This window comes from Crassostrea angulata, chromosome 2 (genome assembly GCF_025612915.1).
Source record: "Crassostrea angulata isolate pt1a10 chromosome 2, ASM2561291v2, whole genome shotgun sequence".
In the NCBI taxonomy this organism is placed as follows: Eukaryota; Metazoa; Mollusca; class Bivalvia; order Ostreida; family Ostreidae; genus Magallana; species Magallana angulata.
In genome coordinates, this window is record NC_069112.1 from 37,732,700 (window position 1) to 37,804,788 (window position 72,089).

Consider the following 72,089-nt stretch of genomic DNA (forward strand, 5'->3'; position numbering starts at 1 on the left):
CCTTTTTAAAAGGGAGATAATCACGAAACAGTGAGTATATGTTGTGTGTTTTAAAATCCTCTTCTCAAGAACCACTGCACCAGAAATGCCAATATTTACTCAAAAGTTTACACTTCTTGTTAAAGCCAACCATAAACCATGAACTAATACTGGGGTCTGAGAAAGGGGTTCAAAGTTTAAAAGAGATATTATAAATAGCATATGCTTCGAAATAGAATTGTACAAGGAACTGTTACTTAGGTGAGCGATGTGGCCCATGGGCCTCTTTCTACATTTTTAACCATAAAAACTGTTTTCTTGAAAACTTCAAAATAATGTACAAAGCTAATTGATACCATTTTTGGTTTGAAGCATGTCTAGAATAACACCTCCACTGCTTCATGGATGAGGCATACAAACATGCAAATATTGGCCAAAATTTCAAAAAATTTCTTCACTACTCATACACATTTTGGAAAAAACTAAAGGCTTAGTTATGATGTCCATGATGATGAAGCACTCTACTAAAATTGTGAAATATGTGGCCCCATTGCATTGTATGCATGTTGTGTGCATTATAAATGATTGGATTTGATCAAAACATAATCTTATTGAATTTCAAATAATACAAGTCAGCATGTTTAGACACAAGTTTTGATCACTTACAAGTTCTTCATCCTATAGCAGTAAATGATAATTTATAGATTTAATAAATGTAAATGAAACTGCATTCAAACATTATAAAAGATTGACCATTAAAGGGTTGCAAGTCTTAATTTTATTTTAAAGTGTACCATGTTTGCCCCCCCCCTTTTATTCATATAAATTTCTTGAACATCAAATGCAAAAATAAGACTCTGACAGTTCAGTCTAAGAGCTGTGGTACTCAGGTAACCATCTTGTTGGGTTTTTTTGAAATGGGGAAGGGCTATTCAAGTAATAATTTAAGGAATCATGAAAATGTAAATATCATGGAATCTGACACCATATCCATCTCATTTCTGTCATTTTGTTAAATGTTTTATGACTATTCACAAACTTTAATCCGAAATACACGTGTCTGCTAGCTAGTCCTTGCATTTAGATTTGTATGAATGTGATAAAAAGAATATATTATTGTTTGTGGTCAGGTAGCAGCTGATTTTGGAGGACCAAGAAAGGAATTTTTCCAGCTAGCCTTATTGGAAATTAAAGAGAAATACTTTGACCATGGATTAAGACAGCATTTATCCGAAGATTATCTTGTGGTTGGCAAACTTCTTGGTAAGCAGTTGTTGGGTTTTTTTTTCTTCTTTTTAATATGGTATATGAATACTGTTTAGTTTCACAAAACATTTTCTTTGCTCTGGATTAAAGTTTGCATACCATTTTTACTGTTCAGCAATTTGGATCACTGCATGGAACATAGGTCAAAGATGAATATATTAAATAGCACTTTATTAATATTGATCAATAAAACAACAGCAAATGTGAGCAACAAGGTGCCTGGCCTGGAATTTTTCAGACTAACAGCAATTAATACACATAACTGATCAATGGATATTTTGAGGAAATTTAAGGTGGTTGATCAATTATATATATTGTGTTTGCTTCACATGGATTATAAGGTTTATTGGACCAGCCTTGTATTTTTGTTTTATTAAAAAAAGGTTTGTCATCCCTTTATTTAGTTCATATTTACAGTGTATATATAAATTTTGTAGCCCTGAGCATCCTACAAAACGGAAAGTTGCCGAGATTTTTTGATGAGGACTTGCAAAACAATTTATTCTCCGATTTACCTGCTGAATCATCATGCCTCACAAACTTGAGAGCTGGCTTGGATTCACTTGGATTATATAAGGTACAATACATGTATTGATATATTTACTACATGTATTTACAACTCAAGTTTAATGTATGTAATAACAATAAACAAATAAGTCAATTTGATTCCCAATTAACCAATTTGAAAAAAAGTTCTCTTTGAAGGAGATCCCTCCATTTGGCTGTGCTTAATTTTAATTTTTATGAGAAGGCAAAATAGAATAATATTGCAATTCTTAAAGGTGCATTACATTACATGATTTTTGAGTGATGCAAATACTGTAAATTTTTAATTATTTGAACCTGTACAGGTTGGAATCAGTTTACCAACATTCAGATATTTGCTGCAGTCATCATCAGTCAAATTAACAGTGAAATCTCTTATCAATCTACTGTGCCCCAAGTTTGCTGAAGAAGGGTCAAATACCAGGCGATACGAAAATTCAGTTTATGCAGCTTTTACCAAATACTTGAGAGAGGTTGCAAGTAAGCTCAGAAACAATCTGTTTTATCTCACCTGAGCCAAAGGCTCCGTGGGCTTTTCTGATCAAAATTTGTCTGCTGTCTCTCGCTGTCATCATTAGTGTTGTAAACTTTTCCCATTTTTTTTTTCACAAAGCATTATTTAGTGAGGGGGGTTAAAAATTGTTCAAATGTAGGCCAACCCAAAACTCTTCTCCTCAAAAACCATTTGACCAGAATATCAATTAATATTAAAAAGACTTGAGAATGTTTCCACATGAAAACATAACTCATATGAATTAGGATACATGATCATAGAAAATTAATATGTTGATCAGTCACAGAGTTTGCATATCAAACTAATTAAGCTTCATTGATTGGAGGAAAAAAAGTTTGTTTGCAGAGACATTTGCAGTTGCCATTTCAGCTATCAGTGCCATGAGGGGCAGTTTAGAGTGAATGTGAAATTCAGAGAGAAAATGCTGTGCCTGCATGGGCAAAGTCATGTGAATTCATGTACATGCATTTTTGTGTAATAATCGATTTCTGTGAAATATTTCTATAATGATTACAGACATATAATTCAGAAAATGTGGGACTGCTGGACAGTTTTGTAAGCAGTTCATAAACAGTTGACTGGGAGTTAATGAAGCTGCTGCAGTAAATAAGCAGTGGCTAAGTAGTTTATAAAGCTGTACATAAGCAGTTAAGATATGAAATAATCTTTCCAAAACAACTGCTTATGAACTGCTTAAGAACTATCAAAAACTGCTTATCAACTGTTAAAGGCTTATGAAACTGCTTATTTTATTAAAGGGTTTATTGTGGTTCCAGCATGCCCCTAAGCAGTGCAGAGAGGGTTTAGAAACTGTTTATTAACTGTTAAGGTTAAGAAACTGCTTAATATTATAGTTAAACTGCCTTAATCACTTTGCCATGGGTAGGTTTAGTTGCCAAACAAATAAGAGAAGTAAGAACTAGCAGTATATCATATATTCTTTTACAATATAATTAAACGGTGTTTCACAAATACTGCAGTTAAATGCAAGTCAAGTTTACCTTACATTTATGGCCAAGTTTATAATGTCAATTTTAAAACCTCATGAGGAATAGCTTCATTTTCCCTGCCAAGGATATCCAGATATGTTGTAACTAATGTGATGTAACCATAGTCCGATTAGGGTTTGAAAATAGAGTCTAAAATGCAAAAACGAGACTCTCTGACAGGGGGCTATGGTACTCGGGTCAAGGCCTGTGGACCTTTTATGAAACATGTACCTGTCTTTAATAAACATGTACAATATTTAAAAACACTGGATGTGATGTTGTTCCCAACTCTGCAGTCAAACTGATGTATCATTTATGTGGCAATGTATAAGAAAACTTCAAGTGACTTTTAAACTCTGCATGGGACCTCTTTTCACACTTTACACTTCACAATTTATCACACTTTATAATTTTTTTAATTGTGTTTTTGAAGAGAGATGTTGCCACTAAAAATGACCCACCATTTTGCTTTTTCACTTTGATTTGTACACTTAACTTATATATATAAATTAATTTTATTACAGGTGGAAGGAGAATGCCAGTTACTCTCAACCAAATTTTACAATTTGTGACCGGTGCATCAGAAGAACCTGTTCTGGGTTATTACATACATCCATCGATTGAATTTGTTGCACCATTGAAGTCATTTTTGCCTACTTCAAATACGTGCAGCAATGCGTTGAAGTTACCAAGACCTACAGCAGACATGCCATTGCCAGTGCACACAGATCTTTTCAAACTCTATGACCATGGATTTTCCAACTCATACTTTGGATTATTTTAAAAAGAAATAATTTTTCTGCATTATTTTCTATGAAAAATTAAATGGTTTAATTGTTTGATCAGCCCAAACATTTCTGGGCTGTCATATTTAAAACTTTATTTTTTTTAAATCTCCCTTCATTTTAACTTAGTTCACTGCTTGCCGCTTGGTCTTTAAACATAATACACAGTGTAGTATATTAATGTCTGGTGACCATATCATATCTTACTTATCAATTTAAAGGTAATGCCTCAGACACCTCCCAAAAGTAGATTACTATATTTGAAACATCATGTGAGCTATCCTGATCACTTTTTTTTTTAGGTCATCTGACTAAACCTTTTTACATTTTCTATGTTTTTTACTGAACTACTTAGCCATGGCAATGTAGCAGTAAGGCTTCTTTAGGTGAAGGAATTGAAGTTTTTTTGTTTTTTTTTTTAAATGGTCAATGCCCTCTTTTAAGGGAAGATGATAAAGAAATGCTCAATTAAGATCAAGAATGTTTATGTTTGAATGAATACTAGTAAAATTTATGTATTGAATTGCATAATTGTATTTGTTATTTTGGAACTTGTTACACCTGTAAATATTTGGGGCAAAGTTGGATTTATTAGTTAGATGAGCAATGTACCCCTTGCTATATGAGCCTATTATTTTGCATTGTCAACTTAAAGTGATTTTGAAAATAGTTCTAGTTACTGTGTTCATATAAAATAATAGCTCTATGTGTTTAAGTTACACCAGTAGGAATACCGATTTGTTAATATCATATACTTAATTTTTTGGATTGTTTAAACATAAATCTCATTTTACTTAACTTTTTTTATTTTTTGAAAAATAGTAGTTTTCTAAAATGCAGGAAAAGGGTGGTTGAAATGTTTAACAATTTTTTTTTGGCATTGGGGGGGGGGGGGTGTAGATCATTGAACACAAAATATATGAAATTTATCTTTTTATACAGAGTATACCCTGTATTATAATACAAAGTTACACAATTCAATTACCATATGTTGAAGTAAATTTATCAGGTCTCCCAAACGAAGTTTAGAGACATTGTTTTTGTACAGTTTCTCCTTTTTCTTTCTCGCCTCTAAACTTGTCCATTGCGTTTCTCGGACGTGGCTGAACAGAATTGTGCAAAAATCTATGATATGATAGGCCTGCATATCTTGTTGTGCATTACGTTTTAAATTTTTTTAATTGGGGTTGGTCAATCATATTTTGGGGGGTTCAAATGGGGGTGGAGTCTAATATTGAATCTTATGGGAACAATTTTACACTTTATTGTAAATAGTTATATTTTGAAAACTGTTAAAGATATTGACATGGGGTCTTCAGATGCATATACTGAGTGTTATAGGCACTATATACGGTACATTTGATATGGTCCCTAGGGTTATCCCCAACCTCCAAGTTTGGAAAATTATTTAATATCTCAAAAACTGTTGACATACCTACCCCTCAAACATATATATTCTTGTTCCTTGTGTCAAGGGGCCTCAAATGGTATGTAGGTCATGTCAGTTCACCACACAGTAAATGGCCCCTGGGGAACGTCATCAAATTTTAAGAATAGAAATAATCAAGTATTAAATCATTTTGTCTGTAAAGTTGGACCCATATTGGTCAACCCTACCCCCAATGCTGGCCTCGTTCATTTGGGAGACTTTATAATTGCCCCGATTATAATTAAATCTTGTTTCAGTGCAAGTTCATAGAGTTTATTTGATACATTATATGGTAATTTAGAGATTTTTCCAATTTTTGATGAAATGTGTGCAGTTGCACAAAATGTTGTCAGATAGCTTTTGAGTAACTCATCTTTGTTGATGATTTAAGTGATATTTGAATGTTAATTTTGTTAATGAAGCTAGTAGCTTCATTAAAACTACCATTTTGCAGAGGTAGTTTTGCTATGTAAAATTAAGTGTTAAATTGCATTTTCCTTTTGTTTTTGCAGACCCTTAAAAACAAAGATGTCAAATTTTAATGTGCATTAATGTTAATAAACGATGTTCAAAAATACACAGGCTAGTTCACTTTTTGGGAGTTGATTTTAATCAACTCTCCTATGCAGTTACTCTGGCAAACCGAAAGTGAAACAGTGTTTGGACCTAAGCACAAATCATCACCGCTGACAAGACGTAGATCTTGAAAATAATAGATAAATTCGGTGTACTGTATGTTGTACCATTGTTTTTCAAAAGAAACGTATTTATAAACACCTTGAAAATAGTCAGATTTTATATAGTACGAACAATTTAATTGTTTTTTGTAGTTGCATGTATTCCTTCGCCAGAGCTCAATATAGTTTCGTACAACCAGACGCTCGACTGTCTCCGTAAATCTCCGACAAGCAGAGAGTCTCTCTTGGTAGTCGGAGATTGACGGAGACAGTCGAGCGTCTGGTTGAGCGAGACTAGAGTTCAATATTGCTTGGATCCAGATGTGTACAATTTTTAGAAACATTTCGATTACTGATACAGTTTGATGGAATTAATTCTATCTTTAATATCTTTAGATATTACACAACATGATATCCATACGGGGTTTTCTCGAAATTCTTGTCGGAAAAGTTCGAGAATTCATATTATAAAAATGTGCGTAATTCAAATACAGATTAGAAACTAATTGCAAGGCAAAATAACATCGTTGATTTTAAAATTGAAAATCATCTCCCGACAGTACTTTGATTACAATTCTTGTGAAATTGTATTCATCATACATGAGATGAGGTTTTTCAATGTTTATTAAGAAATACAGGTTACATGTAACATCTATTTGAAAAGAAAATACACACCTTGAAACAACGAAAATTCACACATTGGTCAAGTACTAAGCCACTAAACTAAGGCACGTGAGTTTTTTTTTGTAAATTCAAAATATTCTATATACTTGTAAATGTGGTTTAATTCCTTGGATAAAGAATATCAATCTCCTTGTTGATTAAACCTTTGAATTATACTTAAGCAGTTTTTATAATCATTTATTCCAAAATTTTCATGATGTTTGAAATGAGGAATTTCAGCCCTTAATCTTTGGATGTCTTCATGACTTAAAGCTGGAGCAAGAGGGTCAAATATTGGTCTCTCATCGTCTTCAACCTCAGGATCTTCTTCATTTATTGATTCATCGTGCAAACCGGTGTCAATTTCTTCAAGACCTATTGGGTTTTGTAGTTGCCCTGCCATCCATAAATTTTGGGGAGAAGACTTAACACTTCTCAGTCTATGAGAATTCCACGCTTGTGACCACACACTAAGCTTTCTGTTAATTTCCCCCATGTAGACAACGTGAAGAGCAAGCAAGTGTTCTTTGTCCAAACAGTCCAGGATAGCTAAATCTTCCATGTAGTAAAAAAGTTGGTAGAAATAGCTCAATACACCTTCAAAGACGTCACGCCATAACCTCTCTATTCTCTGGTTGTGTGTACTCTTACCAGTAATCATGCCCCTAGAACCTCGCCTTGCCAACATGTAATCTGCAATTCCTACATTTTCAAGACCTTTGTCACTTCGAACTCGAAGTGGAATTCCATACTTATCGACTCCCGCTAAAAACTGTTGGAAAACAGTATCTGCCTTGTTGTTATCGGAACAATTTAAAAAAACAATGAGTCTGCTAAAACCGTCTATACCACCAGCTACAATAAATCGCCATCTTACAAGTTTATGGTTGGTATCTATATGCCACAAGCAATTTGGTCCTCCTACATTGTAGACTCTCCTATGAAGTCGCCTTTTCTTTCGTTCCTGCACTCCTGCTGAATCTATTCTGTGAATGGAATCTCGTAGACGCCATCTTTGGATTTTAATGCCCTTTTGCGCTAGTATTTGTTTTATCATTTTTTCACCACAAAGTGGAAAATCGTGCTTTGTTTGTAAGACAATAATATCAAGTTCTTGATCGGTTATACTACTAAATGTCATTTTACTCAGTCCATATTTGTTCATTCGACGATATATTGTTCTCTCTGAAACTGACAAAAGCTTTGCTACTTCAGATATAAGAAATCCACTTTCCAGAAGGTTTACCAATGTAATCTTAGGAATGTTAAACTCAGGAGCACCTGATTGTAGACTTACATGTACTTTAGCTAATTTTCCACAGCCATATTTAACACACTCGGTTCGTAGCATCATCATATCTGAACTGTTTGATATGCCCAGCATTTGAAATTCTGCCATACACAGTTTCCCAACAATGTCTGGTGTGATTTTTTCCTTCTCAAATTTGGATTGAACTGTCTCTAAGTGGAGCTTCCTGAGAATTTTCGCCATTGCGGTGTCAGCCATTTTAACAGCAATGCATGTGATATACACAATTTTAGTAGGAGTGTTCAAAAACGTAATGCAAGATAAAATGATTTTACACTTGAACATATACGTTGCAGGGTTAAACATTTACGTAGCACTTCGTGGAATGAATATGCCACTGCACATTAGGAACGTACTGCATATGAAGATTTAACTCTAGCATACAATGAATTAACCACTGCATAAAATGATCTTATGATTTGATGTAATAATACACCACTTCACTGAATAATTTTACCACTATATATAACGATAAAAGCACCGTTTTTAATTATGTTACAACAGGATATAACGATGTTATCAATGTGTATAACGAATTTACCCCACCATATAATAATTTGATCATTGCACGACATAGATAAACTACGATATATCATGATAGGACGACGTAGAGTAATGATATTATCACCTCATAAAAAGATTTCATCAATGTATATAATGACATTACCGCTGTATATAATGATATTACTACTGCATATAATGATGTTACCACTGTATATAATGATATATAATGATGTTACCACCGTATATAATGATTTTACTACTGCATATAATGATATTACTACTTCATATAATGATGTTTCCGCTATATATAATGATGTTACTACCGTATATAATGATATTACTACTGCATATAATGATGTTACCACTGTATATAATGATGTTACCACCGTATATAATGATTTTACTACTGCATATAATGACATTACCACTGCATATAATGATGTTTCAGCTATATATAATGATGTTACTACCGTATATAATGATATTACTACTGCTTATAATGATGTTACCGCTGTATATAATGATATTACTACTGCATATAATGATATTACTACTGCATATAATGATATTACTACTGCATATAATGATGTTACCGCTGTATATAATGATATTACTACTGCATATAATGATGTTACCGCTGTATATAATGATATTACTACTGCATATAATGATATTACTACTGCATATAATGATGTTACCGCTGTATATAATGATATTACTGCTGTATAATATGATGTTACCACCGTATATAATGATTCTATTGTTTCACATCAAGGTTATACCATCTCATAATGTACGAAATTGACCTTCAGGCAGCTATAGCGTTCCATACTTTTTCAAATGAATTAAAGCATTCCGTATATGCTGGTATCTTTTCAGCTGTTAATTTATGTACGTTATGCGCACAAGACTTTTCGCTTACTTGCCAAATGAGTACAGGTACATGTTAACAAGACAAGTTTTTTACACTAATATTATGCATTGTCGGTACAAAATAATTTTGTAACGACATTGATAACACCATAATAAACAAATTTTCTATGGACAACTATAGCGAAATATAAACCATTATTTAGTTATAAAGCAAAGACTTTTAAGGGCTCTAGACCCCTAATTTAAGGGGCAGGCCCTTGTTCAATGGTGTCAAGTGAAAGCGCTTGATATTTTTCACATATTTTGTTCTATATGTGTTCAGATAAAATTTTAAACTAAAGAGCTACATGACAAAAATACAACCAAAAATCAGCATTTCTTGAAAAACAAATTCAAATTAATTCTTTGAAACTTTAAAGGGGGGAAATTGTAAAAATAAAACTCGTCGGAGGACAACGTTCAAACTATCTATTTTCAAGATGTGTAACACATGCTATGAGCAGTTTCAGAGCCTTTGCGTGCACAAGAATGCCTACATTTTCTTGAAAAAAGAGGAATAACTCGGTACCGGATGTGTTGATTTCAACAATTTTCCCTAGATATTGAGAGATAGTAACTACCAATTAGCCCTGAAAATTTGAACTTTATAGGACAACAAAGAAGCAAGATAATTTTTAAAAAAAGTCTTGAAGAAAAAAGAAGAATAAAAAGAACTAGATACGATCTCGTTACGAGTAACGAGTAGGTCTTCCCTTCTTTAAATATATCGCGTCAAGGTTTAAGTACTTATGCCCCTTAAATCCCTAATTACGTAATAAATGGGCGTTGCAATGATTTTTTCTGAAAGATATTACTACGATCAGCAACTTTGCTTCTATAATGCATTACAAAATCTTTATCATTTTAAAGTTATTTGTAATAGAGTTTACGAGTGTCTTTGCCCCTAATTGAAGAGGCCAGCCCCTTTTTCTTGATTTCGTTGGAAAGAACTTAGAATTCTCTACCACTTTTGTTATATATGTCATAACAAAATATCGATTTATAAAAAGATACAGATCAAAACGTATTAAAATTTGAGATAATAATTCGTCCCCAATTTTCGTGCCTAGGCGAGCTCGAAGAAATGGCGTTACTGGCGTAAAACAAAATAATAGTGCACAACTTCAGACTATAGACTACCTATCCTGAAAATTTCATAGTCATATCTCTGATAGTTTTTGAGATCAGCTCTGCACAAAATAGGTCGTAAAAACCTACAAAATGGCCGATAAATCGGTACCGGAAGTAACGACAACAAATATTTCAAAAACATATAAAATTCAGATCATGACTCATCATCTATTAAAATTGCTGAAATCAGCCGAATAGTTTTTGAGAAATCGCGTGCACAAAATTTGGGAAAAAAAATAATAACTAGATACGATCTCGTTACGAGTAGGTCTTCCGTTCAATTTTTTAAACGATAACATTTAAATATCAATGAAATTTCAGAATTTCAACTCAACCCCTTCCTTTCAGATAATGTATACGATTGTCAATATCCTTCCAAATGCTTGACAAAGTGTTTTGCTTTTTCACATACAGCACATTAGATATATTTGATTTTCGTCCCCTAAAATCTCTAATTACGTCATCAATGGGTGTGACAATGTGTTTTACAAACTGATATTGGTACGATCAACAACTTTGTTTCTATAATGCATTACAAAATCTTGATCGTTTTTAAGGTATATGTAAGAGACTTTACGAGTCTATTGGCCCCTAATTTAAGGGACAAGCCCTCTTTTCTTTAGTCCATTCAAAAGGTCTCATGAATACTAACATTTTTTGTTCTTACAACCATCTAAAATTGTTGTTCATTTTTGAGATACAAATGATTGAATATTTCAGGGGCCGGCCCTCTAGGTCCTTAATGGGGACAGACAATGGTCTTTTGATTAATGGAATCAATTAGAATCATCAATGCAGACATTTTCTCTTCTACAATGTCTAACAAAATATGTCTCCTTCTCTAGATATATTGCGTCAAAGGTTAAGTACTTTGGCTCCTAACAATCCCTAATTACGTCATAAATGGGCGTGGCAATGGTTTTTTTCTGATAGATATTGTTAGGATCAACAACTTTGCTTCTATAACGCATTACAAAATTTTTATCATTTTTAAGTTATTCGTTATAGAGCTTACGAGTGTTTTGGCCCCTAAACGAAGCGGCCAACCCCTTTTCTTTGATTTTGTTAGAGATAACTTTTGATTCTCAATCACTTTTGTTATATATGTCTTAACAAAATATCAACTGATAAAAAGATACCGATCGAAACGTGCAAAAAGATTGATAAAAAATTTGAACCCAATTTTCGTGCCTCCAACTCCAAAAATAGCACCACTGGCGTAAAACAACATAAAAGTGCACAACTTCAAACTATAGACTACCTATCGTGAAAATTTCATAGTCATATCTCTGATAGTGTCCGAGATCAGCTCTGCACAAAATAGGTCGCAAAAAATTACAAAATAGCCGATAAATCGGTACCGGAAGTGACGACACAAAAATGAGAAAAATGTATGAACTTTAGATCACACCCAATAATCTGTAAAAAAAAATCATCGATATCGTTCAAAAGGTTTTTAAGAAATCGCGTGCACAAAATATGGAAAAAAAATAATAAGAAACAGTACAAAAACTATAAGGTCTCCCGCTGGAAACGGAATACCTTAATAAGAAACAGTACGAAAACTATAAGGTCTTCCGTTGAAAACGGAAGACCTTTTTTCTCAACAGAATCAGTACAAGGTCTTCCGTTGAAAACGGAAGACCTTAAAAATGTAAAAATATATTATCATTTAGTGAAAAATCTATGTTGACTAAACAGTGATTGTACATTTGATGCTTTAAAAAATTGACAGGCTCACCAGTTTCACACTCTGATGATGGTAGTGGAACATTAAATGCACAAATGGAAGGCCGGGAAGATGGAGAAGCCTATGTCAAGACATCTGTCCAAGAGACGAATATTTTACAGAGTAACTCTGACTTAGTCGGTGATATTGGATTTGTACACAAGAGCAAACAACACAATGTCATACATACAGAGTCAAACAGACAGACTGTTATCGAAGCACAAGACATCAATATGCTTAATACCACTAGCGACAATGACACGATTGGAGTTCCAGATACTAAGGGAGATAGTGAAACTGATCATATCCACAACATAGATGACCATGCTTCCCCAGCATTAGCAGTTGTTGTTAGATCACCGATGAATAGAGGTAATCATTTTTCAATCGTAAATTTTGCAGTATATAGTGCAAAGTTAATATCGGAGGAATTATTATTGTATACAAAATTTTTAGTGCTAGAATAATTACTAGCAACTTTGTCCTATGATAGATGATACACTTAGCAAAAACAGAGAGCTATGTTCAACTGCGATAACAAATGGCAGCTTGTCCTTAACAATTTAACCGCAAAAAAAAAAACACCGATGAATAGAGGTAATCATTTTTCAATCATAAATTCTGCAATTTATAGTGCAAAGTTAATATCAGAGGAATTATTATTGTATACAAAATTTTTAGTGCTAGAATAATTACTAGCAACTTTGTCCTATAATAGATAATAAACTTAGCAAATACAAAGAGTTATGTTCAATTGCGATAACAAATGGCGGGCTTCTCCTTAACAATTTTCTCGAAAGACACAAGAGTTCTATTCTGAAAAATAAATAATAAAATAAAGATAACTCTAACAATGGTCAAAACACTCCCCGCTTGATGACAATGTCATCACTACATATTCACTTTACTTTCAAACATGCATATGCATATGAAAATATGTCAGCAGTTGGACGAATGTACAAAGTTGCGGTATTGATAAATGGCGGTCCGGGTTCCAATGGGTCAGAAGGAAGGTCAACCATCTTTTGTCTACAAAGTTTTTTTTCTTCTAAATTTGCAACATATAATGGATTTGTAAATTACAGAGGACAATAATGACTTTGCTCCCGTTATCTAGAAACCTGGTGAACAAATCGTTCCTTCTGCGATGTGTTGACTGGGGTTTTATCTGCTCGTGATAATGACGATAAGTGTAGCAATATAATGACTTCAAAGAACAACAATAAGATGTTTTCTACTTCAGTCAAACTTGAGTGTTTCAGTCTACCTCCCACACGCAAGAGACCGGCTGTACCATTAAAGAATAATAATTTTGATAATGAGCTGGACCTAAGTAAACACTTTCTTGCTTGTATACACTGAATTTCATTTTCATAGGCTTGCTGTTGAACTTAAACATAAAGATGATTCTTCGCTGCGTCAAAGGCATTTACTATCTTCCATTTGAAACATACATGCAATCCTAAACGATCCAGACCAGTTACCGATTGAGTTATGTGTTGTAGGTGAGCAGTAGATTAAACTAGTTTTCTCCATCTCAAGTTTTCTACTCCATCAGACTGGTCTTCAGAACAACTACCTCAACTTTTTTGTCCTTATCTAGGTTCTATGATTCATATATTTCCTATGTAGAAACAAGTTTGTTTAGAAAAAAAGGGTGGTCATACTAACCAAGGATTTTCCTGCATTTGACAAGCGCCAACACACCGTGATGCCTGATCAAATAGTTTATGATTTGTCGACACATTGCGCCACTGTTGGGGTTAGTTGGAAGCTCTGATCCTCTCAATTCGATTAGTTACATACGTTGAAAGTGTTTAAGTGTTATTTTGAGCGTACCAAAGAATCAGTTTGCTGTCAGTGTAGAAAGTGATGTCCTTAATGTAAAGGTCTAGCTGAGTAGCAATGAACTCAGCTATTTCAACTGCAGGTACTGCACTACAAAAATCTAATAGGGATGTTATATGACCATGCTTTGGTGAAACATTCGATATGCCCCAAGATGAATCATATGTCTTTGATTCTATTTTCGATCTGATTTACAAGATACCCTACAGCAGCAACTGCTCCGTCTAATGCTTCTGAAAAAAAATATGTACGGATTTGATGCGTGCACTTGTCCATAACACCGACAGATAAGTCCGAATGATATTTAAACAATGTAGAATTTTCAAAGATTTGACCATAACATTCCCCTGTTGTTAAGTACTTTAAAGGGGCATTGTCACGATTTTGGTCAAATTCTTTTTTTTATGTTTTTATTATTTACAATGCTTTAGAATTGTATTTCTAATGATCAAATGAAATTTGAGAGCCATCCGTAGAGTTATAAGCAAGATACAAGGCTCACAATTCTTTCAATTTGTTTACAAAGGTTCAATATATCAGTAAAAAAAAAATCAAGCTTATTTGTCAATCTTTTTAGTTATTTTAGGCATAGTTAAACAGTTCCCAACGTATCACATTCGTTTTAGGTTTAAAATTGAAATTTTAACTTCAACATTCAAAATATAAACAAACGTTTTGTTTACATAGCAAAGAATTTAAAGCTCTGTAACTCGCTTATAACTCAACAAATGAGCCTCTAATTTCTGTTGCCTATTTAAAAAGCCTTTCTGTAGCATTGTAAATATAATAAGATCGGGGAAAAGTTTTTGACCAAATTCGTGACCATGCCCCTTTAAAGGTAGGGATTGAGTTCATCCTACTAATTGGCGCATATGCCATTTCCAATAATGTTGACTCGTGCTAAGAATCCTAAGGGATCATAAGCGAAGTTCAAATCACTCTTCGTCCTGTTAATTGTTGTTCTTTTCTTGAGATGCGGAACAATAAAAAAAACATCCGACTCTAGATTCCTAGAAACACCAATAGTATATGGTACTGATAAAATTTCAATGTCAAACTCCAGGATCTTTAAATCTTTAGACATGACTACGTTATCTTGTGTAATCTCACGTTTCCGTTAGTTTTCTAATGCTTTCTGTGTTCTTTAAAGTAAGTCAATGCCTTGTTTGACTGTAGATAGTGATTTAAGTCCATCGTCAAAATAGAAGTGGCTGGCATACGAACCAAATCAACTGTGATTCACTGCAAGTCTAATGCCTTATGTAGCTATTGCTGGAGAGGCTGTGTTATCAAAAACGTGCATACACCTGCGATATTTAACAAGAGGTTTGTGTGGTTAATAAATGAGCTTACTCTCAGAATGTAGAACGTCTTGTTTTGTTTCAGGTACTGAAAAATAATTTTGGCAAGGGTTAAGCATGGTACCACGTCCACTATTTTTTTTTTGTGACGTTGAACTCTTCTAGCAAATGGATGCTCTATCCTAAAATAAGTTTCCGTTCATAAGTGGTATTATCTGGTCCGAAAATTGGTGAGCTTGAATAACATATTTTCAAATCAATAGCATAAAGTGGGCGCTATCATCGAGAAGTGGAATGTACTGGGCGATGTCAAGTAGATGACAGTAGTTCTCTACCATCTCCCGTGTCGGAATTTCCACGCGATTGTTATGAAGATTGCTACATTCAGTAACAGCTGAAAGTTGAAGTTTGACATTCTGATCCATCGATTTGACCACTACGCCGTACGCTCTTCTGCCAGCAGCCTGTTCCTTTCCTACGCATGAGATACGTATGTATTTCACATCATGTCCTTCAATTTCGGATTGTGAACTTTCCAAAGTATGGTTATTGTGATCTTGCAGAATGTATGCAGGTACCCGCTTGTAGGACGTTCTTAAAGATGTACATCGGCTAACATTATTTTAGCCCAAGATCTCACTGTAAATCTCCACTATATCTGAGTGCACTTTGAAGAAATGTCAATTGTAGCCTCCTCATTGTTAGTCGATGCAGCTGTATGTAGAGTCACTGCTGGTGCATCGATATGCAAGTCTGTAGGATGACTTCTACTGTCAAATTCAGTAGAGTAGTAGAGGCACACTATCGAAAACATATTATCTTTTCTTCCAAAAGTATCATTCTTCACATGACACTCTTCGATCTAAAAAAATTAAATCATTCAAAGGATGGTTTGTATTGTGTACTGGACACTTTCTAAACACAGAAACGTCTTAAGTTCTAGTTGTTGTTCTCTGAACCTCATGATTATAGTTAGTTTTCTTCACAACAATAGATTTTTTTCTATACATAGTTTGACACATTAGTATCTTTCCTGACAAATGTTGTTTATTAAGAAAAGTTGGATTATTTCTAATGCTACTGTTTTCTCGTAGAAGTTAAGCGAAGTGGGTTAACGTGGGGAATGACGTATGTTCATTTATCTTATCGCTTAGGATGTCCATTTTCCGGACGATTGTGTGATAAATCATTTAAGATAGGGTTCACATCATTTCAGTATCCATAATAATCAAGTACTGTTTTTATTCCTTCATCACACTGAATTGACTCAATTTCTGAAACTAAGTCTGACAGTTTATTTATAAGGTTTCTTCGATTTCATTCTAGTTAGCTTTAGTAATGTCTCCATACTTCTTTTTAACGACTACTCTATCATTTCTGCACAATTGAATCGTTCCTCAAGTTCTTCCCATTCTCCACGTAGACTTTGTAATGGATCAGTAATATTAGGCGACTTTATGATTATGCTAAACATGTCTTCTGGAGCTTGGTCCCCTCCACTCAAACAGAAAATCAAGCTCTTTAATGGGGGGGGGGGGCATCTAGTTTACCCGGCATTGTTTTGAATGATAGTTTCAATGGCGTAGCTTTCCGGTCGATTTTTAAAGGCTGATAGTCATAGCTGAGAAAGCAGTAAGTCGTTCTTAAGGAGATATCGTGTGATATCACCTGTGATTGAGTTGTTTTGTGGGAATGAAGAAGATTCTGAATTTATCTTATCTAAGGAGGATGTACACTTTATCTGTCACTTTCTTCCTTTACAATTGGACCACGTATCTTGAATATGTGATGTATTGGTAGATTGTTGAATGGTGTGGTGTTTTTTCTATGATGTTTCTGGACTGAAATACAATGGTAATATTTGCATTCCATATATGTGATATTTTTGCACAATAATGAGATCTCTCTCATGGTAAACGGCAATAGAAAATACACAACACACACACACAATACTGGCAACAGACTTTGTTCAACTGATTGTAAGCATGAAAAAACTTACAATTTAAATATGAAAGTTTCTTTTTCTTAAACAGATTGAAACAACAATTGAACATTTCTTTAAAATGTTACGTTATCAATATACACATTAGACCTTCTTGTTACCTGCGTCAAAAATATGGATATTACAGTTTTTAATGTTTATCATTGGGATGGGCATTGGATCCATCAATAACTGCCGTGTTTCTGTGTCCTGTTCAGGACATTACTAACTGTTCCTATATTCCTGACAAAACAAAAAATATATTATATGAATACAAAAGAAATTAAAAAATCAAAGGCCTGAAGGGCCACAATGGCGTCGAGTTAAAGTTAATTTGAAGAGTAAAAACCTAAATAATTTTTTAAACAAGTGAAAAGCTGTCAGTGTGACAGCTAACCGGGTTTTCTTTTTATATGCGAACTGTATCCATAATCCATGTCAACACATATCCAGTGAAATAAAGTACCCCATATGCAATATTTTGCTAAAAAAGACAGTTCAAAAGCTGGTATTTTTTTCACAAATAATCAGAAATAAAAATCCTAGAAATATGCACACCTCTGATACATGTATAATTGATCTGCAAAAGAACAACTTCTTATCTTTAAAACTGTAAGTGGAGTTATCCGTACAATGAGGGTACGCTATATGCAATATTTTGCCAAAAATGACTAAGTTTAAAAGCTGGTATTTTTTTCATAAATTATCGATAATCAAAATCCTAGCAATATGCATACCTCTAATATATGTTTAATTGATCTGCAAAAGAACAATTTCCTAGTTTAAAAACTGTAGGAGGACTTATCCATACAATGAGGGTACCCTATATGCACTATTTTGCCAAAAAATGACTAAGTTCAAAAGCTGGTATTTTTTTCATAAATTATCGAAAATCAAAATCCTAGCAATATGCATACCTCTGATATATGTATAATTGATCTGCAAAAGAACAACTTCCTATTTTGAAAACTGTAGGACTTATCTGTACAATGAGGGTACCCTATATGCAATATTTTGCCAAAAAATGACCAAGTTCAAAAGCTGGTATTTTTTTCATAAATTATCGAAAATAAAAAAATAAAAAATACATTAGTCAACTTTAAAAAAAAATAGAAAATGTTATTTATCACATAACTAATAAAATTACAATTCATTACAAATTTGCTCACCTCTTAAAAAGTTTTGAATTTCAATTGAAAATTTAAGTTTATAGAAATATCTTAGGAGTTATAAATTTTTTATATTTTTTTCTCTATTTATATGGAAATAAATATTAAAATTATTATTGTGTTTAATTCTATATATTGTATACTGCTGATAACCACTCTGTCTCTTATTATCAATTTCATCTAAAATTCACAAGGGTCCAAATGACACGGGCCGAAAATATCGGGGGTAGATAAAAGAAAGCACCCATTCACGTTGTTTACAAAGTGAAAGTAGTTCACTTAACTTTTGGTTGTAGATGTACTTATCGCTCGATTAGGAAGTTTTGTTTCTACAAGATCAAACATTTGTGCATTGTCAATTTTCAATATGGATACAAAATAATCTATTTTGCAGGCTAGTACATTTCATAACCAAATTGAGTATGTAAGCCCAGCTATCGCATGTGTCTCGGTGCTAGTGTATTCATCCGCTGAAACCGAGACATATTGTTTTCAATAAAATGTGAACATTTTTAAAGACGGCAACCATTTCGAATCTGCAAACTTGTTTTGTTGACGTACAGTTCTGCTCAAAATTGAAGTATGTCATCTATTTTTCTTCAAACACATACGAAAACTTTGCACTCATTTGAGTTGTTTGGCTCCTAAAAATGTAACTTCCGGACGTACGATCCCTAGATGGCTTTCGAGCTTCGCTCGACGCCATAAAAAATAAGCCAATCAGAGAGAGATAGAAATTACCTGATAGAAATAAATTTGTAACACATGTTCCCGGTCCAACCATTTCATGTAAGTTTGGTACACATGAAATAAATTACGAGGTCAGTCAGGTTCAAAATCGTGTTTTACTTCCTTGGCAGTTAGGTTTTGCTGATTTATTCCCCCTGCAAAGTTCTTGGAGTAAAACCTTAAAATGTAATAAACATTTCGTCACGTATCTTGTCGAGCTTGAACTGCTACATATCACTAATAAATGATGTTCACCAAGAGCTCTGAGTCCAAACAATTCACAGTTTTAGAAGAATATTGTGTTGGTAAATGCAACTACAGTTTTTAACACCAAGATGCCCGCCTTCCCATAACACGTTCTCCATTTCAGGGGAAATTGGATCCGCCTGTCGAATTGTCCCACCGATTCCCTCCATGGCATGTTGTTTTATTTGGGCATCTAATGTTTTGCTGACATTTCGAAATCTTTAGCGTCAAGAAAAAATTTAAGTCCATGTCATTATCTCACAAACATCTTTTAAAAAACCAGCACTCAACTGGTACAAAGTTTTAGGAGGATATGAATTACCCTCAGCTCTACGGCACTCGATTACAAAACAGGACAAACAATTGTCTACACCATGTGTTCTGTACGATAGTAAATCAGGAAGTTGCATTTCTAAAACTGATTAGCGTTTGTTCATTCTCGAAAGTCTCCAAACACTTTAACTTCCCAAGATACAATGCGTCACGTATTGGTACTTTCCTGACTTTTGTGAAACTCCTTTATTTCTGTAGAATTCACGTTTTGTTTGCCAAAAACGTTCCAGAGGGTCGGTTCTGATGTCATCTTCTTCATGTTATCCTGTTTTTCTTTTTAAAATTCATCAACGTCGAAAGTGAGGTTTCCAAATTCAACATTTTCTTTGCCCAATTCACTAACATTTTTCACAAGATTCAAGCGCTTGGCTTAAAATCAAGTCATCGTAGGCACCTAATACATGCATCCTCCTCCACCGAATTTCTGTAACTGCGCATTCAGTTTGTACCGGAGAGCGAGAAAAAATATAACCAAATGGCAGGAAAATGTACCAAAACCATTGAACAAATCAGTTAGACGATTAATGCTCGAGTATGTACGAAATATATCGCGTCACCATCAAGTGCTGCTATCTCTTGTTGCTGTGCGAGTAGCTTTACATTAATTAAGAGTTCATATTTTTAGTGACAAAAAAAATCGAATAAGTCTAAGTACGAAAAACAAAAATATATTTACTTTTACAGTTCTTTCTTTTTTTTTGACATTTCATTACTTATAAGTTCTTATTTTAACAGTGTATTATAATCTTGCTCGCAAAGTATATTGCCTCACACGACTTCTACATATTACCCACTGGTGAGACCCGTACAATCCATAGCATCATTTAAATTGACTTGCATTAAACTATAACTCATTGTTCAGTAAGAATGTTAGGGGGTGTTCTGAGGTAATTTAGTTAATAACGAAGTAGTGACACGTATAAAACTTTTTTTGTAAATGCATTAGGCTTTTTCTTGCATAATACCAACACTCGACATCAAAACAGGGATGGTGTTAAACAACTGTTGTATACTTGGAAAACAAATTATGTATGAATATTCTTAACATAAATTTATATAAAAAAAACGTAAAAATATACTTCATTTAGTGAAAAGACTATGTTAACTAAACAGTGATTGTAAGTCTGATGGTTTAAAAATTTGACAGGCACACCAGTTCCATACTCTGATGATGGAAGTGGAACATTAAATGCACAAATGGAAGGCCCGGAAGATGGAGAAACCTATGTAAAGACATCTGTCCAAGAGACCAATATTTTACAGAGTAACTCTGACTTAGTCGGTGATATTGGATTTTTACACAAGAGCGATCAACACAATGTCACACATACAGAGTCAAACAGACAGACTGTTATCGAAACACAAACCATCAATATGCTAAATACAACTAGCGACAATGGCACAATTGGAGTTCCAGATGCTGAAGGAGATAATGGAACTGATCATATCAACAAAATAGATGACCATGCTTCCCCAGCAATAGCAGTTGTTGTTAGTTCACCGATGAATAGAGGTAATCATTTTTCAATCGTAAGTTTTGCAGTATATAGTGCAAAGTTCAGAGGAATTATTATTGTATACAAAATTTTTAGTGCTAGAATAATTACTAGCAACTTTGTCCTATGATAGATAATGCACTTAGCAAAAACAGAGAGCTATGTTCAACTGCGATAACAAATGGCAGCTTGTCCTTAACAATTTTACTGAAAAACACAAGAGTTCTATCCTGAAAAAAAGAGAGAAAGATAACTCTAACAATGGACAAAACACTCCCCGGTGACAACGTCATCACTACATATTCACTTGACTTATAAACATGCTTATGCATATAAACATATGTAAAACACTAGATGATACCTCGCGCAAGCGCGGGATTTAACACTTCACACATTATAAAAGTATAATGCTTAATATGTTGAGGCAAATATATTTTCTTTTCATTATTGTATACACTTTGTCCAATTATTTTCTTACCCTTAAAAATCGCCAACTGAAGAAACGAATTGACCTATTTTATTTATTTATCATTATCTAAATAGGCGTACAGTAAATTTATTCACTCTATACATAATCATTCAATATCATTTCATTGCAAGTATATACTTTAATCGAGACTATCCTTGACTTGGATCCGCCAAAGCGTGTCCACCACCTTGCTTTCATTTTTGCTATTTCGGGCTTGTTTATCGAAAATTTATGTATGTTTTTGATTAATTTAAGAAAAATAACTTATCAGTTAAAATTCAAGTATACCTTACGGACATCATCTCTCTTGTGTTGAAAAACAAAAGGTGTAAGCAAATACTCTGATGCAGGCATTTTTTAGTTTATTTGCAAAATGCCTTAATGTATAAGTATAGAAATTCGTTCAGCAGTTGGACGAATGTATAAGGTTGCGATTTTGGTAAATGGCGCGCAGGATAAATAATTTTGATTGCAAGTTCAACTTACTGAAATATATATAATTTTCATTTTAATTGGTACCTGCTTTGTTTTGGGATTTACATAAATGATGTTCTTCTTGGTGACAATTTACCCGCACACTTATCCTGGGGTAATATAACAGATGAAATTATGAAAAGAAAAAAAAACCCGAACTTTAAGAACAGGAACACTATGTTTTTGAAGAGAGAGGAGGAGCAGAAATAAGAAGCCATCCTTACATTAAGCACATTGACATCATATAAAGAAATTGCAATTATGAGTTTGCATGCAGATATCAGGTTTAAATGATGTCACAGATTTTTTTTTCTTCAGAAAGTCTTTTTATCTTCTTGAATTAATAAAACAAATAAACCAAATTCAATTGTTTTTAAATTCTTAATTATGTTTGAGAAGTAGAAGGGGAAGGACATGCATTTTTTTTAAGTTAATATATTTAATTGCTATATGCTGCATGTATTAAGGACGTAAATGGGTGGGAGAGAGAGTCTCTCACATAGGAGAATTCAAACTTATTTAAATTCTATATATTGATATGAACCAAAAATGGCTTTTGATCACCCTGTTGCAGGATATACACACCCTCTTTTCTTTTTCGTTAATGAGAAATCAGCATTTAGAATTTATTTTGTGAGTGAATAGATATGCTAACCCTCCCCGTATCCTTAATCTCAATCATTCTGCATGTGTTGAATAAAAATAAAAGTAAATTGCAATGTGTTAAAATTAAAAGTGTAACGTGTAATACAAAGGTGGATACTGTTGATTGCTTATGGGGGATGGGAAAAGGCCTCATACATGGGCAGATCTACGTTTACTGGCGTGCGACCAGTTCTCGCCGAGTACCATTTCTCGCCAGTACATTGTGACGTCATTTTTCGTACATTATTTGATGTGTTGATAAAATAACGTCACAATGTTCTGTCGAGAAATGGTACTCGGCGAGAACTGGTTGCACGCAAGTATAGTCCCTGTGGAAATTTCTGATTTAATTCAAAATTCACATAGTAAAACATCATACCTGGCCCCTGGCAAACAGAATAAAGTTACCCCTTTGAACCCCCTTCCCCAGAATAATATTAAATTTACAGACCCAAGCAGTACTATAGAGTATGCAGTCATTGTGCATATGTGGCACATGAATTCATCTGGCATTAAATCATAGTGAAAAAATACTCCATATCTTATTTTTTAATATAATATTATTAGAACAACTTGTTTTTATAGTTATATTAATATCAGGGGACTTAATTAACTGACACCCAACCCTACAATAATTGTTTTCAATTTGCTCATATATTTTTTTCTCAAATTCCTAAAAAAAAATAATAAAAACTCCCTAACTCCGCGAATGCAGTTAACCAAGGAAACTGATACACATAGGTTTTTTGTTTACATCTCCATGATGCGACAGAGGAAATGCGGGCGATTCATCGTAACCTTCTTGTCTCTTTAAGGTAACACCGTACCTATAAAATCATGGGTTCAAAGTTAAAAACTTAACTTTTTTTTAACTTATTGGACTTGAATTTCATCAAAAAATAAATAAAATATATATGTATCCATACTACTTAAGATGTAAGGTAATAAAAACCAAAGGCTGAAATTATCATCTGAAAATCACTCTTTTTTTGTTTAAAAATTAAATATAAGTGGATGGATACTTGTTTGTCTATTTAAATTTTATTGCTTACTATGCCAGAAAACTAAAATTAATTCAAAAAAAGAAAAAATTGTTTACATTAGAAAAATTATAGCATTTTAAATATATCACTTAGAGAAAAGTAGAAAAGAGTTATTTCCCTTTGTCATTATTGAATTATGTCGAATATAAGGATGAAAAACGCTTATTAAATATCTCCAAGTAAACAATGATTTGAGTTTTTGATGTGCACCTATGATGACATAGAAATTACAAATCTACTTGCGAGAATTTTAATGAATTCATGGTTTATGTAAAATGTATGACGTCACACGAGGGTGGATTTACTTTAAGAATAAATCAAACATAAACACTATGTTTAAATAACCATTTACATTATGTACTGTTGAAGCATATCTAAAAAGTCGGATAAGGTGATAAAATGACATCGCGCCTATATCAGAAGAGTTATTGCTCAAAGAGTTACCTCCCCTTTTGGGATCACTTGTGCGTTTGAAATGTGTATTGATTTGAGAGACCTTCCAGATTGAGAAATTAAATGCAAAAGTTTAAGTGCAAGACGGCTATAGATATTATTAAACTTGGTAGATTTTCTTTCCCTTTACGAGTTCTTTGTGAAAATTGATGCTCATTTGTTGAGAGATGAAGTTTTACTTAATCAAAATATACAAAAAATCACTATTTTACTAGAGTAAAGAAATTTACAGAACTTGTACACTTTACAACTGAATGAGCATTGATTTCTATAATGTATTGGTAATTTTGAAGATGTTATCATATTACTTGCTCTACACTGTCTTTGCATTGACTTTTTTTGTCTAGAAGACGCCCACGTGACCTGAAAGGTCACGTGACCTTCAAATTTAGGCATGGTCAAGTTTTGGTGACCCATATCCTTACAAAAACATCGAAAATAAATTAATTTTATTTTATTTAAGAATTTTTTCCCATAATATACACGTATGTCTGTTACACCACTGACAAAATTTTCACAATTCATTAAATTTTAGTCTAATAAATAACCAAATGGTAGATTCCAATGTTTGCATATTTAGGGTCTTCCGTTTCCAACGGAGGACCCTCTTGTTATTCTATTGTTTCTTTTTCTTATTATTATTTTTCTTTTTCTTTATTTTTCTGACTTTTTTAAAGCTTAATATCTCAAAAAGTTTTCAACAGATTTACATAAAACTTTCAGGGATTATGTTGCATTATCGTGCCTCAAAGATGTTAAATTTTAAATTACAACGTCACTTCCGTTTTTACGTTACGTCAATTTTAGAATTTTAAAAAAAGTGATTTTGTCCAGGTCATGCTGAATACGAAACTGAAATCCGTTTGAAAATCGGACGATGCATTACAGAGATATCGGGGTATAAAAATTGATTTTTCCGGAAATTTTGATTCCGCGTCCTTGGTTTAAAAAATAGCATAATGTTTATCGTAAAGTTAACTCGTACCAAAAATAATTGTTAAGTTGTACTTAAAGCATTCGGATTTTTTTTGTTAAGTCGTTCTTGAAATCGGAAAAGTTTTTGTTAAGTCGTACTTAAAATCATTCGTATTTTGTTAAGTCGTACCAGGAATAATTCGATTTTTTTCATTTTTTATTTTAGTTACTCTTGTTGTTAGTTAAAGAGCTCTGCTTCTTACAGGAACTTCCAGCTTTACTTCCGACATAAACGGAAGACCCACTCGTTGCTTTGCAACGAGCTTTGCTCTAGTTTATTTATATTTTATAATTTTTTCAGCAATAATTTTCCCATGTTTTACATTTTTTCAAAAGTCGTATATTTTGATAATGCCCGCCTCTCTCTCTCTCTCTCTCTCTCTCTCTCTCTCTCTCTCTCTCTCTCTCTCATAGCTGATTTTATACAAAACCATTCAAACATGAAAATGCTTTTTCTAATTGAATTGTCTCATAGAGTTTTCAGATTTGTCATTATCTCAATGATGAATTATAGAACTTATACATGTATCTTATTTTCTAACATTTTTCTTCAAACTTTTTTTTTCTTCAAATAAGTGTGACAATTTTCTAAATATTCTGCAAATAACAAAAAATAATTATGGGAGGTCATACAATTTAATTTACATGCATAGGACATGTCAACAGTAACTTGAACATTTTTTGAAAGGTCTACATATATTTTGCATGGATGGATAAAAAGACCAACACTTTAAATATTATTTAAAAGTTACACATACACATTTTACACAAACAATACCATACATGAACATGCATGTAGATTCCTCATTTAGAGAAAATCAGATGGAGACATGCATGCAGTTATTTATTTATTATAATTGGGTTTTTTTTTTTTAATTATCAATAGTACATAATCATAAGTATGAACACAGGTGACAAAATGTAATACGAACATACTGAGATATAAAAGAACTAGTAAAAGAAATTAATGTGCAAAAACATCTTATATCAACTGGATGAATGTGTTAAAAATATAAATGAACTGTCATGAGGGAGTTTTGATAACAGTACAAAGGTGTTATTGAACAGCTGTTCATCAATTTCCAGAAAATGAAATCATCTGTTGATAATAATCTTTTAGCCTGTACTGTACTGATTTTCAGAATATCAAATCAGCTATTTTCACACAGTTTTTTTATTGTTAGCTTACCTGAGCGAAAGGCTCTAGTGAGCTTTTCTGATCACAATCTGTCCGTTGTATCTCGTCGTTGTCGTCGTTGTACAATTTTCACATTTCATCTTTTTTCTCAAGAACCACTGGGCAGATTTCAACCAAATTTGGCAAATTGCACCACTAGGTGAAAGGGATTCAAGTTTGTTCAAATGAAGGGCCAGGCCTTCTTTAAAGAGGAGATAATTGAGAATAATTGAAAATGTGTTGGTATTTTTCAAAACTCTTCTTCTCAAAAACTTTCAGGCCAGAAAAGCTTAAACTTGGGTGGAGGCATCCTCAGGTAGTATAGATTCACGTTTGTTCAAATCGTGGTCCCCGGGGTAGGGAGGGGCCACAATTGGGGGATCAAGTTTTACATAGGAATATATAGAGAAAATCTTTAGAAATCTTCTCAAAAACTATCAGGCCAGAAAAGCTCAAATTAAAATAGAAGCATCCTCAGATAGTATAGATTCAAGTTTGTTTAAATAATAGTCCAGGGGTAGGCTGAGGCCACAATGGGGATGAATTTTTACATAGGAATATATAGAGAAAATCTTTAGAAATCTTCTCAAAACTATTAGGCCAGGAAAGCCCAAATTTGAGTGGAAGCATCCCCAGATGGTATAGATTCAAGTTTGTTTAAATAATAGTCCAGGGGTCGACTGAGGCCACAATGGGGGATGAATTTTTACATAGGAATATATAGAGAACATCTTTAAAAATCTTCTTTTTTAAAGACTTTTTGGCCAGAAAAGCTTAAACTTGTGTAGAGGCATCATCGGGCAGTGTAAATTCAAGTTTGCAAAATCACAGTCCCTAGTGGTTGGGCGGTGCCGCGGTTTGAATTTTTACATAGGAATATATAGAGAAAATCTTTAAAAATATTCTGGGAAAGTTTTCGGTCCAAAACTCAGTACTTGGTGTGAAAGCACAGGTTATGCAGATTTAAGTTTGATGAAACTATGAAACCCTAGAGAAAAGTGGGGCCACAAAATGGGGGGGGGGGGAATGTAGGAAAAGAGAAAAATCTTTTTACAGGTACAACAACAAAAGCGGCTTGGTATTTACCCAACAAAAAAGAGGTGGATAAAAATTAACAGATTTTCAATTTTTTTTTAGCAAGATCTACTGTACTTAATTGTCAAGATATTTTGATACTGTAATGCTAATTTGATCAGAATTAAGGCAACTGTTGCTCATTTGAGCGATGTGGCCCCTCGGCCTCTTGTTTATTTACAAACTGAAAAAAACAAACAAATCATCATCAAAAGATCGCTATCATCGGGAATACCAGTTACACGTGTTGACATCGTCTGACGAGCGCTTTTAAGACGCAGATTCACACCCATACGACAGATGCGTTATGGAAATTCTTCGTATATTCTGATTGTTGTAATGTTATAAAAACACAGCTGAGTGATTCGTAGTTATATTTTTCTTATGAAGCATTAAATCAGCCGTATTTTTGCTTAAACTGCTGTTTTCGGTATATTTTTTATATAGGGAAAAAACAGGCGGAGTGTATATTATAACGGCATATCTCATTAGCCCTTCATTAGCATATCAAAACGATGTGTAGCGTTATCTGTCCTGCGTTTGGTATGATATGAGATTTGAACAAAAACGCCTCCATACACAGAAACGTTCCACACATTTTGAAGTAAAATGATATAAAGCTCAACTGATCTGCGATGTGAGCATTTATGTTTCCAAATAAAACATTTTAAACCGAGTTAAAATCATGCTGCATGCTATGCTATGATATGCTATGGTATGATAGGGGGAATGGGATTATATGACATTGTATGCTATGGTATGAGATTCTAATGACAAGCTCTGAGATTTCAATGCTATTCTATAACCAGAGAGAGAGAGAGAGAGAGAGAGAGAGAGAGAGAGAGAGAGAGAGAGAGAGAGAGAGAGAATGAGAGAAAGAGAGAATCAGTTCATTTTTATATAGAATACTAAAGTTGTCACAAAGAAAGTCAACTTGAGTATAACCTTATTTTTCACGTTTAAAAAAAAATATGTATACATATAGTTTCAGTAACGCTGAAACTTAATGTATATATAAGCATTTACTCATGTTTAAATAAAATTAAACCTGCTGAAGATAATATATGACTTTTCAAATCAAATAAATTTTAGTATTGGTTTCAGCGATGCGTAAACCATTTGGAATCTCAACCTAATGTTTCCACATATTGAAACATAGCGGAAATATGCTGAAACTAAATGATATTTCCATAAATATTTACACTACTTTTCATACATTTCAATTTTGGTTTTTGCATTTCGGAAACCATAAGGGAACTTTAGAAACTTAGACTAAAGTTCCATCTGACTAAAACCTAACGATTTAATGGTTTCCGCATTGTAGAAACTGTACATGAAACTTCAACTTCAAGTTTCAGCAAGATTTCCATATAGTTTAAGTTTTGCTGAAACTGGATTTTTCATCCAGTGTTTGGTCAAAAAGAAGGCCACATGCTATTTTTTATAGATTTTTAAAAAATCCTTATTTTCATAGGATGAGATAAACATTATTGGCCTTTCTATGTATAGCTGGAGTTAAACCATTTCCATGTGAATTTTAAATATATTAATAATCTTCACATGTCATGCCATAGAAAGTATGGTCAATATATTATTAAAAACCTGACTCTAGATTAAACATCATCGGGTGCTCGGTTTCCCAGCTCTTGGGCCAGAGTGGTTTCATGAGGTGCACATGCACATATGTGTTTTAGATTTGCAGAATATAATTAACATGCGTAAACCTTTCTTTTGTGGTGATCACTTTACGGAAGCTTAGAGTGTGCTCTATTTCGATTAATATTATGATCGTGATAAATAAAGGTAAGCATGATACATGTAGTAACACCATATTATGATGCACAGTTATGCGTAAGTATTACTTCCATTTCTAAATATGTGATCTCCCTTTGCGAACATATTGTATCATCAACTGTAAATACAGACCCTGAAACGTTCTACACCAGTTGCACGGTTCGGTTTTCACATATGACGGTGGTGTTAGCTTGTTGTGATTTTCCTTTCGTTTTCATTTATGCTTTGCGTTAACCTAGGAACTGTCGCTTGTATTTCTTGATTTTTACGTATCAAATCAAACAGAGACTTCGGTAAATCAAACAGTTTACTGTTTACCTGCGCAAATAAAGCAACATCTGATGTATTAAGAAAGAACTAAAATGCAATTCATTCAGGCTATCGGTAATTCGGTATCATCTTTTGCGTAGTGGTAGAATAATGCAATATGTTTTGTTGAGATGCTCGGCATTTTCTCGGGTTTATTCAGTTTAAATAGTGTTTAATATCGCTGACGGAAATATGTAGGTACATTGTATATATACATGTATATGATTCATTTTGAAAAATAAATGGTGTTCTTTATTTGTTATAGTGCATCTTTCTTGTGTTTAATTGTTTACAATTTCTATTTACTTACCATATTTGAGTGTTAAGCTTCAAATTATAGCAAGATACAGAGATTTGCTCACAATTCTTTGTTTTGTACACAGATCTGAGGCCATTCATTTTTTTTTCCATTTTAAATGCCGAATAGGAAATAGCAAGTTAAAAATCTTAAGCTTAATGTAATAAACTCATGTGAACAAAATATGACTCAAACCTAGCAAAATGTTGAGCTCTTCTTGCTTATATTTCTACGATTGACGCTGAAATTTTGGTTGATCATTAGAAATCCTAAATGATTAAGAGTTTGTTAAATTACAATGAATAATGTAAAATGTGATTAAATAAAAACGACATTGGTAAAGCAGTTTCCATAGTTGTGACACATTTCTGTTGCGGGGATAAACGAATTATCGCTATTCCCAAGAAAACATTACAGCGGAAAATTATCCTTGTTTGTAGCCATTTGTTATTTTTGAATAAAAATGAAAATAATGGGTGGGCCATAGTAAATTAGAGTGATGTGCCTGTCAATACGGTAACATTGATTTTTATAGCTCTTTAACATGTCACGTGACAACATTTTTCGTTCCAGTGTATTCATCAATCAAGTGTGAGTAAAGTTATAAAAAACACGAGTTATTACGAGGTAAACAACAGTCGTTTAATCATAATGGAGAAATTGTTTAATATTTTTAATTTGAGAAATTGAGCGAATTGAGGTACAATTTTCTTCTTCACATATACACATGTAGGATTTTTTTTTTTTATAAAATACAATTACTATTGTATTTATAAAAAAAAATACAATAACTAGTAAGTAATTGAGGAAGAAAATGTACCTATATGCTCTCATATATTTTGATCGCTTTAGTAAGTGGGGGAGGGGGCAGAACGAAAATACAGGGAATTAGAAGTTATATAACAGTGTACCCCTACCAAATATTTTATTCTATATCTTGCGTAGGATTTTCTTATTCTGTGTAAAAACAGTTTTTCATGAAGGTACAATGTCAAAGATTACGTGTATGCAAACATGTGTGTAAAATTCGAATACTTTACAATATTTATTTTTTTGTTATTCTACCGAGGGCCATACGGCACAATAATTGTTGCTCAGATGAGCGATGTGGTCCCATAGGCCTCTTGTTTGATACTTTTGTGAAACGTGTACTTATTGAAAACCGGGAAGCTGAGGGTAGTTTTAATCTTGATTAGTCTGTTATCATTCGTACATTAATTTTAGATTATTTAGTTATTACGAAATATTAGAAGAACAGTTTAACTACAGTGCTGCTATCCTGAAAGTTGGCAAGGATAGGATAGGATAGGATGCAAGATGCACGATACATGATAGAAATATAAAAGTTCAGTTTTATCCTATCCTATCCTGCATCCAGTAGCCAATCAGATTCGAGTATAAATATCAGAGTTATTTTGCGAAACGAAAATTGGCGTAACAATGTATTTTTAATGTCAATTTAATACGTTTTACAAGTTAAACCATTTAAGAATAATTATTATATCAAGAACACGGTGCATAACATTGATGCGCGCTAAAATGTCGGCGCTATATCTTTGTCAATTCGTTCGCAAGTACGGAGTTACGGCGAGAATTCGATGCCACATTTGACAACGTCAGAAATAGATTTCTGCATTTACTTCATTTAAAGTCTACAAAATAATAAAATCCTGAATTTATAAACGACCAATTCGGCATTTTAAAAGATAAAGAAAATATAAGAAACATACATTGCTTCACGTTTCATATAATTTATTCGATGCCCAATAACAAGGACGCATATTTCTGTCCGATATTCACCTTAACATATCGAATTAATAAATGTTACATGTAGCCAGCTATAAATGCTTAAGGATTTATACTTTAAAAATAGAGAGGTTGAGATTTCAAACGTGTATGGGTACGTGAAAGTTAACTAAGGGAATCACCTAAATTATTCAGGTATTACGTCATCAGTTTTTGTGACGACATGGTTTCTACACGTTCTCTTAACTTGTAGAGTGACGTCTATTAGTACAAACGTGTAGCTTTTTACAACCAATAAAATCTTACTGCTGAGTCAATGTATTCTTGTGATACATTATATAGATTTTTAAACTTCATTTGCATGAAAATTGATAAGAAAATTACCATTTATTTGGAATTAACTGAATAAATTCAAGTCACAAAAACTGCGTCGATTTACGTACACATGTATATCCTACAAATTAGGAAATCTCAAACTGATAAATTACAAAAACGTGTACGTGTACGTGTAGTTTTAACACACGTACGCGTACCCGTTTTAAATATCAACCTCTCTATTGATAATAACTCCGAGTGGTTAACTATAAACGATACAATCTTTCTAAAGGAATTATTTATTTCCAGATCGTGTTTACATATATCGCCAAACGAATCGCTCGAATAATGATGTAGTAGTTGGGGCTATATGGACTGTGGATATCGGCCTTGGTAGCTCTGTGGTAGAGCTCCTGACTAGAGTTGCAGGGGTCCCGGGTTCGATTCCCGGTCAAGCCATATGTTTTCATGGTATTTATATACTCATTCCTCCTTTCCTACAGATGGTACCGTGGCCTTCCTTGTTCAGGCAAATATGTAATTAAAAAGTCCTGACAAGGTGAACTTGTGTTGGGTTTTCGGGGTCGAAGACTATTTTAGGAGGGAGGAATGTAGTAGTTTGGGCTATATGGACCGTGGATATCGGCCTGGGTAGGTCAGTGGTAGAGCTCCTGACTAGAGTTGCAGGGGTCCCTGGTTCAATTCCCGGTCCAGCCATATGTTTTCATGGTATTTATATACTCATTCCTCCTTTCCTACTACAATGATAAATACGCTCAGTTATATGTGAGAAGAGCTCAGTTATATGTGATAAAAAAAATAATTTGATAAACATATGTGACTAAACAGTTCCTCAATAAGTGCAACCAAGTCATTTATCTGTTTTTGGGAGTTGATTTTTAATCAACTCTCCTATGCAGTCACTCGGACAAACCGAAAGTGAAACAGTGTTTGGACCTCAGCACAAATCATTGCTCCTGACAAGACTTAGTTCTTGAAAATAATGGATCATTTCGATGTAATAAAGCATTGTTTTTTAAGGAAAATTATTTACAAATACCTTAAAAATAGTCAGCTTTTAAATGGTACGAACAATTTAAATATTTTTGTAGTCGTATGTATTCCTACGCCAGAGTTCAATATTTACGGTGTCAGCCGAGCGTTTGGTTGAACGAAAATAGAGTTCAATATTGCTTGGATCCATACAATTTGCGATAAATATTTTTACCAGTGATACATAGTTTGATTGAATTATTTTATCTATAAATATTATTTAACATGATTCATGTGGAGGTTTCTCGACATTCTGGTTGAAAAAGTTCAAAAATTCATATTATAAAAATATGCGTAATTCAAATTAGAAACTAAGTATACATGTACTTGTCATGCAAAATAACATATCATTGATTTTAAACTAAAAAAACATCGACAAAATCAACTCCCGTCAGTTCTTCAGTACTTTGATTTATGCATAAATTTAATAATATCAAAAATCGAATCGCTTACCTGTTTGTTTACGGCATTTATGTCCATCCCGCGTACGATTTAATTTTACCGTAGTACAAATAAGTAAGTTATCCCGCTAGAAGAATATTCGGTTTTAAGATTTAATTATTTATTTTGAGTATTACAATAATTGATAAAATCATTTAATTCTTAAATGTCGTTAAATTTAACTTGCATTCCTATATTCTGATGGTATGGGATAGGATAGAACTTATTTGCAGGATAGGATGCAGGATATAGGATAGGATAGGATAGTTTTGTCAACGTTCACGATAGCAGCACTGTATAATCCGATATATATTTTTGTTAATTAAGCAAGCTGCCGTTATTTCAAAGACGCATCTTACGTTTTAATTTCTATACATGTACTTGTATTGAAGTCATTCAATATTTCTAATTTATTAAAATTGCTGTCGAAAATTGACATGACTTTACCCCGATATATTTTTAGTTTTCTTTATCTTTGTCATAATTTTCGGCTTTCTATTTCTTTTTTAGTTCACCTGAGCTGAAAGCTCAAGTGAGCTATTCTGATCACATTTTGTCCGTCAGGCCGTCTGTAAACTTTTTTACATATTGAACTTCTTTTCTAAAACTGCTTGGCCAATTTCAACCAAATTTGGCACAAAGCATCCTTATGAGAAGCCAAATATATATTGCAGAAATGAAAAACCGATCTTTATTCAAAGCGGACAAAACCTCGAAACTGTAGAAAAAAAGAGGGGGATGCATTTTTAAAAATCTTCTTCTCAAGAACTGCAGAGTCAAATTCAACGCAGTTTACCAAAAATAATCCTTATGGGAAGGGAAATATAAATTGCAAACATTAAGAGCTAATTCTGTTTCAAATGTGAGTAATCTACGAATATAATAATAAGACAGAGAGAACGGGGGTCAATCAGTTTAAGTTCGGGCTTGATAATATCATATATCGTAAACCAGTTTAGAGGACCAGTCTATTTCAGAAGCAGCCATCTTGAACAGAGATGATTTGCTTGTTGTGCAACAGTTTACGTGCGAAGGGAATATTCAAACATCCAAAATATTCGTGCCATTTATGTAAAGTGAATAGATATTAAATATTTCAATGCGTTGACATTTTCATTTATGACGGTGGTTTTAGTTTATTTTGATTTTCGTTTAGCATGTTTAGTTTCTTTTCTTTGTTTAACATAAAAGGAATTATCGTCTTTATTTTAGAATATAAAATGTTTACGTGTAACTTTAGACCGGTAAATCAGACAGCTGATAGCTTATATGTTTCTGCGCAAAATCTGATGCACTAACAACACATTATAAAATACTATTCATTCTGTAGGTACATGTAGTTCGGTTCGATCTCTACGTAATGATTGATTAATGCAACATGTTTTCTTAAGTTGCTGACCAAGTTCAATTTAAATGGAGATTATTCTCGCTGCTAGAAATATATATAGATATAGATATAGATATATATATATATATATATATATATATATATATATATATATATATATATATATATATTCTGAGGGCATGCTTTAGTTTGTTTATAATTTCAATGCAGCTATGCTAAATGGGAAAACCAAGTTTAAAAATCGTAAGTTGAATGTAATAAGAGTCAAGCTTCAAGTTCTAAGCAAGATACAGAGCTTTGCGCACAATGCTACTGTATGTATGTACACAAGGCTGAGGTTTTGCTTTAGTTCGTTTATATTTAAATGCAGCTATGCTGAATAGGAAAAACCAATTTTAAAAATCTTAAGTTGAATGTAATAAACTCATGTGAACAAAAACATTACTCAAACCAAGCTATGTATCTTGCTTATAATTCTACGATTGACGCTGCAATTTTAGTTGATCAATAGAAATCTCTTGCTTAAAGGATGATATTCTGTAACTACTTTCTGGTGCCCCTTCTTAAACGATGAATGGCATAAAATCTACACAAATTGTTGATAGTTTTTCGAACACAAGTAAATATAAACGACGTCTTTTAAGCAGTTTCCATAGTCCTGACACATTTTTATTATGAAGATAAAAGCAGTATTGCAACGGTAAATCATCTTTGTTTGTAGACATTTGTTGATTTTTAATAAACTAAGATGAAAATAATGAGTGGGCCTTGGTACACTAGAGCGATATGCCTTCCAATGTATTGATTTGAATTATAGCTCTTTAACATATGTGTCAACATTTTTTCAGTTAAGATTATTCAACAGTCAAGTGAGTAAAGATACGAAACGTCATACGAAATGAATTCATGTCTGGTAAACGACAAGCGATTATAATAAAGAAGGCGAATGAAATTTTTCAATGTTTTTAATTTAATTGAGCGCATTCATACTAGTGCATTGAGGTGCACTTTTCGTCCATCACATATAGGATTTTTTAAAATAAAATACAATAACTAGTAAGTAGTGGAGGGAGAAAATCTACATTAATGCTCTCATGTATTTTTATCTTTTTATAAAGTGATTGGAATGGGAGGGGGGGGGGGTTAAAATAAAGGGAACTAGAAGTTAACCGTGAAAAGCAACTGACAAATTAGTTATTTATATTGCATATGGTCTTATTGTCGGTAAAAATGGTATTTCATAAAGATTAAGCATATGCAAAAATAAGTGTTAAATTCGGATATTTATTTTTGGTGAATCTACCAAGGGGCCATATGGCACAATATCATATGAACGCCCATAAAAAAGCAAGTGTTGTTCAGGTGAGCGATGTTGCCTATTGGGCCTCTTTTTACAATTCTTATTATTTTTCTTTATTGCGTACAAGTACTATTCCATGATCGAACTCCCCTGGTGAATAGACCATGTAAAAATACGCCTAATTAATGATAAGATAAACAATGAATTTCAGTTTAGAAATACACAGATTTTTATTTATTTAAACATTGATTCTTTGATTTTCTGCACGTGTTCGTATACACAGATCACACCTACATGTAATCCGTCATCTATTTATTTTTTTACTGTACCCGAAATAACATCGCGTGTAAAGGCAAACTATTCGTTTTTGTCATTCCGTCAAACATTACATGTACAGATACATATAACATTTCTTACGATAAGTACACAACTGGATACACACATTTCGTCAATAGCTTTTAGCGGCGATATATGTGATTTTGTTGGACTAGTTTTCGCTCTTCACAACATTTGCATGGGATGTAGCTGACGTTTTACAAATGCTGGCTAACCTGTACATATTTCATTTACTTTTTTACTTAAATACTTGTTAATAGGACACGAAAAAATACCCAGTAATCAACAAATCAATGTTAGAAGTGATAAATATGTTAATAATTATTTAGTTTGAAAAATACGACAGCAAGGGAAAGATACTCTGATCGCCAGTACATGAGTTATAATCATGAAGTAGAAAGATATTATTTCTGATAAATTTCAAATAAAAACACTCTTTTGAATAAGGATTTAAGAAAACATAGAATTAAAACGTTTTCATTCGATTATTGTCCTCTAGCTATGTAGGAGAAGCCAAGTAGCAAACGGCGCTTGGCGTGATCTGTACTGTTATACTTTAACTGATTGACCGGCGAAGCAGGTTATGTCCTGAAATAAAATGCCGCTCAAATAATCGACTATAGAAACCTAATGCAAAAATATAAAGTTCAGTGATATGACTTTAATCTAAGTTTTATAATTAAGCCACAAGTCTCCCCCCTCTCTAGCTCTCCTTCTAACATAAGAATATTTTCGCAATTGAATACGAATTATTACGGATAACATGCAGTAATGCGGCCAGCGGCTAAATGCTAAATGTACATTTGGCGTCTAAAAACAATATATTTATTTCTAGTTACGGGATAAGTCTTTGTTTAATAATTGTCCTCTTACTGATTTGAAGTAAACGCTAAAAAGTCATGTTTATTATAAACAGTGTACTTTCTCCTTCTTTGTGTAATTGTACAGATAAAAATTTGTTGTCTGTCTGGTTTCGTTTCGTTTTGTGAACAGTACGGTTCGTTTCATGCACAGAACGGTACGGTACGGTTCGTTTTAGAGGTGTAATAGCACGTTTAAGGGTCTGCATTTCAATAAGTAAACATTGCTATCTTCCCTATTTGTACAGTTTTTTTCATTTCAGTTGCAAAAGCAATTTTTTTTCATTTGTCAGACTTACACTATTGAATTTGGAAATGATTATATATTTTAAAACTTGATATCCCCATCCTTACACTATATTTACTCTTGCTCCATGTGTCATTTCGCATAAAATGGTACACAGGTTATGTCCCTGACTTTTCAGAGCTGGAAATAATAAAGCATATGTAGTGTTTGACCTACATGTGGGCAAGTCCTACACCTTTAAACATGACTCTACACCTATGCATTATCAACAACACTGGTACGTTGGTCCAGCCATTTTCAAGTCTTCATGTGCTTTGTATTTTTATGGCTTACGGCCATCTAGTTGCCGGATAATCTTTACGGCAAAGAGTTCAGTTATCTGAACATGCGCGACAAAAAATAGTTCTATTTGAATGTTGCAAAGTTAACTGTTAGTTGTTCATAATAAATATCTTTAAGCGAGATTATATTTTCCATATGTTATTATCACTTATGTTATTGTAACCAATAAAAAAAAATGAATTGACTTTATTTAAAAAAACTCGAAATCTATCGCGAATGAATATTAACTGCAGTGTTTTTCCTAGGCCGTTTTTTGCATAGAGGTATAGGCCCCCGCCATGCATCACATAGTGCCGCCATGCTTTCCGCTATGCGTACTTACATGTATTATAAGCAAAACATTTTTTCCCAATTATTTCAGATCCTAACAATGTACTTCAGTCGTTGGATAAAAGAAAGAAAGAAATTGTCTCATATTGGAGTTTGAGTCTGACATCATCATTATTATTTTATGCAGTGTATGATTTTCCTTAAAGCAATGGTGGTTTCAACCAACTGATAACAGAGGCCTCTAGATTTCATTCCTGTCTGTTTCGGTCACTAAGGTTCGACCAATCAACAAATGGGGCGTGTTGATATTGGTCCTGTTAGTTTCTATAGATCTATGAATTACATGTAGCTAGTTACTTTCTATAGAGCTATAAATAAACTAAAGTTTCCGTAAGAAAAAGAGGGAATCATACTCGATCCATGTAAATATAGTCTTATCAAACCCGTAAGCCATTATGGCCCTTCAGGCCTTTGATTTAAATTATTCTTACACATTTTTAGTCCGGAAATCCGTTTTTTTAAGCATTCAAATATATAGCCCTGCTATATGTATTTACCTTTAGAAGTGGAAGATCAAATTAAGTTGAGATTTACTTGAGCAAAAAGGAATCATTCTTTGAGTGTTATGAGGTCATGAGTTTGGTCGGGCATGGTCAAATCTAATAAGGCCCGAAGATCTTAAAGGGGCATGGTCACGATTTTGGTGAAATTCTATTTTTCTGTTCTATCATTTACAATGCTTTAAGAATACGTTTCTAATGATAAAATGATTTGAGTGTCAGTCGTACGGTTATGAGCAATATACAGGGCTCAAAATTCTTTGTCATGTAATTAAGGCTCGTGTTCTGTTTTTGTTAACATAAGTTCATTTTACAATTTAAAACCTTTTTCTAGCCAATTTTTCAATCTTCATATTCATTATAAGCATGAATAAACAGGTCATAACATATAACACATTCAATTTAGGTCTAAAACTGGAATTTTCCCTTCAACATTCAAAATGTTAAGAAAGGCTTTGTTTACATAGCAAGAAATTGTAAGCTCTGTAACCTCCTTAAACAAATGAAGCATCGTATACATTAAAATTGGAAAAAAAAATCTTCTGACCAAAATCGTGACTATGCTCCTTTAATGATATGTTTGACTGCGCCCAGACGGAAATTAAACCTCCTCATAATATTCAAAGAATGATTCCTTATTACTCATATCTATATCATTTTCAGTCTTTAAAATTCAAAACATTTTAATACCACTGTTTTTTTTTCATGTACCACATGCTTTTTATTACAACTTAGGGCAGCTAATATCGTTTTTTTTTTAATTTTGCTAAGACAAGCCCTTCTTGTGTCGTTCATCTTTTTTAAAATGTTTTCGGTATGAGCTTCAGAATGGATTAGTAATGTGGTAATGATACCAAAAAGACAGTTGAAATGGTAAGATTTATCTTTTAAATTAAGAAGCAATTTCGTAATCTTGAATGTGTATATAGAAAAATAAAACAATAACTATTCTCTAAAATTTCTCTAAAACAGAGGTTTAGCCTGGATAAAATTTTCACAAACAGACAAACAGTCTGATAAATTTATCGAGAAATTCTTACAACATTCTCGTTTAATACAATTTCAGAACACAGAATTATGCATATAAGTGTATAACTTGTAAAACTTTTTTCAATAAATTACCTAAATTAAGTTCTGTGTAATTTCTATTACACACATGTTCAACTTTCAGCATTGTCTATAAAAATAATAAATCGGCAACACGAAACTTAACCTGTACAGATGAATGCAGATATACATGTATGCAACATGAAAGTGTAGAAACATTGATTTTAATCCTTACTGGATTTCAATAAATATTTTTTTTATAAAATCTGAACCAAAAACGTGAGGGAGAAACCCTACTATGGGGGAAAGCTACTATATAGTAGATCCCCCCCCCCCCCCCCCCCCGGGGGGAAAGGCTACTATAAAGTAGGTTTTCTGGGGGGGGGAAGCTACTATGGGGGAAAAACTGCTATACAACACCGGATGGGGGGGGGTGGTTGGTTCGGGAGAAGGGGGAGGATGGAGGATAAACATTAAAGTTTGTTTGTTAATTGTTATGAAACTTGAATCTATGTTATTGATCCCAAGATAGAAAAAAGGCTATTGATCATAGCCTAATAGATCATTTGTCAATTATGCAAGGTGTAATACGATTTCTTTTTATGAAAAACCATTTTTACAAGTTTTTCAATCTTTTTAGAATTGTAAATATGTTTTTTTTTTATTTCAGGCCAAAAAAAGATTTTTTTTTAAAATTTGTATTGCATATATCTAGAGAACAGCGCTTTTTCATATCACAAGAACGGTTTTTTTTTATTGTCTCACTGTAGTACATTGTATATCATATTTTATAACATAATTATACTAAAATCAAATAATAGTTTAATCTCATAAATATACGTTCAACACAAGGTCTAACCAGTTCGGTCCATGGGCAAAACATATCGAATCTAGAAATATTTAATTTGTTATGATAATAATAGGGTTTAATTGTTTTTTGGTTTCTTTGTTTGTTTGGTTTTTTTTATCAATTATGAACGTTAACCATAATGTTTGATTGTTTTTTTTTAGATACAGCTGAACAGGTCGGCCCATGGACAGAAGAAATCGAAGTTGAAGACCTTCATAATCTCTTTGGTTGCTTTCACATCAAATTACCAGAAGATCCCGAAAAAATATCATTTACAAGGGAAATTCTTGGAGAGTCAAGATTTGCTAATTTTATTGAGGAGATTAGAAATCTTGCAAGAAGTGTTGTACTTTATAAATACCTGAGCGATGAAGCAAAAACACCTGGAACAATTTATGTTTCTGAAGTCAGTGCAAAATATAAAGATACCCAAATAGTTATTGAGGAAAAGGTAATAGATGAAACTTAAAGTAAACAAGTAATGCAATTTTCAATAAAGCGTAAATTCATTTAAATGTTAAACGACCAAAAGAATAAGTAATAAAAATAACATAAAAGCTAGACCATTTAATACCCCTGGCCGAAATCGGAATTATAAATATTGCCAAAATAGGGTTCATATATGGCCAAACATCAATATATTTCTCAAATTGTTAGCACCTGCACGTTGTTTTAAAGTTCATGGGTTCAAACCCCGTCCGGGCTTAAGATGTAGCTTCAATTTAATGAAGTTCTCTCTGCTTTATGTATTCAAATTCACTCTGTTTGGGTAAGTATAGTGTTTCATATATATATATATATATATATATATATATATATATATATATATATATATATATATATATATATATATATATATAGGTAAATCCAGAAACAAAGTCACAGTGGTTGGATAAATTATAGAAAACTTAAATGAATAAAAACACAAAGTCCGAGTAAAACATAAGCGCTTTCATTTTCATCTTCAGATGTTTTACAACTAACCAAGGTAACGACGTTATTGTGACGCCATAATAACGTTAGCAAAGTATCTGGTGTTGACGTCACAATTTTGACGTATTTTTAAAGCATAATCTCCATAATTATATCCATATTTCATTTATCAATAAAATAAAAATAATGTAATTTAACACAAACATTAAAATGGTACATGGATGTTTTAATAAACTGTTCAATTTTGGTTTATATGTTCTTATAAAATGTTTTTCTTTTTCTTGTCTTTCAGAAGTATTACACTCGCACGTTTTATAAAAGTGGTTTGGCATGACATGTAATTGTTTATAGTAAACTCTTTTCCACTAAATTTAAATTGTTGTCCTGTTTTGATATACGGGGAGGTACCACACCGTGGATCTTGGCATTTGGTTACTTTGTAATCTGTTTTTATTTCTGTGAAATTGGACTTGGTGAGAATTCTTCTTAGATTCTTTGGTTGTCTGTTACTGTTAATGAACTTCTGGTTTTCAAATATTTTAGAAAAGGTTTCATCCGTCTTCAAGACTTCGTTAACTGTATGAGTAACGTTTGGATTTCTCGGGTTATACGTTGTTACTAATGGGAATACGCGTTGGGTTTTGTTCCGTTGAAAGGGATTAAGTAAATCTTTTCTATCTAATTTTTTTTACATTTCTCAATGGCGTCATCGATAATTTTTTTTCTTGATAATTCCGTTTCATCAGGAACTGCTTCAGATGATGTAATCTCTGTATTTTTACAGTCTCACTGTTGACTATGGTACATATCTTTCTTGCTAAATTATAAGGTATAGCTCTTTTTGTATGCCGTGGGTGACACGAGTTAAAATGTAAATGTTGATATGTATCAGTCGGTTTGTAAAATATATCGGTCATGATGACTTCGTCCTGTTTAGTTAGTAAAATATCCAAGTATGAAATACGATCAAGGCTTTCTTCCGCTGTAAATATAATGTCTGGATTAAGTTCATTTAATATTTCTTTAAAAGTTTTCAGACTATAAAGCAATCGTCGAGGTATCTGTTCCATAAAGTATTGTTCGTAAGAACAATTTCCACAGCTTCTAAAATAAAATCTCTTCGGAAACGGTTGTTTATTTTCTCTGGATTCTTATTTACCAAATACTTAATTGCTTCAAGTCCCAGAGAATTTGATATGTTACTATACAAATTGATAACATCCAGTGTAACGAATTTGCTGTTTTCCTCGATTTTTTCTGGTAAATGACGGAGGAAATCCAGGTCATCTTGTACGTAGCTTTTGACTTCACTACAGAATGATTTTAAAAGAATGTATAATAAACTGCTAAGTCTTCGAGTTGGTGCTGAAGGTCTGCCTATTATTGGTCGGAAAGAGATATCACTTGGATTTGGACAATGGATGTACTCCGAACGCTGGGTTTTAATTGCCTCCTTGATTTGTTCTGATTTGTGTATTTTTTGAAGACCACAAAAGTTGCTCTCTCTAAATTCAAAATTCGTTAAGTAATCTTCCTCCTTATCTGTTAAATTGGATGTTGTTTTGTGTCGTTTTAACAGATTTTTTATTTTTTGCATAGTTTTCTTGTCGTCATTGTCTTCTATTTCTTTGTAATAGACAGTGTTGGACAGCATATTAATTATATGATCTTTATAAAAATTAGAATCCATTATGCCAACCGCACTACCTTTGTCCGCCTCGTTAATCACAATTGATTCATCGTTTGACAGTGAATTTAAGGCTGACCTTTCCTCGTTATCTAGGTTGCATTTAGTGTTTCCATTTTTGGTGTTATTATTAAGAGGTAAATTATTAAGAGTATCACGAATAATATCTAAAATTTCATTTTTACCCTTTTTAGGATTAAAGTAAGACTTGTTGCGTACAAGGTGTTCTTCCAATTCAGTTTCACCGTCATCCTCCTCATAAAAATACTCGGCAACTCTCAATTTTCTAGTGTACTCTTTTATATCTGTTCTTAGTTCATGTTCATTGCTATGTGGCGTTGAGGTAAATGTCAAACCTTTATATAAAAGTCGTTCTTCTGAATCACTTAGATGTATGTTAGAAAAGTTAATAACTTTAGGTTCAATATTGTTGGTAAATGGTTGAGATGTATCATCTTGATCTACACATACCTTATTCGCGATGTTTGTCTGCGATGAAACTGGTGTCTGTTTTGACGACCGTTGTTTATATTGTTTGCTCCTTGGTTGGGTTTGCCTCCTCCTAAAAAATAGTTTCTGGCGTTTCTTCCTACGTAGGCCACGTGGTTGTTTTTGTATACATTGTTTGCACGAAAATTGTTGTGGTGCACGTAGTTTCTTTTATAAGACGATCTTCTATATGTTGTAGAGTTACTATTTTCCCTGTTAGGTGTTGATCTATTTTGGTTTTGGCTGTTTCCTTTGATAATAGTCTGGTTTCTTGTGTTATTCTTTCCTTATGACTTGAAATTGGTCGGTGATTGTTTGTAGCTATGGCGGTATTACTCTTAACTACAGCTGCATAGTCCCTGGGTTGATCCTCGTTTGCCATGCTTATAAGATTTTTCTGTGGTTTGGTTTTGGTGGTTTGTTGTGTTTTCACTTCTTTTTTTTTATTTTTTGTGAGCTCTTTTCCATAATTTCTCTCGTAATCCAATAACCAAGCTTCCTTATATCGTTATTTGTTGAAGAATTTCTGCTCTTCTCTTTTGCAATCGGACCCCCACATTACAGAATGAATTCGAATACATAAGGCAGAGAGAACTTCATTAAATTGAAGCTATATCTTAGCCCGGACGGGGTTTGAAATATGATATATGAAATATGGATTATGATTATGGAGATAACGCTTAAAAAATACGCTAAAATTGTGACGTCAACACCAGAGACTTTGCTAACGTTATGATGACGTCACAATAACGTCGTTACCATGTTAATATTATAAAACATCTGAAGATGAAAATGAAAGCGCTTATCTTCTACTCGTGTTTTGTGTTTTTATTCATTTAAATTATATATATATATATATATATATATATATATATATATATATATATATATATATATATATATATATATATATATAATACAAGGAAAACCTCAGTGGTCGGTGAAATATATATAAAACTTAAATAAATGAAAACACAAAAATCGAGTAAAACATAAGCCCCTTCATTTTTTTCAGATGTTTTACAATATTAACATGGTAACGTTTGTTATGCGGTCATAATAGTTTAACGGCGTCTTCAAGTCTCTGAGTGACGTCATATTTTCCCGTATTTTTAGATATCATAATACTAACAGATTATATAACACGGTTAAAACATGAATATCATCAAGCCTTTCAACAGTATTAGAATTGTACATTTTATAGATCGGAAAAACAGTAAATGATTTTTTTCCGCACAGATCAAGGTGTTCACTAACTTTACCGCAAACTATAAGTTAGTGAACACCTTGAACTGTGCGGAAAAAAATCATTTCAAAAAATTACATTTCATGTAAATCGGTAGAGTAGTTTTAGAGAAATCGCGTACATAAAATTGGTTGGAAAAAAATTGAAAATAATAATAACTAGACACGATCTCGTTGCGAGGAACGAGGAGGACTTCCGTCGGAGTAGTATAGGTTTGATCTTTATTTGGCTTTTTAGCAGCAAAACATGATTTCAAATAGAAGCACATGGTCTACATTTTAAGGGCCAAATCGTACTTTGTTTCAGTTGTAAGAGCTTTGGTTGAAAACTTTAAGGCCCTTCTTGGTCATTTATTTGAAGGGCCAGCCCCTTTTTCTTGACATCAAATGAAAGGTCTTTAAATTCTTAACACGTTTTGTTCAACAAGTGTTTAGAAATTCATTACTGTTCTTGAGATATTTGGGAATGAATGTTTTAGGGGCCGATCCCTTATCTCCATATAGGGGCCGTTAAACGAAATTTTAAAGATTGAATATTATTTAGGACATCATTTTGGGCATCTTCTCTTCTATACTGCATTTCAAAATGTTTTACCTTTCTAAGATATAGGTGATCGAAATTTTGGCTCCTAAAAACCCCTGATTGCGTAATAATTGAAAAAAAAAATTACATTGCCTGGATACATAACTGTAAGATAAAAATATTTGCTTCTCAAACTTTTCACAAAATAACCCTCAGTAAAGGACTACAGTTAAAAGGCTGGCGAGCGCTTTAGCCCCCTAATTTGAGGGGCCAGCCCCTTTTACTTGATATCAAATGTAAGGTCTTGTAAATATAAACCTTTTTTGCATTACATGTATTAACAAAATATTTTCAGAAAAGAGATAAACAAAGAAAACCATGAAAAATTACGACGTTTTTTAATTGGAATTTTCGGGACCAGGCGAGCTTTAACGCCTTTTGAGCATAACAAATATGAATGCCAAATAGCACATCTACAATCTCTTGTCTACAATCCCTGAAAGTTTGAACTCAATATCTTTTACCGTTTAGGAGGAGATCCCTGGACAAGCCGACCCTCTGAAAACTGCTAAAACATCATTTTCTCAAGAACGGAAGTGACGACATCAAAATAAAAAAAAAATTGTATTTAGTTCAGATGAATATCTATCGGATCTGAAAGTTAATAATAATAATACATGTACCTGGTTATTCGGTCGAAACGAAAAACGATTAACCGATATATATATATATATATATATATATATATATATATATATATATATATATATATATATATATATATATATATATATATATTTATATATTTATATATATTCTTCCAATTAATTTTATGTTTAAGGATGCTCGACAGACGCTGGAGTTTTTCCAAGTGAATAATCAAAACCTTGTAAAAGTTATGATGATTAAAGGAGACTTGCTTAGCGTTTTGGAGACGAAGAAAAAGGTTTACCAAAAATATAAAGAGCTTTATGACATTCAAAGTTTTTATTTACATCATGAATCTGAGCAGTATACCGAAGTTGCAAAATTAAGTGCTCACCAAAAAGTTGTATCTTATAAGCAATTCGTTGAGTCAGTGAGAGATAGCATACCATTAGAAAATATTGAAGAAATTGTCAAAGTTGTTGTCAATCGGGCTTTATCCAAAGAAAGCATTACTGAACTGTGCTTTGACACTGTCATACAAGAAAGTGGAAACACAAAAAGCGATCCATACTATTGTCAATTAAATTCAACACTCAAAAGGCTTAAAAAAGAACTGGCTAATGAGACTGTGCATTCAGTTAGAAAACATTTAGTCTCAGAAATTTGTGCCAAAATTCAAAGGCATATAAAAACAGAGATTCAAAGCAAACAGAATATTGATCCAGCTTTGATTCAACCATTTTCAAATTTGTCATCACTGATACGCCTAGGACGGTTAGCGGCTGTGATCGCTTCAATTTTCAATCGTCGTTTAGGAATCATTGTTGCCTTAATTACTATTGTTGGTTCATTACTCGTTCCTGTGGATGTTAATTCACGATCGTGGAGGAGAGATGTTGCAAACGAAATTTACAAACAGATAGATGAAAACAAAAAGAACCTTTTAAGAGAACTAACATCAGATATCAGAAAGTCATGCATAATTACTGTTAATCATTTGAACATTATTGTTGGGCTTCTGGAAGACTTTAGAAGCCGCATTCACTTTAGTGACGAATTTCCACGTAAGTTTTTTTCTTAATTACAGGAATCTAAATCGGAAATGCCTGGTTTATAATGCATCATTAAACAGTAATTCATTTGTAATTAAAAACCTTTTTTTTTCTTTTAGGATTGTGGGAAGAAAGTTAAAGACTGTTCATGTATTTAAGTTGCTTTTGAAAAGACATCGTTTTTCACTTAAAAAAAAAAGAAAATATAAATCTAAAATTGAAAAAACAATGCTAATATCGGGAGATATAAATCAGTTTTCCTAGGCAAATTAAATTTAAATAAAATAGATATAATTTAACAACACTTTTTCGGTTGGATAGTTTAGTATCCTAAACTGCCTTACATGTATGAAAATAATTTGTGAATTTAGTGGTCATGTTTATTTTTTAATCATAATTAGGGCCCGCAAGGATTTGCGGGTGCCCTATAGTTATCACTCTGTCCGTCCTTCTGTCTGTCCGTCTGTCAGTCTTCCGTCCACAAATTTTCTGTTTTTTTCTAATAACTAATAACCCAATCAAGTTAAAATTTGGTATGGTAGTTCAGTAGGCAGAAATACATATTTTGATGCTAAGTTGGGTCCTCTTTGTCCTCTGGTTTGGAGCTGGGGTGGTGGGGTAGATTCCTTAACTATGCATAATAATAAAATGGCAAAGAGAGATAACTGCTGAGAATGTTACCATTGTATACTTGGAAGGCTGTGCAGTATTTGTCCTTTGGGATTAATTAACCTTCCACAGTAAGAAAATCTTAAGCTTTATATTTATCTGTCACATTGAGATTAATTACTGCACTGCCTGTGTCTGCAAATGAACTTTGTTATGAAGTTAAGGTCAATTTTGAACGATGTGTAGTATTGTGTACATTCTTTGAAATATGGATTTAAAATATATAATATTCATACTTTATTTTGGTTAAAATACCGTACACAATGATTTATGATAATCTTATTGAATTCTAAAATCAAGATATATATTAAGATATCCTTTTTCACTATTTTATTTTTTAATTATTAATTTTATTTTTTTCTGCCTTCATGCTGTTAATTTTAACAGGTAATCAGATAATAACCCCATTCTGTCATTTCTTTAAAAAATCTTATTTTAGATTTAGAAGAAAAAGGATGAGAAAGCAGATGGGATTAATTATCTTGCCTGCTGCAGAAAATTTAGAGGCTTATCTCTATCTGTCATATGAACATTAATGAACACCTGTGTTTGCAACTGATGTTTGTTTTGAAGTCGAGGTCAACCCTGGGTAATATAATGTATTTGCATTCACTGAAGGCTTGCATTTTATAAAACACCTGTTTAAATCTTTTTAAAGTACACATTTAATTTAGTTTGTCTTTATAAAACATGAGGTTATCCCTGTTTTATGCAGATACAAGGTTACTATTTAGAGTTTTTGGACAATCAGGAATTATCTTGAAATTTTAAAAATACAGGTGTTACTTATTATTTTCATATTTATTTGTTTACCACCTTATATATATATATCAGTTCTTTACATCTTATGCCGGGCATTTATTTTTCATCATTGTTAATATAAAGAGGATGGGATTCAAAGTTTTTTTTCACTTCTCTGTATTAATTGTCATAGCGGGGCCCTTCCTGACTGGTCAGTTTTGTAGTTATTTTCTTTTTTTGCTGGAGTTCAAGAAAAGTAGATAGGTCATCATTTCTATTAATTATATCACAAACGTTATGGATGTAAATCACCAAGTACATTGAAGTTTTTAAGTCACCTGAGTGACTTATTGCTATATGTTTTCGTTCGTCGTGGTGCGTTAACATCTCACATCTTTAACTTCTAATAGAACACTACAAGGTCAAAAAATCACCATTTTTGGTGTGAAGCATCTCTATGTAACAGGAATCTAAATTGTGAAAGTCATGGCTCTACCACCCATATGCCACCACAGACAAAGCAAAAAATCAACATTTTCAAAAATCTTCTCTACCCGTTCACATGTGAGGAAAACAACTGAATACATTGTTATGATGTTCGTGAAGCCCTCTACCAAAATTGTGAAATTAATGACTCCTGGGGGTTTCAAGTTCTAGTGTGGGGCCAATATTATCATATAGTAAAAGATTATTAAATATTAGGCCATTTTTTATAAATTGTTTTACTGATTATTTTTCATATAAAATGTCAACTGGGTGGTGACAAAAAACCAAAACGAAGCAAAATTGTTTATATTTCGAACTTTTGATATACAGGTGACACATGCGTCTCAGAACATTGTAAACATATTTCTTCACATCTTGGAGGGCGTTTCCCACGAATGATCATTCTGGCAAGAGGAACAAATCAGACGTGTATGTAGTAATCGGGGCTATATAGACCATGGATATCAACCTGGTAGTTCAATGGTAGATGTTCTGACTAGAGTTGTTGGGATTCCAATGTTTGTATTATATATGCTCATTTCACCTTTCATACTATACATGCATTATTCATGCATGAAGGATTCGATTGTCCTCTCCCTCTACCATATCCATTACACCAAAAAAATAATACAGATCTGCCAGAAAAATAAATTTAATTAAATAGTGCCTTTTCCCGGAATTAAAACCAGTTGTTACAACTGGTTTAAATTCCGGGAGAAAAAAAAACCTGTTCACATTAAAACACAAATATATTTTGATTTGAAATAGAAATCATTCATTTAAAGTGACACAGTGACTCAAAATTTTTTTTTTATTTTTTTATTATGAGAACGGAAACGCAAAGAAATATACGAAACTTCATTATACAGAAGGTTTCACGCATTTAAAGTCATCACCTATCAGTTTACAAGTCGTTGAAATCCATCTGAAAACAACCGAGCGTTTGGTTGAACGAGAACAGAGTTCAATATTGCTTGGATCCATATAATTTTCGAGAAATAATTCTATTACTGATACATAATTTGATTTAATTAATTTTATCTTTAAATATTATTTAACATTATTCATATTGGGGTTTCTCGACATTCTTGTCGAAAAAATCCAAAAATTCATATTATAAAAATGTGCGTAATTCAAATTAGAAAATACATGTACTTGTCATACAAAATAACATATCATTGATTTTAAAATAAATAAACATCGACAAAATCACCTCCCGTCAGTTCTTCAGTACTTTGAATAAAATTAGGGAGCACGATATAAATTGGAACTAACCTTAAATTATTGTCTAAACTGTAGTAACTGTCAAAAACTTAGTGATGTGTTCCTGATGCCAAAACCCCGAAGTAAAAACACGTGTGTGTCAGATGAAGATTGCCAGCACAGGATTTGCATGTTTTTAAAGCTGCTTGGTCCGATTTTGTATCAAATTTTGTGCACGCTTTTAAACGATTGTTATGCTAAGTATATGTATAATAATAGACATTGCAGTAGTTTTCCCAGTCAATTAAGCCAAATTTCAATGAAAAAAATGTACAAAATTTGTTAGCAAAACAAAAAACATAAAAAACGTACCGCAATGTTTCGCCTCATATTAAATTCACCACTCACGACGAGACGGGTATGGTTGTAATTAGACTTTGACATCCCTTTAAAAAGGGTCTTAATATTCAGGCAAATAACAAATAAACCTGTGCGCGTTTTGTTCGCTAATATATTTCTGAAGTTTGCTTTGTTAACAATCGATGCAAAGCATGCGGGTTGAATAACACCAATCATTCGGGGGACGAAACCAAATGATTTCTTCCAAACACGTGATGCATTTGAGTTTGTAATTTTGTTTGCAAAAAAAGAAAAAAAAATTGCCATTTGCTTTGTATATTTCTAATTTTGAAAGAAGACCAATTCTGCTGGTGTAAAATGGAGAAATTTTTTAAGACAAATGGTTTGTATTGAAAAATTATTGATACTGTAATTACAAAAAAATCGGACCAAGCAGCTTTAACAAGGATCTTCTCTGCCACATTCCTTTAAACTGTTCTACATTTAACATTCTCATTGGAACATTTAAACAGTAGGTCCTAAAAAAACCACGGTTCACCTTACAGAAAATCCCATTGAGTTTAATATCATTGGATAAGATATTTGAAATCAGAATCAACCTTAAAAGTCCCTGCTAAAAGCGTTGAGAAGATTTTAGTCTACAATATGTAAAATTCAAACAACGAACTTATATATTTTTAATTATTGACTAGAATTCGGTCGGTGGTATTAAAAACAGGGTTGAATGAAACTTTAATATTTTTTTCCAATACTGCAAAATATACTGGTACTGTACCAGTTATCAGCTAAGACCAGTTATCGGCTAAACTGAGAGTTCGGGTTTAAAGCACGTTACAATCCAAGATTTTTTAATTCAGTCGTCTTTTTCGAAAAAAGAAATGTAAATTTGCTTGAACAATTTCTTGAATATGATTTATACATGAGCTTAAACGATCATTGTTTACGGCTGAGTTTACATCTTTGCACTTTCACCAGTGGAGGAAGTGACGTAAAAAGTTAAAAATAGAATATTACCTCTTTGTGATACGTTATTATATCCCTTCTTTGATTTCACATATCAAATCAATAATTTAACATTTATAAACAAAGGGAATTCACAAATTTCCGACAGATTCGTAGCGCAATTGAACGCGTGATTGCATAATTATGGTTTGAATAGTCTACGATTTGGTGTATTACCGTCTGATAATAAACGAATAATTTTATAAGTTTTGTTTATAATGTATCATGACCCCGACTTCTTTAGTCTGACACCACAAGGGGCATAATTCAAACTATATTTAGCAGAGTATAAAATCGACATGAACAAGGACTTTCCTATGTTATTATCACGAAGCCGATAACTGGTACAGTAAATCGTAAAAACTTGGCAAAATCGGGGCGCGCTAAAAAGCACAAAAAAGATGTTTTGGGTTCTGAATATTGATATAAACTAACAGATTGATAGATAAGGAGTTCGCTTTTAAAACTATGTCAAGTTTTATCCAAAAATATCTAGAAATGAGGAATTACGAAAAGAAAACGTTAAATTTTAGATAACAGGTACAGTGCCAGTAGAGTCGGCAGATCCTTAAAACAACTTATTTAAAAATTGTTGTAGAAAATATTCTTCTTTTCTCCCATATATATTTGTTAAAAACTAAATGTATGTTACTGATGTCCGTAAAGCACTTTGCCTAAATTGTGAAATTCATGGCCCTTGGGTCAGGGGTTCAGACCGTGGGGAGGGGGGGGGGGGGGTATGGACATATATTGTTAATGCATATAATATGAATTTTTTTTCTTCTCTCGCACATATGTAAGAAAAACAGACCTCATTATTTTCACCAGGAAGTCCTCTACTAAAATTTTAAAGTTTGTGTCCCCTGGAATATGGGGTTTGACTCTAGGGCAAAAATAGATAGATGGTGTAAATGTATAAAATGTTTAAAAATTATCTTCTCTACTCCTAGGCACTTGTAAAGAAAATCAAAGTCATAATTTTGTAGACCAGAAAGCCCTCTACAAAAATTAAAAAATTCCACGTCCCCCGGGGTAGGGGTTCTGAACTTAGATCTGGATAGTCATAAAGTGTTAATGTATTAAAAAATCGTCTTCCTGAATTCTGCTGATACTGAATCAAAACTGACTGCACATAAATATAGAAAATAGAGCCATCTATCAACATTTTAAGGTCATGTCTCCCAATGTAGGGATTTGAACTTAGGGCGGGGCCAAAATACACATATTGTGTACAGGGTAAGGGTTCCTAAGCATAGGTGGTCAAAATGGTCAATTGGTGTTAATGTTTAAAAAACATCTACTTAAACAAAATAAAAAGTGACTGCATATTTAGAAGAAAACAAAAACATTAGGCTGGAATATTTAATACTATTTTATGTCACCTATATGTAAGGCAAGGGATGGGGGTGGTGTTATATAACATATATTTTCTGCAGCTCGTAATTGTTGCAAGTTAAACCCTAACAAGTTTAAAAATATATTCTGCGATTCCAATTTCTGCAATTACATTACACGGCAAAATTAGAGATTAAAAGTATTAAACATGTACTCTTTATCAAACTTTGACTGACTTTTCTATGCATGTTTCAGGACTCCGCTGGGGGTATTGCCACCGATACTGTGTGTAATGAGGGTTTTGTTCTCGGTGAAAATTCCCAATTATATAATTAGTCACCTGTAGACACTTTAAATGCGGTAATTGTCGCGTGGTTAATGTTTATCTAACAAATTTCGATAAAACAAATCAATTTCATACTATCGCTTGGAAAACATCATCTACAACATCCATATGCGCAGATCGACACTTTTACATAATAGTTATTTACCAGATTTTTAAAAAAATAAATCACGTTTTTGAGTGTGTATTTTAAGATACATATATTTATACTAGAAAAGACGTCCCTCGTAACATAAATAGTTAGTGGTGATTTTTGGGAGTTGATTTTAATTAACTCTCCTATGCAGTTACACAGACAAACCGATAGTGAAACAGTGTTTGGACCTCGGCACAAATCATTGCTTCTGACAAGACTTAGTTCTTGAAAAAAATTGATAAATTCGATGTAATGTATGCTAAAGCATTGTTTTTCAAGGAAACTTATTTATAATTAACCTTGAAAAAAGTCAGATTTTAATTGGAACGAACAATTTAAATATTGCTTGTAGTCGTATGTATTCCTACGCCAGAGTTCAGTATAGTCTCGTTTAACTCGGCGCTCGGCTGTCTCCGTAAATCCTTGTCGGAGATTTACGGTGTCAGCCGAGCGTTTGGTTGAACGAGACTAGAGTTTAATATTGCTTGGTACCATACCTTTTTTTGAGAAATATTTCTATTACTAATGTATATTTTGATTGAATTTATTTTATCTTAAAATATTATTTAACATGATTCATATGGGGGTTTCTCGACATTCTTGTCGAAAAAGTCCAAAAACGCTTATTATAAAAATATGCGTAATTCAAATTAGAAACTACATGCTACATATACTTGTCATGCAAAATTACATATCATTGATTTTGAAATAAGAAAAATGAACTATCGTAAGTTCTTTTGTACTTTGTTAAACTGTTTCACTCAGAAATTATATTACGAGTAAAATAAGGGTAATTATCGCGTACAGACTGACCACGTTTGAGAATACAAACCGGCATTGACCGTAGATGGTGATATTATCAAAATTTGTGAATATTTTAGTAAATGATTTAAGAATAGTCTGCGATTATAATTGCTGCGGATTTTTAATACCCGCAAAACACCACAAAAAGTAAACAGCCGTGAAACTTTCCCTTATACGGTATGTGTCCTATTATTTTATTCTGCTCAGTAAAATTACATATTTAGAAAAGAACTAGAATGGAGCTGTATGTTAAAGTTGAAATATTGTGAAAGCATTCTTAAAGAATTTAGACAGTTAATGGAGTTATCTTACCTTGCTTCTTCATTATTGAGTTATCTGTCTTTGCTTGCTCATTTTTAGTAATTCACAGCATTGAATATAATCTAATCAAGAAGTTGTATAATCAGAAGAGTTATACCAGTATTTTTGTCTTATGATAAACATTCGGCGTTCTAGATTTTAGGTTGTTGCGATAGTAATCAAATCGAGGCAATCGTGGAATGAAAAATAAGGAATTTACAGCATGTAAACACCAGGTACTATGCCAGAGGACTTTATTACTAATTTGAGCAGCTTCAGCAAAGTAAAGGAAAATGCTTTCGATTAATTATATTTACGAGATAAATTCGTTTTACAAGTTCATATCAATACATGTAATTCAATACCTAACCTTTAACATTCTGGAATGATCAGGTTTTAAAGACCAATATCTTTAATCTAGGCGTCGTATGGAAATGTGAATCACTTTCATACTTGTGCAAGCTGGATAAAATATCGTATTTATATTAAAAATGTCCGTCTCATTTTCTAGTTATATATTTTCAGTTTAAATTGTTTCTTTTGTATAATAATTTCAAGTTTTGTTTTTCATTATTCGTTGAATGTGTAATACTTAATTATTGTAAAGAAATCATAATAAATTAATGAAATATCTATACCTAGAATTTGCTTCATGCTAAAAAAAACTCAACTACATGTACATATAGTCGGTCATGTTCTGTTTGTGTTTGTGACGTATTGTATATGAAAGCGTAGCGCAGTGGTTAGAGGGTAAACTACGATCTGTAATTCATGAGTTCAAATACCACTCGAGGTTTTACAATGTTTATCTTTCCAAATACTTTAAAAGCTATTATTTGATTAAATATTTTAAAATTGAAAAATTCTAAACCGATGAAGGCATTTCAATTATTATTTACTTTAATCCACAATAATATCGACAGATGTCCCATGCTACCTTAAGGATTACGTTTACTAAAGGGCGAAAAAAAATCCACTAATAGGAACGAAAAAATACTTATTGTTCATTGTAGCCCCCACTATTGTGGGGCTATTTTTGACTTTCAAATAACTAAGTCAATGACTTACTTTTTTTCTGCTAGTGACCTCTGAATGTTTTTTTGAAAAAAAATTGTCCACCATTTTCAGATATCAATATCGATATTTGTTAATAACGTTGTTATTTTGTGGTTTTGAAACAACTTTGGACTTCAGATATTGCACTTAGGAAAAATCTTTTTTTGAATTCTCAAGCCCTGAGTAAATGTAATCCTTAAAATACGAATTTGTATAAATATATGTTGTGAACTGTAATTTTTTGATATTCCTTATGTGTGCCACATTTTTAACACTTGTAATTTTACACATACTCTGTATTGCATTATTTTCATTTAGTGTTATACTTCGGCTTAACGCTTTTTTTTAAACTCAACAGTCAACAATTATATGATTACTCTCATTATTGTGCTTGCTGAATAAAACTTCAAATTTGCATATCTCTCTTTACTTCTTTACTTTAGTTCAAGGACAAAACCATTGAAATTAAATAATTGTCTCAAAGTAATGATCGGACACCAGTTCTTTCAACCTCAACTGAACCAAATAAGAAAATTGTAATACATTAACCCGTTACTGAATTATCTTCTGTTTTTGCGCTTTACTCCTTTCGAAAAGACAAGATGCATCACTCGAACTTCTTCTATTGTATTTTCATATAAAAAGTACTTTTTACGATAAGATAACGTGGATTCAGAAAGTCTAGTCCGATGTAGTCGAAAAAAAAAACTGTTAACCGCAAATAAATAATATTTGGTCCAGCATAGTTTTTAAAATAATTAAAGTGTGCTGATTCAAAAAAATATGCTGGCCTTCATGAAATTGGCGTTAAGTAGCTCAAAATGGCGATTCAAAATAGCGGACAACCAACTTTAAATTTTTTTCTTAAAGTCTTTTCAATCTTTACAAACATTAAAGAAATGACCAAGCTTACTATTTTCTTATACTTTCATGTTAAATACTGAAATCTGATTGGTTAAGATGCAGTTAATAATATTTATTGTTATACTTTCATGTTAAATACTGAAATCTGATTGGTTAAGACGCAGTTAATAATATTTACTATTACCCTCAGCGTTAGCAACGCACTTGGCAACGGGTAACATTAAAAAATGTTACATGCGCGAACATTATGCGCGTACGGTTCGCTGTAGAATTCACGTTATTCCTATATGAAAGCAGTAAAATTTTCTTAAAAATTTTAAAAAAGACATTCAGTATAACAAAATAAATAGTGCCTGTTTGGGAGGATAACAGTTGAAATTGACACCCCTCGAAAACCATTGTCAACCTCCGCTTCGCGTCGGTTGACAATGGTTTTCTCGGGGTGTCAATTTGAACTGTTACCCTCCCAAACAGGCACTATTTATATACTATTACCATCAGCGTTAGCAACGCACTTGGCAACGGGTAACATTAAAAAATGTTACATGCGCGAAAATTATGCGCGTACGGTTCGCTGTAGAATTCACGTTATTCCTATATAAAAGCAGTAAAATTTTCTTAAAAATTTTAAAAAAGACATTCAGTATAACAAAATAAATAGTGCCTGTTTGGGAGGATAACAGTTGAAATTGACACCCCTCGAAAACCATTGTCAACCTCCGCTTCGCGTCGGTTGACAATGGTTTTCTCGGGGTATCAATTTCAATTGTTACCCTCCCAAACAGGCACTATTTATATATTATCATATCTAAACTCTGCTAAGTTTGAACAAAAATTGCTTTGCCTTCCCAAAAAGCGTTATTTAGGTCAACATGGCGATTCAAATGGCAGATACCCAGATTTTATAATTTTTTACTAAAAAAATTCAACTATGGGAAAACGTATAAAACAATAAAAATTCGGTCCAGAAAAGTTAATTTTGCACATTAATTAAGTGCGCTAATTAGGTCAAAATGGCGGTCAAAACGGTCAACAGGCAAATACTATAATTCTCTTAAGTCTTAAAAATTGAGGTATCAAACGAGTTTAAATTGGTTTAGCATTGCATTTTATCATAACTAAGGTGTTCTGAGTCCAACAAAATATGTTGATCGCGATAAATAGTTAAAAATGGTGGACAGCCAGATTTTATCATTTTTCGTCTCACAGTCTTTTAAAAGGAAAAAAAAAACAATTAAAAACAAATTGGTCAAGCAAACATATTTGTCATAATTAGGCCGTGCCATGTTTGATGAAATGTGGTGGTCTTCATGAAAATAACGTTATTATTGTCAAAATGGCAATTCAATTTTGTGTATACTAGTAGCCAGCCAAATATTATTAATCTCTATAAAGACTACTTAAAGCCTCTTAAATGGGGAAACTGTTTGAATATCATAATTTCAATACTAATAATGTAACTGACAATTTGCACACTTGTATAAAATATATTATTATGTTATTTATACAATCTTGTTTTGAATGATAAGATTGTATTTGATATTTGCAAATGTCTTTACCGGGGAAGTAGGCCCGTTTACATTCACACACCAAGGTTCTGCAACCTGTGGGACTCAGCATGTCTTAGTAATATTGATAAACTATGAACCAAATTAAACTTGTTGGTCTCATGCTTTGTTCCGTTTAACGAAACTTTAAAGAAAAAAAAATGAAATCTGGCTGTCCGAAATTTTGACATAAAAAGCATCGCTTTAGTGGAAACCAGTATGATTCCTCAGACTTGGCACGTCTTATTTATAATTTGAAAATTAATTTAAATAATTATAATTGTTTGTTTCTCGCTTTTTCAACATTTAATAAACTGAAGGGAAAATATATAAAATCTTGATGTCCAGCGTTATGAATTGCCATTTTTTAAAAGATAATTTACGACATTTTCATGAAAATGGCATATTATTCCTGACTATCAACACCTAAGTTATGATTAAAAACTTAGCTCGACTTGATTTTCATTCATTGTTTGTTTCACGCTTTATGTCCATACCAGTAATATAAGACGAACTAACAAAGTTTTGTTATCCGCTATTTTAAATCGCCACTTTGACCCAATTAACCGCAACTGTGGAAAGCCAACACAATTTGTAAGACTCAGCAGACATTGGATATAATGAAATACTATTTTCGATCATTTCATTAGTGTTTGTCATTATTTGTCCCATTGAAGAGGCTTTAAAAGAAAAAAATTGAAGATTGGCTGTCGGCCATTTTGAATCGCCATTTTTACCTACTTAACGCCATTTTCATGAGGGACAACATATTTTTTCAGACTCAGCATACATTAATTATGATAAAAACTATGCTGGACCATATAATAATTATTTGCCGTTAAAACGTATTTCTATACTCTTTTTAGAAATGAGACTAGACTATATGTTTTTCAATTGAAAGGAGGTAGTCCGACTACTTGCAAAGTATTTAGAACTTATTGTGCAATTATTGAAGCTTTTTTTGCCAGGGGAGATGTTGGATACCTCCATCAGTTTTACTGCATCTCTTTTCCATTTGGGAATAAATGGGGTTCTGCCCCAGTGTATTACACTAAGTATGACACTTAAGAGAAAAAAGAAAGATATGTTTTATTTTCTACACACATTGTAATGAACATTCATTTCTATATTATGTTCCTTTTAACATTTCCTAAAATTAGATGACATTTAAAAAAAAAAAAGTGCTAGGTTCGTTTTATTATTTACTTTAAAAATAAAGAAAAGTCAATAGACCATTTCCGAGTTTCGTTTCGTCAACTCAATCTCATTGTTGGGAGTTGATTTTTAATCAACTCTCCTACGCAGTCACTCGGACAAACCAAAAGTGAAACAGTGTTTGGACCTCAGCACAAATCATTGCTCCTGACAAGACTTAGTCCTTGAAAATAATTGATGAATTCGATGTAGTGTATGCTAAAGCATTGTTTTTCAAGGAAAAATTTACAAATACCTTAAAAATAGTCAGAATTTAAATGGTACGAACAATTTAAATATTTTTTGTAGTCGTATGTATTCCTACGCCAGAGTTCAATATAGTCTCGTTCAACTCGACGCTCGGCTGTCTCTGTAAAACCTTGTCGGAGATTTACGGTGTCAGCCGAGCGTTTGGTTGAACTAGACTAGAGTTTAATATTGCTTGGATCCATACAATTTTCGAGAAATATTTCTACCACTGATACATAGTTTGATTGAATTAATTTTATCTTTAAATATTATTTAAAATGATTCATATGGAGGTTTCTGGACATTCTAGTCGAAAAAGTTCCAAAAGTCATATTATAAAAATATGCGTAATTCAAATTAGAAACTACGTATACATGTACTTGTCATGCAAAATAACATATCATTGATTTTAAAATAAATAAACATCGACAAAATCAACTCCCGTCAGTTCTTCAGTACTTTTATTTTACGCGGAATCAAGTTGTTGCTAAGCGCACGTAAACAACCTTGTAAATGTCAGCTGTCTCCAGTGAAAAAAAAGCGCAGAAGATTATAAACAGTACTATGACGGGCATGTAGAACATTTAGAATGTGTGCGTAATGGACAAACGTTTGTTTTCAAGACAAGAATAAAACCTACTCAGAGGGACAAGACACTCGATCTAAAGAAATACTATGAATCTTGGTTTATTATTTCAAATGCCACTGGGGACATTTTGGATGCATACTGTGAATGTCCTGGAGGTAAAGTTGTATCGCCTATAAGCTATTTGCATTTCGTATGGGTTTTTTTTTATTTTGCCTTGATATCAAATTCCAGTTTTAAAAGCAATTAATCTGCAGTAAAAGCTTTTTATGAGTATTAGTTAATGTTAGCTGGTTTAATATTTATTGCGCATGTAAATAATATTTAAGACCACAAAAAAATCAAACTTCAATATGCTATTGAACATGCAAATTTCAAAATGATTTTATCCATCTACATAAACACATGCACTGTCTATGGGTGTTTATAAAGCTCTGCATTGGTAAAACATTAATATTTATTGTTCCAAACTGCACGCATGTGGTTTATTACAGGCACCATGTAGCATCGTTTAAAGTGTGTGTGTGGGGGGGGGGAGGGGGGGACTCATTAAAGAATTCTTGAAAGCAAAAGGAAGAAAACAAAACAAAGAAACAAACAAGAAGATTCCACAGTAGTTGAATACCCCCCCCTTCACACACACACACACTTTATGTAACATCTGCCCACACAATAAAGTTGTAAATTTTGGGATTAAATTTTTTAAATAAGTTTTATAAACTTATTTTAGAGCAGATGGAGCTTGTAAACATATCGGTGCAAGTTTGTATGAACTGGAAAGTTATGAGCAGAAATCCGTCACAGATGGTTCATGCCAATGGAAAAAAAGGCCTCGAGCACATGATCAGCCAGAAGATATAAGAAAATTAAAGATCAACAAGGCAAGCTATTGGTATAATCAATACAGTATTTAATAATAGCAACATTGAATATTGAAATGCATTCACCAAAAATAAGAAATGTTATCATGTTGTACATTTAAAAATTGTAATTTAGTACAATTATTTCAATTTAACAAATATAAACTTCTATTTTGAATTGTAATGTTCTATTAATTGATAATGAAATTAATTAACTGAAAAGATTTAACATATTGAAAATATATATAACCATTTCATAAAAATAATAAATATATTTCGAAGCAATCTAATCATTAACAGTTGAATGATATGTTTATGTCAATTGTGTTTCAGTTACAGGAATGCGCCAATTGAGGAAGTAAAAAATGCTTTCTGCGATCCTCGACATTAAAATGACAGAGTCCCCATTAGCAGGAAAGACAAAACTGACTTTTCACGTTAACTCCATCAGGTAAAACATATAATAAACATCCTTTGTTAATACGGTACATGGCACTACTTGTATGCTTAATGATTTATAGACACATTAGGTTGAAAATGAATTCATGGCTCAAATTTTACATTTTCTTTGCAATATTCTCCTTAGTATAAGTTGTAATCTTATACATTGCAATATTCTCCAGAGTAAAAGTTGTAATCTTATACAATCTTATACATGTATATTATTTAACTGCTCTGCTGGCATATTCCATGATGATATGTTATAGCAGTACTTCCTTTAAAATGTTAATATATGACATGCTTTAGATACATCAAGATTAGGGAGTTGGAGAAACACACATGATGTATAGAATAGTGGTTTATATTATAACGCCATGGTTCACAACAATCACAACATCAATTAAATTCATGTTCTTCAAAACTAGCACTTTGTAGGGAGAATAATTTAAAGCAATGCATACCTAAAATTCTATTGACGAAAATATAGAGTAAAAATCAAAACTATGGTTTTGAGAATAATGTTCCAAATAAAATTGAATAAATCGGGTACAATTCGGGTATACTGCGCCATGAAAACGTGTACGTCAGACACTGCTAGGCAATTTATATATTCACATTTAGACTGGCCCGAATCCTACATGTATGCGTCAATGTACTTAAATGATGTTTCAAATTTATTTTACAACACAACCTATTGATTTCTGGGATTTTTCTTTTTCAGTAGTAATAAAACAGGTAAGTAAAAGACTATCAATCGACACACTGTCATTGAGATTAGTTTATACGTGTTACTCCTTTTTTAACTGCTGCAAGAGATTTGATAAGACTTTGCAGGTACATTTATATAATAGGACACAATATGTAGATGTGAATATTATCAAACAAATTCTAATTCCTTGATTTTTTTTTTGAAAATTGCATTCCTTTGGAATTTAGAATTTGCGGATTACAAAACAATAGCTGTTCATATTTACATGATTTGTTTTCCTGTTGATACTTTGCAATTAATGATTTTCATTGAGTTGAAATGAAAAATGACAATAACAAACTGTCATCAATTTCAAAAATCCATATGGCGAAATTCAACTTCAAAGCGGAGCAACATGGAGCTTTATAAAGATAATTGCGGGTTAAGGTGCCTGTGAGGAGTACTCATCCCCTGCCTACACGTCTCATTCACCATTTGCTTATTGTCAAGATCATGTAAAAGAAAAGAAATGTATACAAATTGGTCTAACAGGTATGAAAAAACGTCAGTCAGCACGTATCTCAATGAAACATTGTACATGTAGTTATAGTTAAATTTATAGAAAATTATACTTTAAACACATCAAAAGACAACAGTCATAATACTATATTGACAATATTGATATTATATAAGCCATCAGCTTGGCTTTACATGTATGACATTGTGTATACTCACAAAGAAGAGAACAGTTCAATTTTTAAACAACAAAGCTGGTTATATCGTGAAGGTAATTAATAATGAAATATTCTACCAGACCACTAGCAAAACAATGAATAATAATAATTTGGGTATCATTAGCGAATTTGCAATTCTCATATACTTTTATAATTAGTATTGAATTTAACACAATCATTCGGTAAATTAAGTAAATATCACATTAAATATTTCTGTCATTCAATCAATTGAAAGATAGCTAAAAGGTACTTGAAATACTATTGAATAGTATAGCTCTGCCATTTCGTCATCACTTTTCAAAACATTACAGTTTACAGTCAGTTAACTGAATATGCAAGGGCCCATTTTGGAAAATATTTGTCTTCAAAATACTGTACTCCCAAACATAAATTTTAAGCTGTTTCTACTCAATTTATGAACAATATTGCATGTCACTTTGGAAAAAAAAAATGTTGTACATTTAATACATATTAACATGGTTTTAATATGCTTTTTTTATATCCAAGGCATATGTAAGCGCACAAACTGTTTGAAATAGTATAATTAAAATTGTAGATGATTTTATGTCAACTAAGGTTTAATAGTATTTTAAATGATTTTTTTAATCCTTTTAGTATCCACGTGGCGCCATTAACAGCAAAGCTGAACTTATTCACACGGTTGGTGCATTTTAGTATGTTGACATGTATTTTGTTTATTCAGCACAGTGTATTTTATTTTTGTTCTAATATATTTCATTATATCTTGGCTCAGGTATGTAACATTTGTTATGCAATTTTTTTACAGCGTAGTCGAGAGGCTGCTAGCCCAGAAGAGTTTCAAACCCGCGTCGTTATAGTCGGTTGCAGTTTATGGGACCACAAATCTCTCTTTTAAAATGAATGAAACAATGAAAACCATCATCACTTCTAAATTTATGCTTGCACCTCTATTTGATAAAAGTTACTCTTATTTATTTTTGTCGCTTAAAACAAGACTTTAAATTGTATAGTTGTTAACGTCAATGCACTCTAGCGGGCCGTTGCTTATCAACATTTTGTGGTATCATGAAATAATTTCTGCCCCCTCCCCCTCTTTTTATGGGGGGGGGGGGCGTTACTTAGGTAAAAATAACAAAATTATATGAATACTTAAGTTATTGTCAATTATGCTCTTACATATATTTGAGGTATCAAGAACAATTCTGATAATTTTTAAATCAAATCAAATTAAATTCCTAGTTAGGTTCTACGCGTGCTTTAGGAAACCGATTGTAACATAACGGTAATTATCAATTATCAGAAATGTCTCTTTTACAAGTTACTAATTTAAATGTGAAACAATAATTCTGACTTGGCAATGAAGTCAGTTTTATTTGGAAATAGTTGCCGATATCTGTCGGTTATTTCCCCTTAATAAAAGATAGGTGGCGCACCGCTTGTTGGCGTTCTCACTTCTTTTCGGTGTCTGGAAACTAGTAACATAACTCCATGATTATCAGTGAGACAGCAGACAGACCATACTTCATTTTGTCTACAAACCAGGTTGAATACTGAAATGGGCACAATCTATTTTGTGTTGATCACTATTCTAAACGGCCCAAGTTTGCTGAACTTGAAAACAACACCATGACTCATTTGTAAATTATATTTTCAAAATATGGTATTCCTGATACAATGATATCAGCAACGGCCCCAATGCTCAACTAAGACATTCACCAACTTCTCAAGAAGCTATGGATTTGTTCAAAAGATGAGCAGCCCTCAATATGCACAAAGTAATCGATAGCCAGAACGCACCATACATACACTCGACCGAATTCAGAGAGCGGCTAATCAAAACCACAGGATGAATCTCTGCCATTCAATCAATTGAAAGGTAACAGAGATTCATCCTGTGAACAAAACTGTCACCAAAATCGATGCTCAAGGTATCAGCTTTGTTACACTGATGCACAATATAATTTTATTGACCATAGATATACACGAAGAGATAAAAACATGTTAAGTCATAAAAAGCAACGATTTTAACAAAAGAAATTGATTCGGTATGTGCATACACTACTCTACCCCTGTCTAGCAGATCGAGCATAGTGAATGCATATACCATGATTGCACTTGATTAATAAACTATATAGATTATCATTAAAATTTTTAAATCAAATATGACCATTGGGTTACTTGAATCAACTCTCTGTCCATCTTCGCTATCCAAGGGTTTTCAATCCACTTTGCTTCCCATAAACCCTTGGCGGATTTCATTACAAAAACTTGTTGATGTGGTGGCAATATCTAGCGAGCAACTTGGGTTACGCCCGTTGCATATTTACATTTTCATCGATTTAAACAACGGGTTATATACACACTGCACTACGGCATTAATACAACTTGAAAACATGTTGACTACCGAATATCGGAACATAATTAACGATGCTATTAAATACGAATTAAGCTATAACCTAGGGAAAGCACGGAGTGTTTTTATTCATAGTGTTTTTGTAAAAACCTGTGTTTGGAGTGAAAAAGTCACCGATTTATATCAAAGCTTTCATACCAGAAAACCAGGTATCGTTGTCGAGAATAGTGCGGACCAAAGAAATTAAATAAAAGAGAGCTCATTAAATCTTTAAAAGCAATAACCATACACAGGAGGTATATACTAACGGGATAGGCAGATTCTACATTCGCCATGCTTACTTCCCATGCTATCACGCGAGCCTTGACAAGTTTGTATGTTCAATCCCAGTAAAATATATAGGTTTTTAGAGCGATCTGGTTAGACCATCTTTTGGGGGGAACTGTACTCGAGAACTTGTGTCTTAAATTGTTAGAAGCACCGATTGTTTTACCAAAGATCACACTAGTGTTTTCTTTTAAAGTTTATATTTGCAAGCACTGCGATTAGATCAGCTACTCGCAGCTGCAGTCAATCATAAAATGGAGCTTGTCACCGAGTTTTCGTAATGAAATCCGCGAAGGGTTTATGGGAAGCAAAGTAGACCGAAAACCCTTGGCTAGCGAAATTATCTCTGCCATTGCCTCCAGGAAACTCATTTTATAACCAGATATTCAAAACCAATATATCTTTGGATGTTCTAACCTCGCAGCACAGTTAAGGCTGGAATTTGGAGGCGGGGCTTATTTTGATCAACTTTAAACTCGTGAATATTCATTAGATATGTAATTTAACGTAATTAACATATATTAATGGTAGTTGATTAGTTTTTGGATTTAATTTCTTGTTGAAGAGAGTAAATCAAATAGCAAACCCTTCATCGTGCAATAAAGATCATTATTTACTTATTTTTAATGAAAACATTAATTGTCGTTTGGTGTCGATCCGCTCCCTTCCGGCGCTTGTATCGATTGGTGACGCGTCGACTATTTTTAGCTGCTAGCAAAATGGCAGACATGGATGTAAACTGTCTAAGTTTGACCTTTCATGTATTTGCAATCTACACGTTTTTTCATTCGTATATATGTACCTGTAGAAATTTGTCATTACAAAAACTGTTGACGTAATGAACATATTTTGTTCTACACGTACACCATCAAGAACATGTTAGTGTGCTTAATCTCTCCATTATTTCATTGCAAGTTAATACTATTTATGCTATTTACCACTGCCTTAGATCCGCCAAAGCGTTTCTACCACATTACTTTCATTTGTCCTAATTCGTGCTGGTTTATCGAAAATGTAAGTTTTTAATAACTGTACAATAATTATTTATCAAGAAAAAGTGAAATTATAGTTTACGGTCATTTTTGTACACGCTTTGAATTACCAACGAGGTAAGCAGATAATTCCCTAGTTTATGGACAAAATGTTTTCATTTCTAAAGATAGAAATGCATTATTATCATTTTCGATATAGGAAACATTTGTTTGATAATCATCATAGTTTTGTTGCATTTATCGAAGATTTAATTTAAAAGACTGAAAAGAATATGTATCTTCGTGTGCATATTTCCGTATTGATTGTAGGATATGCACAGTGGGATGTCAATACATAATTCAGCAACGTGGCTGCAAAATTGAAGAGGAAATGATACCGAAACCTTCAGTAATTCCATTGAGCCTCTTCTAAATGTCACCATGATCATTAACGTTATAGAATCATGACATTTAGAATCTTATGATAAATCGTACTTGCAATTTCATTCGTCCACTTCACTACAATTTAAAAAACAATGATTCGATAAAGGACGTTCTACATAGGTATAGGTGAGTTTTCTACCAAGACATCCCAAGAAGGTAAACAAGCACGGGTTAAGCGTTGAAAATTTTGTAGCATTTTCTTTTAGTTTTGACAGTGATGTAAAATCCTAACGAAAAATGTTTAATTATTTAGCACAAAACATTTCTAAAATGTAACATTTGTGATTTTTATAACAAAATCCATAAGAAATGTATGACCAGAATTGTTTAAACTGTCCCCTACCGGTTTCACCAGAGCCTTTCCTCTGCGTCCGTCAATCCGTCTGTCTGTCCCACTGCAGTTTTCCACAATTTTTTTTCTTTATGCGTTTAAGGAATTATATGAAATTTGCTGAACAGCTTCAATATGTTAAACTTCAGATCAAGTTGACACTTTTGTAGCGCCTGGTTGACATATTTTCGAGAATTTTATTTTCATTTTGCATTTTTTTAATGTTTAGGTTCGTAATTGGGTTCGATGTGTAATGAATAAACGAGGAAAGTATGTTGTCAGTAATAATATCGTGCATTACTTGTACCATTCCTTTTATTGTTGTCCAATAAACAAATAAGTTCTGTAAAATAGTGTCAAGCATTGTGTTGTAAATTTAATCGATAGTGTTTTTTGTATTATTACAATCGGGTTCGTTATCGGATTGGTCTGTTTATTCGGGGTACAGGAAACGGTAAGAAGTGATATTCTGCACAATAATGCATTGTTTTCACACATTTTTACCAGCAAATGCTTAATGGACTTGGCAAAATTACAGGAGATAAAATAAAGACTATTTTACCAGGAAAGACATTTAGTTTTAAGAATCCTCGGTAAATCGGCTATGCCTTGTGGAATCGAGCTGTGACTGTTGGACTGTCTTTTTACTTTTCGGGAACTGTGATCCGTCTGTAAACTGTACGTACCTTACCATAAATTACACTGCCCTGTCAATTCCGTCGGCATTTAATCAGCTGAGTATATGTGAAACTTTATTATGATTGATCGATTCTGTATTCTTTTTATCGTTTGTTTATTTTGTTTTATATATAATCTATTAAATATGTAAAATGTAATTGTTTTGACTGCTGTCTTTTGTAAATGTCACTATATTTAGATTTGGGGAAAGTTGTTTTATGCTATTTTTAAGGTATCCGATGTACAATTAAGCCAGAGAGCTCGGGATTTTCTGGGATGAGCTCGGTAGATTACGGAGCTTGAAATGAATTTTCAAAAAGTCGCACTATTTTTTATCTGACATAATAAACGATAAAGAATAAACAATTGATGCATAAAGGCAAGCAATATTTTATTTTCTTAATTTTAAAACGAGTCATTTTAACTTAACCCCCTTACGCTGATTGTGACGTTGTAGCAGCTTTACGTCATTTGCCGTTGTATGACGTTATTTTTTTCCCGCGGCGCTCTTGCAATAACGTGAAGAAAAAAATCCTAATTTATAGAGTAAAAGTTGCAGTGCACAAGTCACGTATTTCGTCGAAAAATACTGAGTAGGTCAATTTAATCATTGATTTCGTATAGATATTGTGACTATGCATAACTTGAATTGGGGTAGTCTGTTAATCGTATGGCCCTATTCAATTTGTTCAATTTTTTGTATACCTGATTCCATTATATACTGGTGTCTCATAATATCGCGGTACTTATTTTTTTCCCTAAAAAAAAGATATACTAAGTTATCATTTTCACATGTCATTAGTGCTGTTTAAAAAAGCTTGTATTAGACTAGCTAATCCGAGGAACATCAATTTCCCAACTTACTTATTTTATTTTGTGTGCTATTTTTAAATCACAAGTCTTATTCACCTTCAAAATTATAGAGTTTCATTGTATCGCGGCATTGGAAATTTGGTACCCTGGTTTAGTTATAACGGACAGTTTTTATTTTTTTAAAATAAAATACGATTCTTCATGAAAGCAAAGTCTCTTAAACTGGTTAGGGAATGAAATATAAATTCTTTTATGCTTTTTATTTAGTTTTTTTTTCATCAGATACATTGTGGACTTTTGAACTTGAATCCTATTTTTTGAAACATACCGCGATACAACGGAACCCGCGATATAATGAGAAGAGAGTATACATACAGAGTGTTTCGGACCTAACATTTGTATAACGGCGTATTTGCTACCAACTATTTTTAATAAGTACCATGCATACGGATTTCGTGGTTAAAATGCTTGTACACGTTTATTGTAATTATTGTGTTAAAACATCTCCTTGTTATTTTCCGTAAATCAAGTTAACAAGAGTCAAATAATAAAATTTCTAATCATTGACTTATTTTTTCATCGGGATTCCAAACAAGTTTCTTCTCTCGCATTTCATATTACATGTATGTGCATGAACGGTACATTTTTTACTCTTTTCCAAAATCGCAGGATTTTATATCATTCAAATAATATCATTAGATACTGATTCCGACTGCTTTAAAGTCAATTCGTTCATTTTGCTGTTTACATAAAAGAGGCGCGTCACCATCCAATGAAATCAAATACTCGAGATTTGATTGACAGGTTCAGCCAGATAGCCGATGTCCGATGCATGTTATGTCTGGTATTTGTACACAATCTTATCGTGTAAAAAATCCATGCTTATTACAACACCACAGCGTCATTTATGGTTGATTCATATTTTCTTATAACTGTGTAAAGCATGTTGATGTATTGTGCATTCCACAGTTGTACCGATACGGACACATCGTAGTCAGATTTTATCGACAGTCTCCCATTTTAAAACTTACTTAATTTTTTTGTCGAACAAGTATACAATTTTGAGTAAAATATAATACAATATAATTTCTACAAGTGAAAGGTTTGGAATGAATTCTAATAAAACATTTCACACGGTTCTTGCACGCTTTGTTCGTAACGCTTTACACACCTGATGTGACCCGCAATTTACGACTTCGTTGTATTAGTAACAATATTTTTTGTGCAAACATTTTGCTGAATGAAAAAAAACTGAACAATTTTGATTTTTAATTCTAAAATTACTTGTTCTCAATCGTAAAGGAATAGAAAACAGGAATATTACCAGGTAACGGGAATATGCGTTGGATTATGAATGCGCCGGCTGACGTGGGGGGGAGGGGGGGGGGGTAAAAATCGTGTGAGTCGTCATGGTCATTGTTAAAAAAAAATTCGCAAAAATAAAAAAAAAATATTGATAATAAAGGTAATCAATTTATTCAAAAACTTTATTTATGTTGGCAATATTTATTTGATAAATATTATTAATGATTACACATGTTTTCGTCAAAGAAAAGTAGTATTTTACCATGCGTGATTTGCAGAGCTAGAGTTACTTCCCCATAGTGATTTGGCGGGAAAAACATCTATTTTTAGAAACTACATATCCTTACCTATCAAACGAGTACATTGAATATATACCTTACCAGGCATCAATATTTGGTCAATTGTACATCGGATACCTTAAGATTTCTACGTTCTTTGCACGTAACAGTATGGAACATCTGTTTTGCTTCAATCGCACTAACCTAACCACTGGTGATCGCTCTGTTTAGGAGGGCTTTTAGCCTAATACTTCAAGTTGCACAATCCGCTGTATTCTTTTGCTTGGCGCTGTAGAATTTAGCTAGAGTGTCTTCAGTATATGATCCGAAGAATGATATTGTTTTCAAGGGGGGGGGGGGTGTATTCCAGACAGTTTTGATTGTCAACGCATGCAAAAACAGGTATGTACACTCAAGTTTTGCTTGTGTAAACACTTTTGTCGTTCCCTTGAACACAGATCATCAATACCAACACCGCTCCAATGAACACAGCTCATCGTTTTAAAATTTTGTTTTTGTTTCAAAATTATTGTAGCGGCGAGCGCGGTTGCCTGTCTTTAAACTTAGCATGAGTTTAAATTAAAGTATATGTGTTTCCCATTATAAACTAATCTGCTGAACTCTCTCTTTCTCTCTCTCTCTCATTATTAATTGACTTTCAAAATTTGACTAAATAATACTTAGTCGAAATCCATCATTGCTTGACTGTTGGCACATCATGTTAAATTGATTATGTTCATTGAACTGGATTCACATTTTATTAATACAAATCTACATCAATTCGTTTTTATTTAGAATTTGTTTTCGTAATAGAAAACACATTCACACAAACTAAATACGACAATGCCGAATGGGTTTAATTCTTTTCTTTTTCAAGCTTATTCAGTTATTAAACAAAATAAAAATTGAATGAATAATGCATTATCTACTTTAATAAGTTTAAGATATGTATTCCCTTTTTTCAATTTTAATTATTTCTAGATCTGCTAGATACATGTTAAAGATGGAAAGACTCTCAACTGCCTTTGTTATTTTGGGCGGGATATTGCTGCTTTGTTTGTATAGACATGGTTTTATTAGTTTGTGTATATCTAATGAAAGTATATTGTTTTTTCAACTTGAGAAAACCCCTGGAACTAACACAGAATATAAAAGATATGTACACAACATGTGTGTCTTTTGCCCAGGTGCACGTCAGGATTCCGAAAGTTGTTGAAATCTAAGTATGTACGTGTATACGATAAGTCTATTTAATTAACGTCTTATTTACATTTTTAATTCATTGTCAAATATTATTTACTTATCTTGAGTTTTAAAAATATTACGTCCAAAAATCAAAGATACATGTATGTAAGAGTAAAATCTACAGACTGACAAATTACAGTAATAGGGGGGGGGGGGGGGGGATAAATGCGAAGGGGGGGGGGGGGTAATTATTAAATATTTATAATAGGTAATAGAATATGTAAC

The 72,089-nt window shown here is 32.7% G+C and overlaps 2 protein-coding genes and 1 pseudogene across 2 annotated transcripts in view; 2 read left to right on the forward strand and 1 right to left on the reverse strand.

Annotated features, from left to right (window-relative positions):
* The window catches only part of LOC128170617 (uncharacterized), a 5,844-nt gene extending 1,020 nt beyond the window's left edge, over window positions 1-4,824 (forward strand). The window contains exons 2-5 of the mRNA XM_052836395.1: window positions 1,110-1,242; window positions 1,683-1,822; window positions 2,097-2,271; window positions 3,819-4,824. Coding sequence (XP_052692355.1) covers window positions 1,110-1,242; window positions 1,683-1,822; window positions 2,097-2,271; window positions 3,819-4,078 — 708 coding nt within the window. The 3' untranslated portion in view covers window positions 4,079-4,824. The remainder of the gene's footprint in view (window positions 1-1,109; window positions 1,243-1,682; window positions 1,823-2,096; window positions 2,272-3,818) is intronic.
* Window positions 4,825-19,640: 14,816 nt separating this feature from the next.
* On the reverse strand, window positions 19,641-20,447 carry LOC128170631 (uncharacterized; annotated as a pseudogene).
* A 749-nt stretch (window positions 20,448-21,196) lies between these two features.
* Window positions 21,197-47,678, forward strand: LOC128174290 (uncharacterized). Its single transcript, XM_052839875.1, has 4 exons — window positions 21,197-21,553; window positions 41,124-41,413; window positions 46,681-47,551; window positions 47,659-47,678. Exons 1-4 carry the CDS (start codon window positions 21,238-21,240, stop codon window positions 47,676-47,678), a joined length of 1,497 nt encoding a protein of 498 aa, XP_052695835.1. The 5' UTR covers window positions 21,197-21,237.
* Window positions 47,679-72,089: the final 24,411 nt, after the last annotated feature.

Excerpts from the sequence above, each read along its gene's own strand:
- LOC128174290 (XM_052839875.1), top strand. The coding sequence starts at position 21,238 with ATGGAAGGCCCGGAAGATGGAGAAACCTATGTAAAGACATCTGTCCAA. Across the intron at positions 41,414-46,680 it reads AAATAGTTATTGAGGAAAAG|GATGCTCGACAGACGCTGGA; the intron begins GTAATAGATGAA and ends TTTATGTTTAAG. Across the intron at positions 47,552-47,658 it reads CTTTAGTGACGAATTTCCAC|GATTGTGGGAAGAAAGTTAA; the intron begins GTAAGTTTTTTT and ends TTTTTCTTTTAG.